This window comes from Gastrolobium bilobum, unplaced genomic scaffold (genome assembly GCF_033153095.1).
Source record: "Gastrolobium bilobum isolate Gb01-03AN ecotype WA unplaced genomic scaffold, APGP_CSIRO_Gbil_v1 utg4103, whole genome shotgun sequence".
NCBI lineage: Eukaryota > Viridiplantae > Streptophyta > Magnoliopsida > Fabales > Fabaceae > Gastrolobium > Gastrolobium bilobum.
The window spans coordinates 207,404-265,039 of NW_026897561.1; the positions used below are offsets into that span (position 1 = coordinate 207,404).

The 57,636-nt window shown below is 35.8% G+C and overlaps 2 protein-coding genes across 6 annotated transcripts; both read right to left on the reverse strand.

Moving 5' to 3' along the window:
- Positions 1-29,424: 29,424 nt before the first annotated feature.
- On the reverse strand, positions 29,425-40,742 carry LOC133308062 (uncharacterized). The gene is made up of 8 exons (XM_061508640.1): positions 40,029-40,742; positions 34,144-35,324; positions 33,440-33,740; positions 32,921-33,145; positions 31,596-31,769; positions 30,741-30,935; positions 30,532-30,645; positions 29,425-29,748 (listed from the first exon to the last, which is right to left on the reverse strand). The coding sequence occupies exons 1-8, from the start codon at positions 40,740-40,742 to the stop codon at positions 29,425-29,427; spliced, it is 3,228 nt and encodes a 1,075-aa protein (XP_061364624.1).
- Positions 40,743-47,936: 7,194 nt separating this feature from the next.
- Positions 47,937-54,022, reverse strand: LOC133308065 (probable inactive leucine-rich repeat receptor-like protein kinase At3g03770). 5 transcript variants are annotated; one of them, XM_061508646.1, is made up of 8 exons: positions 52,169-54,022; positions 51,897-52,030; positions 51,173-51,416; positions 51,022-51,038; positions 50,304-50,501; positions 50,186-50,211; positions 49,750-49,861; positions 47,937-48,485 (listed from the first exon to the last, which is right to left on the reverse strand). In XM_061508646.1, the coding sequence occupies exons 1-8, from the start codon at positions 53,526-53,528 to the stop codon at positions 48,246-48,248; spliced, it is 2,331 nt and encodes a 776-aa protein (XP_061364630.1). In that variant the 5' UTR covers positions 53,529-54,022; the 3' UTR covers positions 47,937-48,245. The 5 variants fall into 5 exon arrangements, with proteins under 5 accessions (XP_061364630.1, XP_061364629.1, XP_061364628.1 ...); XM_061508645.1 differs by lacking the exon at positions 51,022-51,038 and having other exon boundaries at positions 50,304-50,503; XM_061508644.1 differs by lacking the exon at positions 51,022-51,038 and having other exon boundaries at positions 49,750-49,864; positions 50,304-50,503.
- Positions 54,023-57,636: the final 3,614 nt, after the last annotated feature.

Here is a 57,636-nt window from a genome sequence, read left to right on the forward strand (position 1 = left end):
AATTGGGAACATCCTCAATAAAATTACGAAGTCATTCGGCTTTCTCACTTTCTTTATCTAAAGCAATAAACTCTGCTTCCATAGTAGATCTTGATATACAAGTTTGCTTGGACGACTTCAAGACACAACACCCCCACCAAGGGTGAATACATATCCACTTGTGGATCTAGTGTCATTAGAGTCGTTGATCTAGTTTGCATCATAATACCCTTATATAACTGCAGGGTACTTCTCATAATGCAAAGCAAAGTTTTCAGTGTGCTTCAGGTATCCCAAAACTCTTACCATAGCTTTCCAATGATGGTCGTTTGGATTACTAGTAAAGCGACTTAACATGCTCACTACATAGACAATTTTAGGTCTAGTGCAGTTCATAATATACATAAGACTGCCTAACACTTGAGCATACTCTTTTTGTGCTAGTATTCTTCAACAGTTTAAGAAAGAATCTATGGGGTTCTTTACAGGAGCAATATTCAAACTCTTGAATTTCTCAAGAATTTTAGTAATATAGTGAGCCTATGACAATGCCAACCCTCCAGATGTTTTATGGATTTTAATATCTAAACTAATGTCTGTTATCTCCATATCTTTCATGTCAAACTTATTGGTAAGCAATTGCTTAGTAGCTTTAATCATTTGATTATTGTTACCCATTATCAACATGTCGTCTACATAAAGACAAACTATAGCAAACCCTTTCTCAATATTTTGAATATAGACACACTTGTCATATTCATTAATACTGAAACCATTCGATAACATAACTTTATCAAATTTCGCATGCCATTGTTTTGGAGCTTGTTTTAACCCGTAAAGGAATTTTATCAAGCGACAAACTTTTCGTTCTAGTCCTGGGACAACGAATTATTCCAGGTAGATCTCTTCTTCTAAGTTGCCATTCAAGAAGGCGATCTTAACATCCATTTGATGTATTTATAACTCATTTAACATTGCTACCACGGTCAACATCCTAATGGACGTAATCCTTGTTACAGGTGAATAAATATCAAAATCGTCGAGACCTTCTCGTTGTGTGTAGCCTTTTACCACAATCCTAGCTTTATACTTATCAATAGTGCCATCTTCCTTCATCTTCCTTTAGAAGACCCACTTACTTCCTAGAGGCTTATTGTCAGAAGGAAGGTCTACCAATTTTCAAATGTGGTTCGACAAGATAGATTCAATTTCACTATTGATAGCCTCTTCCCAGAATGGCTCTTTTGGGCACGTTATAGCCTCTTTATACGTTCGAGGCTCATTTTCTAATAGAAATGTCAGAAAATCATGTCTAAAGGATGTGCTGGTCATTTGCCTCTTACTATGTCTAGATTCATCCTCTACAGGATCGACACTAGTCATAGAATCCTGAGGTTTCACAACGTTATTATCATTATTACCACTTGATTCATATACCTTGTTATACGAAAATACATCTTCAAAGAACGTAATGTCCCTTGACTCAATAACCGTATTAACATGTATATCTGAGACATCGGATTTATAAACAAAAAATTGATATGCACTACTATTAAGTGCATAATCAATGAATACACAATCCACAATTTTAGGTCTAATTTTCAACCTTTTAGGTTTAAGAACCGCGACCTTAGCCAAGCACCCCCACACTCTCAAGTATTTAAATGATGGTTTCTTTCCTTTCCATACTTTGAATGGTATGCTCTCTGTCTTCTTATGGGGCACTTTATTAATAGAATAGTTAGCCATCAAAATGGCTATCCCCCCCCCCCCCCCACAAGTTCTGTGGTAAACCGAACGTGATCAACATAGAATTCATCATTTCCTTTAGCGTCTGATTTTTCCTCTCTGCAATCCCATTTGATTGAGGTGCATATGGAGCAGTCGTCTGGTGTATAATACTAGACTCTATCCAAAATTCCTCGAAGAGACCATTATATTCTCCCCCATGATCGCTCCTTACTACTTTAATTTTCTTGTTAAGTTGATTTTCAACTTTACTTTTATATTGTCTAAAAGCTAAAATTGTTTCATCTTTACTTCTAAGCAAGTAAACATAATAATATCTACTACAATCATCAATAAAAGTAGTAAAATATTTCTTATTATCCCTAGATGGTACAGATTTTATATCACATATATTAGTTTGTATTAAATCTAACATTTCGGTTAATTTTTCAATAGAAGTAAATGATAATTTTGAAAATTTTGTTTCAACATACACTTGACATACAGAAGTAACATTATTATTAAGGGATAGGATATTGTGACACCCAAGTTATGTTACACCCATATGACACCCAGTCAATCTCACCGTTAGATCGCTTATGTTGATCCAACGGTTATATTTATTTTCATATTTGTATGGTCATGATTTCCCAAATTTAAAGTGAAAGCATTAAATATGGGAAATCATAACCATACAAAGGTAGAAATAAATATAAAATATTAAATTTGGGAAATCATGACCATACAAAGATGGAAATAAATATAACCGTTGGATCAACATAAGCGATCTAACGGTGAGATTGACTGGGTGTCACATGGGTGTAACATAACTTGGGTGTCACAATATCCTATCCCTATTATTAATATTAACATTATCATTGGTTACAGTAATCACATTCAGTTTGAAAAGGCCCTCACTAAGGTAGCCTTTTCCTACATACACATCATTCTTGGAAAGTACAAACTTATCAGAAACAAATACAAGCTTAAAACCATTCTTGCTCATAAGAGATCTACACACTAAGTTCTTGCGAATATCAGGCACATGAAGCACATCATTTAATGTCATGAACTTTCCAAAAGTCATCTTTAAAGCCACCTTCCCAACACCTTCAACCTTTGAAGTATATGAATTACCTATATAGAGTTTCTCATCATTCTTCGAATAAGCGTGGGAGGAGAAAATCCACTTGTTTGAATAGAAATGACTGGCACTAGTGTCCACCCACCACTCCTTAGTGTCTCCCACTAGGTGACATAAAACACCACTTCCGACAAGTTTAGATCTTCAACTTTTTCAGCGATATCAACCATGTTTCCTTGAGTGGTCTTCTTTTTTTTGGATTTATGTGGCTTCTTACAATCCTTTGCATGGTGGCCGGGATTACTGCAATTGTAACAATTTCCCTTGAACTTTTTCCTTTGCCTTTTTTAGCATTTCCCTTTTTGGATTGTTTTCGCTTCTTTAACCTTGATCCCTCTTCAACAGCATTGGCCCTAGAGACCACAGGATTGTTGCCAAATTTCTTTTCAGAAATCTTGTTGTCTACTTCTATCCTCAATTTTATAATCAGATCTTCAAGTGACATCTCCTTAACTTATGCTTGAGACAATTCTTAAAATTCTTCTAGGATGGTGGCAATATTTCAATAAATGCAGCAACCTGGAATGATTCGCTAAGGTCATCCCCTCGGCATGAATTTCATGCACTAGTATTTGAATTTCTTCAACTTGACTCATCACATTCTTAGAGTCATCCATTTCGAAGTCCAGGAATCTACTGACTATGAACTTTTTCAAGCCAATATGGTATGTTTTGTACTTCTTATCTAGACTTTCCCACAATTCTTTACTGGTGTTCAAAGTGTTATACGCATTATACAAGGAATTGTCTAGACTATTAAAGATATAGTTTCGGTAGAGGAAATCAAAATGCTTTCATGCGTTAACCGCAGCAACCTTCTCTTTATCAAGTTGTTATCCTTCTTCCAACTTAAGAGCATCTTCCTTGAGAAACAATGCCAAACTCAGGGTTTTCAAATAGAACAACACTTTCTGTTGCCAACGCTTGAAATCAATCCCATTGAATTTTTCAAGCTTCTCAGCAAGAGTCGAAACAGAAGTAGTTGGATTAACCAAATTTATACTTGCTGAAGCCATTTCTATTACACAAATTAATCACACAAATTAATCTTTTATTGCACAGTAAATAGTATATAATACAAAAATATAAAATATACTGAACACAAATTCAAAGCACAAATTGTCTTAAGATTGTTTTAAAAGACATTGGATGTAATCAACGAGAGATCCGACTATGTAAGAACCTGCACCGTTAATTAAGGAAGTTAATGAATTAATTGTGAGAAATTAGGAAACAATTTCATAATTGACCCTAATAGTTATGATAATGCCTAAATAATATTGGTAAGTGATTAATAATGCTGAAAGTCACTTTTCTGACGAAAAAGGAAGATATCGGTTCTGCTACTCGATATAAATGCGTACCGATGAAGTATCCCGGAAAATTATGAAAAGTGTGTATATGTCACTAGAATAATATATAGGACGTGTAAAACAAGTTTCAAGTTAAAATAATGAGAACTGGTGCCAGAACTGATACTGGCTATGGAAAAAGAGCGTACTGGAAAGGTACTGCTAAAAATAAAATAAACATATGATAAATCTTAGAAAAATAAGTAGGTAAAGAATCCTAAGTTTGGGATTAAAATGCTAAGTGTAAGAACCTGCACCGTTAATTAAGAAATTTAATTAATAAATTATGAGAAAATAGGAAATAATTCCATAATTGACCCTAATAATTATTATGAGGCTCTAATAATTATAGTAAGTGAGTAAGAATGCTGAAAGTCGCTTTTCGGAAGAAAAGTGCAGATACCAGTTCTGCTAGTCGGTATAAATGTGTACCGAAAAAGTATCCCGAAAAATTATAATAAGTGCATAATAATTACTAGAATAATGTATAGGACTTGTAGAACGAATTTCAAGTCAAAATAATGAGAACTGGTGCAAGAAACTGGTACTGGCTATGAAAAGCGCGTACCGGAAAGGTGCTCCGAAAATTATAAGAAAAATATGGTAATTCTTGTAAATTGAGAAGGTTAAGAATCCAAAGTTTGGGATTAAAATGCTTAGCGTAGCATTTAAAGCTAATAGTGTGTGTTAGTGACTTAACCACCTATAAATAGTGCTTGGCACTAAACCCTAGGCTGATTCTTCAGCCACTCTACGTGTAACTTGGAGGTCAGCTGTTGCCACCACCTTCTCTTAGCCTCTCATGCTTGTTTTGTGCAAAGTCTTCATCTTTTCTTCCTTGTTTCACCATCTAAACACTTGGTTGAGTGTGTGTGAGCTTTGTGAAGAGGGTGAGTGCTCCATTTTGAGTTATGGTTGTTGTTAGTGAGGTGTTGAGAGGCTGAGTTGGTGTTCCTTTGGTGAGAGCTCTTGTTATTGGCTTGTGAGCTTCAAAGTGTCAACCTTTGGTGAGAAAGAACCTAGCTTGTGTTGTCATTTTCGTGTGCCTTGAAGGTCAAACTTGTAGAGGCAGTGTGGAGAGCTATTGTTGCACTGTTTTGAGCTTTGGTAAGTGTCACCAACCTTGATCTTGTGTTTTGATGATTAAAAGAGGTGTTTTGGTATGTTTAATGAGCTAAACAAGTAACCAACTGTCATATGAACCTCAATGAACCTTTAGATGCATGTTTAAGCTTCTGGAAGTGTTAAAAATGGAACCTTGGAAGGATATCTTCGCGAAATGCAGAAACTGCATTCTGTCGCGAAATATCCGGATATTTTCTCGTGGAATATCCGGATATTGATATCCGGATATGGGGATATTGATATCCGGATATTGATATCCGGATATTGCTAGAGTGATATCCGGATATTGGATATCCAGATATTGCCTGTGAGATATCCGAATATTGAATATCCGGATATGTCCCCGAGGAATATCTGGATATTCTGGGTTTGCGAGGAACAGTAGCGTACTGTTCATCCAGAACTGATCTATAGGTCTGTGGACCCTAGTTTGAGGAAGTTGAACTTCTGTAATTTATTAATGTAAGTCAGAATCATGTGATTAAGGGCCTATAGCTTGGTGAGAAACCTTAAGACGTAAAACGTAATGAAAAGGCGTTGTCTTTATGTTGTATACTTGTAGAGTATGATTGTTGATGTATTGTTGGTCCATAACAGATTGTGAATCTGCTGTGTTTGGACTTTGAGCTGTGGATTCTTGGCTTTGGGTGTTAGCTTGCAAGGTAAGCTTTCGTGTCCTCGGTTTAGCCATGTTGTGGTTCCACCATGTCCCATGGGGGTATGGTTATATGCATGCTGTGTTACATGCTTTGAATATTTGAAATGCTGTTGAGCTTTATATGTAACGGCTTTTAATATGCATGTGTTGTTTCATCTTGACGGTAAGCCTGAGTATGTGGCGTCATACGATATGGTGATCCGGGGTGAATGCAAGTGGCGTCTTGCACTAATTGTGGGTAATAGACGTATACTTATTCCTGCATTTCTCTGGCCAGTAGAATAGAATTGACACACATGACATGATTATCTGCTGCATTACACTGTTTCAGAAATGATATTGATGAACTGCTTTTAAACTTATATTGCACATGTAAGTGAGCTTGGGTGGAAGATCCTTGAGGACCCCTTGCCTTACTGAGATTTCTTGTTTAGATATCTCACCCCACGTTTGGGGAATGCTTATTTCAGGTTCAGGTAGTATGGTGACTGATGCCTCTGGCGGTAGGAGGCCAGAGCTTAGTTGATGATTTTACTGCTTATTTGCTAGCATGACTGGGCTGGATGCTGATTATGTTTTCCGCATTATTATTATTATGTTGTTGATGTTGAGACTTATGTTGGGCTTTGTTACCTTATTTAGGTGAGCATGGGAGTTGTCCATGTCACTTCGTACTTTTGAGTTGAGTTGTATAAACTGATAGTTGGTCCGGTCTACGTGTCGTAGATTCGTGACTAGAGACATACTTTATGTTGTTTTAGTTAATAAGGTATTTCAGTTAGCTATTTTATTGCAATTGCATACAGGCGATATTTTATTAATTGGTTAATAAGCAAATTGGTAATGATAATGACTTCATAATTGAAAAGAAAAAGATATTCCGCATTTTTAATTAAGTGCAGCTTAATACGATAGTATGATAACATTACCAGATATATACGGGGTGTTACACTAAGCGTAGCTATTAGCGCTAATACATTGTGTGTTAACTTAAACCGCCTATAAATAGTGATTGGCACTAAACCCTAGGCTGATACTCAGCCTCCTACGTGGGTTATCTTCTGAACTTTGAGCCTCCAAGTTGCGACCTTGCTCTTCTTCTTAAAAACTCAACAAAGAACCATCCTTTCTCTTTGAATCTTCCTCTAAATGTGTTAAACACTTGGGTGTGAGCTTGGTGAGGGAGAAAGGTATCATCTTCTGAGTGTTGGTCTCTGTTTAGTGGTGGTCTAGGGGCTGACTTCTTGGTGAGAGTTGAAGAATCCATTGTAATGACATTTTGAGTTTCAAGGAGCCATCTTTGAAGAGAAAGAACCCATCTTTGTGTGCCATTTTCGTGCACCTTGCAGTCAGACTCTTTGGAGCTGGTTGGTGAGCTCCAAGAGCAACCTTTTTCTGAGTTTGAGCCTTGGGTAAGTGTCACCTACCTTGATCATGAGTTTTAATGGTTAAAAGTGGAACCTTGATACATGTAATGAATTAAAGTTAATAACTTGTGGTTGGGTAAGCTTGAACACACCTTAAAATGGATGTTTAAGCCTCTGGAATCGTGAAAAGAACCACCTATAGAGTGATATCTCACGAAATGCAGAATTTGCATTCTGTCGCGAAATATTCGGATATGGATATCCGGATATTGATATCTGGATATGATATCCGGATATTGATATATGGATATGGGGTCTTATGATATCCGAATATTGATATCTGGATATGCCCCCGACAAATATCCGGATATTTTGGGTTTGCGTGAACAGTAACGGTACTGTTCATACAGAACTGAGTTATGGGTTTGTGGACCCTAGATTGTGGAAGTTGAACTTCTGTAATGGTTAAGTTAAGTCAGAATCAAGGGATTAAGGGCTTGTGGCTTTGTGAGAAGCCTTAAGACTTGAAACGCAAAGGAAAGGCGTTGTCTTTATATCGTATGCTTGTAGAGTATAAATATTGATGTTGTTATTGGTCCTAAGATTGGCTATGTCCTAGACGCTCCACTTCCTATTGCCCCTACGGAATGGCAACCTGGGTTTGCTGAGTTTGACTTAGAAGCCCACAGGCAGCATTTGGCGGACAATGAACAGGCAGTCTGCGTACTGCTTGCTTCAATGTCTGCGGAGCTTCAGCGTCAACATGAGCATATGGATGCTCCCTCTATTATCCTACATCTGAAAGAGCTGTATGATAAGCGGGGAAGGGTTGAACACTTTGAAACCTCCAAGGAGTTGTTTGGCTATAAGATGGTTGAGGGTAATGCGGTGGGACCGCATGTCCTCAAGATGATAGGGCTAACAGAGAAGCTTGCTTCTCTTGGTTTTATCATGGACCATGAGATGAGTATAGACTTGGTCTTGCAGTCGTTGCCACCTTCCTTTAATGGCTTTGTGGTTAATTATTATATGAATAAGGTAGAATCAACACTAGCTGAGTTGTTGAGTCTACTCACCACTTCTGAGGGTGCTGTTAAGAAGAACAAGACCCAGGTTCTTCTGATTGGCAAGGCCAAGGGTAAGAACAAGTCTATGAGGACAGACAAGCTCAAACCCAAGGGTCAAGCTAAGAAGAAGAAGGGCAAGGGGAAGAAGGAAAAGTCAAAGGATAAGGCTGATGTTGTATGCTTCCACTGTCAGAAACCAGGACATTGGAAGAGGAACTGCCCGTTGTACCTTGAGAGCGTCAAGGGGAAGAAGCATGGTGATGCTACTACCTCAGGTATGTTCACTATAGAAATTAATTCTTCAAGTGTTGATTCAACTTCATGGGTATTAGATACTGGATGTGGTTCTCATATTTGCAATATGTTGCAGGTGCTTAAAAACCCGAGGAGGTTGGAGAAGGACGAGGTGAATCTCTGGGTCGGTAATGGAGCAAGAGTTGCTGCCTTAGCTGTAGGAGATGTAGACCTTATTTTGCCTACGGGCTTTATCTTACGCTTGTTTAATTGTTTCTATGTTCCGTCTATTTTCCGAAACATTATTTCTATTTCCCGTTTAGAACAGTATGGTTTTAATTTTATAATAAAGGATGGCAAGTTTTCTGTCATTATGAATGATTCTGTTTATGCTTGCGCATCACGGGTTAATGGTTTATACGTTTTGGATTTAGATACGAATAGTGACATTCTTAGTATACAAACTAAGAAACCTAGATTAGATAGTAGATCCTATCTCTGGCATTGTAGATTAGGACACATCAATGAGACGAGATTGTCTAGACTCCATCAGGATGGTTATCTCGATTCCATGGATTTTGAATCCTACGGACCTTGTGAATCTTGTTTGGCTGGTAAGATGACGAAGACCAAGATTGATAAATTGGCGAGTCATAGAGCCAATGAGTTATTGGAACTCATTCCCTCTGATGTATGTGGACCTATGTCTACGCAGGCTAGAGGAGGATTTTCCTATTTCATTACCTTTATTGATGATAAGTCCAGATACGGATATGTGTACCTTATGAGGCACAAATCCGAGGCCTTTGAAAAGTTCAAAGAGTTTAGGAATAAAGTAGAGAAACAACTTGGCAAGATGATTAAGACACTACGATCAGATCGGGGTGGTGAATATATGAGTCAAGAGTTTCAGAATTATCTAAGAGAGAATGAGATTCTCTCACAGTTGACGGCTCCTTACACACCGCATCAAAACAGTGTGTCTGAAAGGAGGAACCAAACCTTGTTAGACATGGTACGGTCTATGATGAGTAGTACAAAGGTCCCAAAATTGTTTTGGGGATTCACTCTTGATACAGCGATATATCTTCTTAATAGGGTTCCATCTAAGTCTGTTCCGACTACCCCATATGAGATATGGAGGGACAGGAAGCCCAACTTGAGTTATCTCAAGGTATGGGGTTGTCCAGCTTATGTCAAGACCTTAGCACCTGAGAAATTAGGAGCTAGGAGCGCATTGTGCTTCTTTGTAGGCTATCCCAAAGAAACGAAGGGATACTACTTTTACTACCCTGAGGACAACAAGGTAATTGTGTCCAAGAATGCTACTTTCCTTGAGCAGGATTTGATCTCTCAAGGAGATAGTGGGAGTAAGGTAGAACTTGAAGAAGTTCGAGACCTACAGGATCAGACAGCGGAGCCCGAGTCTGTTGATCAGGCAATGCCTCAATTAGAGGCAGTAGACACCCAGCCCCGTAGGAGTGCTAGGATTACTCGTCCACCTGATTGGTACGGATTTGTGATTGAGAATCAGCAAACCGTTGAGGATGACGAGCCTACTTCCTACACTGAGGCGGTCAAGGATGCTGACTCCTCAGAGTGGCAGACAGCTATGGAATCCGAAATAGATTCGATGCATCAGAACAAGGTATGGACCTTGGTTCCACCACCTGAAGGAATAGTTCCTATTAGGTGTAAGTGGGTCTTCAAGAGGAAGACTAATGCTGATGGCAACATTCAGACCTATAAAGCTAGGTTGGTTGCGAAGGGTTACCGTCAAAGGCAAGGAATTGACTTTGAGGAAACCTTCTCACCTGTTGCCATGATCAAGTCTATTAGGATTATGCTAGCTATAGCTGCATATCACGACTATGAGATTTGGCAGATGGATGTCAAAACCGCCTTCTTGAATGGTTTCTTGAAGGAGGAAGTGTACATGACATAACCCGAGGGTTTTGAGTCCAAAGGCCCGGAGCATATGGTATGCAAACTTCAGAAATCGATATATGGGCTAAAGCAAGCTTCCAGAAGCTGGAATCTTCGTTTTGATGAAGTTGTAAAGAGTTATGGCTTTATCAAGAATGAAGATGAACCATGTGTTTACAAGAAGGTTAGTGGGAGCACTGTTTTTTTCCTTGTGCTTTATGTAGATGACATATTGCTCATCGGAAATGACATTCCCATGTTGCAGTCCATGAAGATTTGGTTGTCAAAAAACTTCACCATGAAGGATATAGGAGAAGCGGCCTATATACTGGGTATAAAGATCTATAGAGATAGGTCTAAGAGGTTGCTTGGGTTATCCCAATCCACGTACATAGATAAGATGCTAAAGAGGTTTAGCATGGAAGGGTCAAAAAAGGGTTTTCTTCCCGTCAATCATGGTGTTCACCTTTCTAAAGCGATGTGTCCAAAGACACCGACTGAAAGGGAACACATGGAGAGGATTCCATATGCATCAGCAATTGGATCCATCATGTATGTCATGCTGTGTACGAGACCAGATGTCTCTTATGCTTTGAGCATAACGAGCCGATACCAGGCTGATCCTGGAGAGGATCACTGGAAGGCCGTGAAGACAATCCTGAAGTGCTTAAGAAGAACTAAGGATTTGTTTCTGGTTTATGGTGGTAGTGATGAGCTAAAAGTGAAGGGGTTCACTGATGCCAGTTTTCAGAGTGACAGAGATGACTGTAAATCCCAGTCAGGATTTGTCTACACCTTAAATGGTGGAGCAATTTGTTGGAAGAGTTCCAAACAGGAGACCACGACCGACTCTACTACCGAAGTAGAATACATTGCAGCTTCAGAAGCTGCTAAGGAGGCAGTCTGGATCAAGAAGTTCATCACAGAACTTGGAGTGGTTCCTAGCACAGTTGATCCAATACTCATGTATTGTGACAACACTGGTGCGATATCCCAGGGCAAGGAACCCTGGTCTCACCAAAGGTCCAAACATGTGCTCCGGAAGTATCACCTCATCCGAGAAATTATTGAAAGGCTGGAGATAAAGATGGATTACGTTCCCACAGATGACAATTTGGCCGATTCTCTGACGAAGGGTCTCTCTTAGAGAAAACATGATAGTCATTATGAGTCTTTAGGTTTGACACGTCGACTTGATTGGCTCTAGGCCAAGTGGGAGATTGTTAGTATATAGGTGTCCTAGAGACAATCTGTTACATCAGATGAACACCTTTTACTACTTATATTTCATGATTTATTTAATATATGAGCACATTTTATCTTTTTCATATTTTGTCTCGCCTTAATATTAGGTTAATATGCGATTAAAGATAAAAGCCCCAGGAATAGAACAGGTGTTCATGTGAGGATCTATGATAGGGATCATGATCATGAGGACTCGAAGACGCCACATGTCAATTGCCTAAAGTATGTTCCTAGTCTTGAATCACCAAGAGAGGGCATTGGTGATCTCAATAAGACTAGTACGACATCTTCTACTTGTATGGAGATACAAGGTAGGGACCTCATGGTATGCAGGTATAGTGATACCTTAGCTGATGTCGTAGGTGGATCTGTTCAGGAACAAATAGAACTGAACTGACCCGCCGAGAGACTCCACAAGGATTTCACTAAGTATCATTGGATTTGTTTAGTCTCTCATCGTTTGGTAGTGCGGATCGTCCTAGACTTAAGGATGTCATCGAACACTATGTCCTAGGGTTATACTTTGACTGTACAAATCTATCCGCCTAAAACATGGGGAGAACAGTGTACTCTTGGGTATAACTTGAATACATGAGTCTAGATGGACATGCCGAGAGGACTCATAGTCCCCTATAAGGGATTAGTCGTTCACAAGACCGGTGGGACTTGGATGACTTCTTATTGACTCGGGAATCCATGCATAGTAAGTGATCATGAGGAGTCATGATCAATCTTAGAGTCAATAGAAAAGATTCCTAGTTCTGTGAAAAGCTATATTTAGTCAACAAGAGAGATGATACTATTTCCTTGCTCTCGACTAAATGTGAATGACGATATGAGGGATGATTCCGACACGGTATCCAAATTAGAAAGGTAGATCACTTGGTCAACTCAGTTAGTTCTGGGGCCGCAGAACATTGCTAGTGTCTTATGTGGTCATTAAATGAATTGGGCCTGTTAAAAGAGTTTAATTGGTCCAAGTTCATTTATGTCAGTGACTAATTGGGCCTAATGGGTCACACACAAAGGTTATTCCTTGTTGTAAGCAGGTTTGGGCCAATAATAAGTTATTGGGTTTTATCAAGAATATGAGTTGAATTGGGTTGGAATTGGATTCCAAGCCTAATCAAAAACATGCGCCACATTTGGCCCTTTAGAGCGAAATTGTTTCTTGCTAATGAGATCAAATGTTTAGGCCCAGCAGGGTTTTTGGGCCATGGATCCTAGAAAGTCAAAAGTTGATTTGACCAAAATAAGTTTTGGACAAATTCGAAATTTGAATTTGAAATTTGAATTTTGAAATTATGAATTTTGAAATTCGAATTCAAATCGAAATTACGAAATTTGAAAGGAGAAGCCGCGAGACGAACGAGGACCAGCCGGATCCTGTCCTGACTGCGTTGGCTGAGATGCAGGCGGCTATATTAGCCGATCAAGAGGCCACTAGATTGGCCAATGTGGCAATGATGGATGCCGTTCGAGAGGCGAACCAGAAGGTCACAGAGGTTGCCCTTGAGGCAAGCAGACTGGCGAACAGGACCATGATGAGGGTCATGTTGGAGGAGATGCAGGCTGGCCGCAATGAGGGTCAGTTCCCACCGCCACCACCTCCACCGCCACCGCCTCCACCTAGTCTTCAGGATGACAGCCAGAGTCATGTTGAGGGCACTGGTCAACTCACTGGGGTGATGGAACTCTATGTGGAGCCTGCTAAAAACCGTGATGTGATTGATCGCTGGCTTAATGCTTTTCGCAAGCATAAGCCATCTTCCTTTGATGGGTCTTATGATCCTATTGCTGCGACGAGATGTCTTCAGGCTCTTGATAAGATCTTCCGGGTCATGCAGTTTACTGATCCGCAAAAGCTGATGTTCGCCATGTATATGCTGGAGGGCGATGCCCATGAGTGGTGGATGAACACCTCTCATGCTTTTGAGATGTAGGGTCATGTTATGACATGGCCATTCTTCGAGAATTTCTTTCTAGGTCGGTACTTCCCTTATGATGCGTAGGAGAGGAAGCAGGGGGATTTCAACAGGTTGGTGCAGGGCTCGTTGTCTGTTGACGAGTACCTGGCAAAGTTTAATGAGCTGGTGAAGTTTGCACACTTTCGGATGGCTATGCCTACTCCGACCTTCTTGGCTGCTAAGTTCCATAGGGGACTTAGCGAAGAGATAGTTGTTCCTCTTGCTGGAGCGGCTTTGAGAGATTTTGGGACACTGGTGCAGCAGTGTCGGGACATTGAGGATGTCTGTATCACGAGTAAGGCCAAGAGGGACAAGATTGCTGAGACGAAGGGAACGAGCAGTTCCACTTCCTGGAAGACAGGAAGTTTGCTGGAAAGGGAAACGGGAAGCAGTTGGCGGCTAGTCAAGCGCCAAATCAGTTCAAGAAGACTTCCAATCAGGGGAGTACAGCGAGACCTTCTACTCCCAGATGCACGGGATGTGGGAGGGTTCATCTGGGGTCGTGTGCTACCGGTCAGACTATATGTTTCCAGTGTGACAAGGAGGGCCACTATGCTAGAGAGTGTCTGTTGTCGACGGCAAGAGCTGCAGCAGTTCGAGCAGTTCCATTACAGATGGTTTCCCTACCACCTACAACGGCACCTGTTGTGCCACTTGCCACGGGGCAAGTTTACACTTTGGATTGGCAGCAGTCAGACCGAGCTCCGAACCTTGTCAGAGGTACTGTTTCCATTGGTGGATCTTCGGTTGATGTATTGTTTGACTCCGGGGCTACGTATTCCTTCATTGCTACCCGATTGTTGTGGGGCTTGAGTTGGCCATGTCTGTGCTTTCTCCACCGTTGCGGGTGACCACCGCCACCAGAGAAATGTGTGATTCTACCACTGTTCATCGAGATGTCGTGTTCCAGTGGGATGGCCGTGATTTCTCGGTAGATCTGATAGGATTGCCGATGGCCAATTTGGAGATTATTTTGGGCATGGATTGGTTGTCCATAAATTGTGCATAGATTGATTGTTGTGCCAAGCGAGTTGTGATGTCTCTGAGTGATGCCACAGTCAGTTCCTCGCCTTTTATTTCATTACTGCAGGCTAGGAGAGCCTTGAGAGTAGGGGCTTTCGGTTACGTCATGTTGGGAGGTTTGGTGAGTGGGTCACAAGAGGATATCGCTGGCATTCCTGTGGTGAGGGAATTCCTCGAGGTATTTTCTGAGGACATCCCTTGGTTTCCGCCGCAGAGGGAGATAGAGTTCTCCATTGACTTATTGCCTGGTATGGGGCCCGTTTCTTTGGCTCCATATCGGATGTCGCCACCAGAGCTGGAGGAGGTGAAGAAGCACATTGAGGACCTTTCAGGGAAAGACTTCATTCGACCGAGTGTGTCTCCATGGGGAGCACCAGTCATCTTCGTGAAGAAGAAAGATGGGACTAAGCGATTGTGCACCGACTTCAGGCAGTTGAACAAGGTGACAATCAAGAACAAGTATCCCCTTCCTCGTATTGATGATCTGTTGGATCAGCTGAAGGGTGCTTGTGTGTACTCGAAGATTGATCTCCGGTTCGGATACCATCAGATTCGGGTGAAGCTGGAGGATGTCCCGAAGACCGCGTTTCGTTCGAGATACGATCACTATGAGTATTTGGCGATCCTGTTTGGACTCACCAATGCACCCGCAGTATTCATGAATTACATGAACAGGATTTTCCAGCCGTACCTGGATCAATTTGTGATCGTCTTTATTGAGGACTTATTGATTTACTCCAAGACTGAAGAGGAACATGCTAAGCACATGAAGATTGTGTTGCAAGTGCTGAAGGAGAAAAAGCTTTATGCTAAGCCTTCCAAATGTGAATTTTGGCTCAAGTCCGTAAAGTTTTTGGGACATGTGATTTCTGTAGAGAGAGTCGCAGTGGATCCTAACAAGATTGAGGTCGTGCTAGATTGGGAGAGGTCCAAGACAGTAACCGAAGTGAGGAGTTTTTTGGGTTTGGCAGTGTACTACCGGAGGTTCATCAAGGGATTTTCCATGCTGGTTCTGCCATTGACTCGTCTTACCTGCAAGGAGACTCTATTTGTGTGGACTCACGAGTGTGAGGAATGTTTTCAGGAGTTAAAGGAGAGACTGACTACTGCACCTGTGTTGGTCCTTCCTGATCTTGCTGAGGAAGTTGAGCTTTACACTGACGCCTCCGGAAAAGGGTTCGGATGTGTGCTGATGCAGTTGGGCAAAGTGATTGCCTATGCTTCGAGGCAGTTGAAGCCTCATGAGGAGAACTATCTGACTCATGATTTGGAGTTGGCTGCTATAATGTTTGCTTTCAAGATTTGGAGGCATCATCTTTTTGTCATGAAGCTTGCCGTGTTCAGTGATCATAAGAGTTTGAAGTATCTGTTTGATCAGAAAGAGATGAACATTAGACAGAGGAGATGGATGGAGTATCTGAAGGACTACGACTTCGAGTTGAAGTACCATCATGGTAAGGCCAATGTGGTAGCTGATGCTTTGAGTCAAAAATCCGTGAGTCTATCCAGTTTGACCATGGGTGATTATGACATCATTGAGCAGTTTCGAGATCTGACGGTGACTTCCTTGTTTGGGGGTACACTTCTCGAAATGGAAACGGTGCAAGTTGATAACGAGCTCATGGAAAAGATCAAAGAGACGCAAGTGCAGAGAGAGTGCCTAGATTATGTGAAGAACCAGGACGGTGTGTCTTGAAATGAGGATGGACTGTTGACCTTTCAGAAGAGGATTGTGGTTCCTCGAGGTCCTTGGACGGTTGAGGTGATGACAGAGGCTCATAAGGGCCAGTTTATTGTCCACCCTGGTGCTACAAAGATGTATCAGGACTTGAAGAGGAACTATTGGTGGCCGGGCATGAAGAAGGACATTGTTGTTTTTGTGTCTAAGTGCTTAATTTTCCAGAAGGTGAAGATAGAACACCAGAAGCCGTCTGGTAAACTTCAACCTCTTGAGATTCCGGAATGGAAATGGGATAGCATTTCCATGGACTTCATGGTGGGATTGCCAAAAACTCAGGCTGGTTACGACTTTATCTGGGTCATTGTGGACAGATTGACCAAGTCTGCCCACTTTCTTCCGGTGAAGGTGAGCTTCACTACTGAGCAGTTGCCCAGACTATATGTTCGCGAGTTTGTGAGACTTCACGGGGTGCCCGAGAGTATCATCAGTGATAGGGACCCGAAGTTCACATCTCGGTTCTGGGAGGCGCTGTAGGAGGCTCTTGGTACGCAGTTGAGACTGAGTACAACCTATCACCCTCAGACTGATGGATAGACTGAGCGGACCATCCAGACCTTGGAGGACATGTTGAGGGCCTGTAATTTGGAGCAGGGTTCAGCATGGGATAGGTACCTGCCATTGGTTGAATTTTCGTACAACAACAGTTTCCATGCTAGCTTGGGTATGGCACCCTACGAGGCGTTGTATGGTAGGAGGTGTCAGACTCCTACCTGCTGGTCTGAGGTTGGAGATAAGGAGTTGTTTGTCTTGGACTTTGTCCAAGATACCATCCTGCAGATCCAGTTGATCAGGGAAAAGCTGAAGCAGGAGCAGAATCGCCAAAAGAGTTACTATGATGTGAGGCATTGTCCACTGGAGTTCAGTGAGGGTGAGCACGTGTTTGTGAGACTTTCACCTGTCACCGGTGTTGGTCGAGCACTCGGAGTGAGGAAGCTGAGCCCGCGATTCATTGGGCCCTACCAGATCCTTGGTAGAGTAGGACCTGTTGCCTACCGGCTTGCCTTGCCCCCGAACTTGGCCAACATCCACGACGTGTTTCACGTGTCCCAGCTTCGTAAATATGTAGCGGATCCTTCGCACGTGGTGCAACCGGATGATGTGGAGGTTCGGGAGAACCTAAAGACTCCCGTCGGACCACTCAAGATTCTCGATCGTAGCGAGAAGCAGCTGAGGAGCAAGATCATTCCGATGGTCAAAGTGCAGTGGACTGGGAGAACTCCTGAAGAGTGCACTTGGGAGCGAGAGGACTAGCTTCTCCGGCAGCATCCTAACATCCGAGACTGGTATATTCTGATTTTGAGGACAAAATCCTAAAAATGTGGGGTGAATGTAAGAACCTGCACTTTTAATTAAGGAAGTTAATTAATTAATTGTGAGAAATTAGGAAACAATTCCATAATTGACCCTAATAGTTATGATAAGGCCTAAATAATATTGGTAAGTTATTAATAATGCTGAAAGTCGCTTTTTTGACGAAAAGTGCAGATACCGGTTCTGCTACTCGGTATAAATGCGTACCGATGAAGTATCTCAGGAAATTATGAAAAGTGTTTATATGTCACTAGAATAATACATAGGACATGTAAAACAAGTTTCAAGTTAGAATAATGAGAACTGGTGCCAGAACTGATACTGACTATGAAAAAGCGCGTACCAAAAAGGTACTGCGAAAAATAAAATAAAAATATGATAAATTTTAGAAAAATAAGTAGGTTCAGAATCCTAAGTTTGGGATTAAAATGCTAAGCGTAGCTATTAGCGCTAATACAGTGTGTGTTAACTTAAACCGCCTATAAATAGTGATTGACACTAAACCCTAGGCTGATACTCCGCCTCCTACGTGGGTTATCTTCTGAACTTTGAGCCTCCAAGCTGCCACCTTTCTCTTCTTCTTGAAAACTCAACAAAGAACCATCCTTTCTCTTTGAATCTTCCTCTAAATGTGTTAAACACTTGGGTGTGAGCTTGGTGAGGGAGAAATGTATCATCTGCTGAAGGAATGTGGGCAATCATCTCCCAGGATATAACAGATTGCATCTTCAGAATGTGATGGTACTACTTATCTAGAGCCCCCTCAAACACAACCAAATGCTTGAGAAATCGCACTCACTAAGTCTATGGTAGAATGCATTATCACTATGGATGCATAGAGTAACTTAGAAAAAATTTGGGTTAGTTTTTTCTACTAGGATATATATATATATATATATATATATATATATATATATATATATATATATATATGAAAAAAACATTTCTCAAGCAGCTTGAGATAAGTTTATCTGCGGCCACTTCAAAACTACGTCGTTTTATTTATTTATTTCCTTATATTAATTGATTCACCTTTGAATGGTTATGATTCCCTTTTTCTCTCTCTTCCTTTATCACCATTGATCAATCTTTGTACGATTATGATTTAGTAGCCGGAGATAAAATTATCTCAAGTAGCTAAACTACATCATTTTATTTATTTATTTCCTTATATTAATTGATTTACCTTTGAATGGTTATGATTCCCTTTTTCTCTCTCTTCCTTTATCACCATTGATCAATCTTTGTACGGTTATGACTTAGTAGCCGGAGATAAAATTATCTCAAGCAGCTTGAGAAACGTTATATATATATATATATATATATATATATATATATATATATATATAGACAAAGACAATGATCGCTATTACGACTCATGATAGCGAACCAGTATAGTGAACCATTACGACTCAAAAAAGCTAACCGGTACTATTTCGGTTAAAATAACCGAACGCATCATTTCGGTTAAAAAATCAAAAGGATTGTAGGGGTTGTTTGGACAAAAAAAAAAAATTATCTGATACATGACCTACCGTACCGTACCGAGCCGGCTAGACGAACGATGGCACACACGCACGTGTGATGGACCAAGGCCCATCAATGTCCTCCCTCCTCCACAAAAGTGGTGTTCCCCAAGGGGCAAACTAAAGAGGTGAAGTCGAGGCTTATAAACCCTTTCACTGCTCATTTCTTGTCCAATGTGGGACTTCTACCCACACACCCTTTGCACCTTCCCTCCTTTTCATTTTCTTCAACCCACTTCTTATTTATAACCCATGAGATTTAGACACAAAATTCCAACAACGAACTCAATTGGTGCAAATGAGCTAAGTAAGTGGGGAAAAATATCGGTGTAATCCTCACTAACGTCATCTTGGGGAGAAATATTAATTCTTGACTTGTCTCGCACTCGGGATTAGTCTCATAGCATCTCTAAGAGCCGAACGATGCCAAAAATTTGTTGCAGCTTCGGTAAGTGCACCGGTTGTACAAGTAATATAGTGAAAAAGAACGAGGTTGTCGTTCCCACGATGATTGATGTAACAAGCACTAACTTATCTACGCAACCAAAGTTGGATCGATCTTTAAGGTTTTTGAGAATAATGATTTAATTATTAAAAACAATTTTAATTAACAATTAAAATAACAAGAACAAGAATCAAGAGTTATTTGAAATCACAGAATGCAAGGCGTAGCTAGGGTATTGATTTCCCCAATTTCATCCTAATGAATCTACCATTTCCTATAACTAACATTTAATTCATGTTATTGACGATTCTTTCTAAATTAATTAAACCTCAATCCCTTGGTAATTTAATCATTTACTCTATTCAAAACCCTAATCCCTTAGTGATCTTTCCTAGAGCAATCATTAAGAACAAGAATCACACGTCATAGAATACGTAAGCTTATGCCTAGATCATACAAAACCTAGCAATTAATCAATCGGAATCAAGACACAAACATTCCTATTGTCATGCAAGATTCATGTTTTTATATATGTGTGATCAGTTCATACACAAAGCTAGTCATGGGGAAACATATTAATTGCATAACATGAAACATGAATATCAATTACAAGAAAGAATAAAATAGTGTTACGAACCCATTGGTTCCATCTCACCCTAACTACACAAAAAAAACTAGCTTAACGTGTTCATAGAAACAAGAACAAGAGATGAAAAGGGATAAGAGTTCATGATAAAACTTGATTAGAGAACATCCATGATGAAGCCTTCAATGCTCCTCCTTCTCCTTCTCTCAAAGAGTTGCTCCTCTGTATATGATTTTCTTCAAAAATTTCATCACTATTTTTGACGAAATATTTTTCGTCTATAAATTTTGTCGATATTTGAGACTTTTCTAATAATGTCACATTTAAAAATGATTCACATTTATGTAGTTTTCACATTTTAATGCTAAGGGTAGATAAGTAATTTTTAATATTTTCCCCCTCAAACCTCCCAAATTGGAGGAACTTTAATTTTAAGAAGAATGAGTGTTTTGGAGGGTTTAGTAAAAAATTTCAATTCCTTCCCCTTCTTTTTTTAAACTCACAAACAAATGGAAGGGCTTTCTAAAACCCTCATTTTCCTTTCCTTCCCCTCCAAAAACCAAGACGGAACCAGATTTTGCCATAATCACTGACATAATTTTTTTACGGAAAAAAATATGTCAAAATTATTGATAGAATCTAAATTCCGTCAAAACTTTCCACGAAAATATTTTCGTCCAAAATTTTGACGAAACACATTTCCATCAAAAAGTTTCGACGTAAAACAATTACGTCAAAGTTTTTTACGAAAAACATTTCCATCAAAATTTGTGACTACAAATATTTCTGTGAAAAAATTTGACGGAATTTTTTTTTTGTCAAAATTCTTTACGGAATCCAAATTTCGTGAAAACATTTCCCTCAAAATATTACACAGAAAAATATATTTATCGAGATGTTTGATGAAAAAATTCCAACAAAAGTTTCAACGAAAACAATTTCCATCAAAAAAAGATTACTGAAAAAAATTTCATCAAAATTCTTTACAAAATTTAAATTTTGTCGAAAGTTTTCTATGAAAACATTTTCGTTAAAATTTTGGACCAAAAAAATTTTCGTCGAAATTTTTAAAGAAACACATTTCCATCGAAAATTTTCGACAGAAAATATTTCCTACAAGTTTTTTGATAAAAAAACATTTCAATCAACATTTTCAACGGAACACATTTCTGTAAAAAACTTTCGACAAAAACAATTTTCGTAAAATTTTTGATGAAAAATAATTCGATAAAAAATTTTGACGAAACAAATATTCTGTCAAAATTCTTTACAGAATTTAAATTTCGTCGAATGTTTCGAATGAAACATTTCCCTCCAAATTTTTGACAACAATTTTCGTCAAAATTTTTGTCAGAACACATTTCCATCGAAATTTTGAACGAAAAACATTTCTTCAAAATTTTTTACGGAATTCTTTTTTCGTTTAAAACATTTGATGAAAGAAATCATTTTCGTCAAAATTTTTGACGAAAATGAAACTTCATCGAAAAATTTATTTTTGTAAAAATTTTCATTGGAGAAAAATTTCGTCACTTTTCAACGAAAAGTATTTTGACAAAAAAATAATTTTATGATGAATTTTTCGTAATTTGCAAAGTAGAAATTTCGTCAAAAATATGATTTTTTTTTTTTTAGTATTGTGAAAACTACATAAATAATTTTGATAGAAATTTTAAATTTAATTTAATTTGTAAAATACATTAATTATATTAATTTTTTTAAAAGGGTAAAATGGTAAAAATATTTTATTAACCTCTATTTCCCCATTGTTATTGTTTTTAACTCCCAAACAAGGGAAGGGAATAATACCCTTCATTTCCCTTCCCTTCCTTCCCCTCCCTTTCTCTTGAATTTCTTTCCCTTTCCTCCCTTCCAAACTCCCAAACAAAGTCTAAGACGCTTCTGGCCACCCAAGAATTGATTTCAATTGATTAAGGGTATGCATGACAACCTTTCCATAATCAATTTTTTTTTTTAATTTTTGTTTCCGGGAACATAAATGGATAGAAACAGTGTTTGCCAAAATCTGTTTTATTTTTTGTTCCCGAGAATGAACCAGTTCAATTCTATGCTGGGGAACCAAAAAAGAATCAAAAAAATTCTATTTTTTTGTTCTCGGGTACAAAATGAGAAACACTTGTCTCTTTCAATCACTATCTATCATCACCACCATCTTGATACGACCACCACCGTCATCGTCGCCGCCATCGTACCACCACTGCCGTCGTCATTACCACTACCACCACGATGCCACCACCACCACCTCCACGCCATCACCACTACCATCACCACGCCGCCACCACCATTGCCGTCATTACCACTACCACCACCATGCCACAACCACCACCACCACACCATATGAAAAGGAAAGTGATGATCCGAAAAAATTTATGCTAATAGGAATGATTTTTTATTCTATTATTTGTTGTGTTATCAAACGCAATTTTCATTCTCAGAATAAAAATAAAACATGTTATCAAACACATTTTTTTTATCAGAAACTGTTCCAAGGCACAGAAATATAAAGGAATTGTTTCTTTTGAGAAACAGTGCCAGAAAACAAAATGGTTGTCATGCACATCCTAATTGATAAGGTTTATATGATCTAGGCATAGGCTTACTAATTCTATGACGTGTGATTCTTGTTCTTAATGCTTGCTCTAGGAAAGATCAATAAGGGATTAAGGTTTTGAATAGAGTAAAGGATTAAACTAACAAGAGATTAAGGTTTAATTAATTTAGAAAAAATCGTCAAAAATATGAATTGGGGGATACCGAGGAAACCTACTCGCCTCAAAGAGATAATTAAAGTTAGTATTAAAAAAAACCACACAAAAGTACCAAACGACCACTGTGATCTTGCACGCATTCGATTTTACCCTCCAACACCATGAGTCCATGACAAAGTAAAATATTACATGCCATGTGTTTATACAGATTAATTTATTTCTTATAAAAATGATTTTTTTATTAAATTTGCAAAAAACTACTATTTTTCTATAGCGTAGGATATATTTACAAATTTTTTGTTTATAAAGTCTTACAAACTACACTGTACTATGGGTAGTACATACTCAAACAGGATATACTATACATAGTACATAGTGTAGTTTATAAATATAACCCTACTCTTTTTCTACTTCATTGACATAATTTAAAAAAGGTTCTTTTTTCTAAAGTTACTTTAGACAATTTTGTTTATTGTTCACCGAAATAACGTCATTTGAGGGGCGAAAATCATGGTGTATTTATGATTTTAATTTATTTCAGGATTTTAGTAGTCTTTATCATTTTAATTTTTTAATTTTTCAATCCAAAAAGATATCGTTGCAGTGAACATTAGATACTTTTTTCCCTTTTAAAAATGCTTGGATATATTTTCTTAAAATAATTTTTTAAATTTGAAAGTTTAAAAAAGATTCAATTTTTGTTGTTTTTATTTCTTTAAGTTTTAATTCTTAAAAAATTTCTATCTAGGTATAGATACTTATATTTTTATTCAATTAGATTTTTGTCTTTCATGAATCAATATTTTAATGAAAAATTATAACAACTAGTCTTTAATAAAAAAAAATAATATCTTAATCAATAAAAAATATAAATTCTAGAAGTCAAATTAATAAAAAAAGAATAAAGACGAAAACTTTAATAATGTAGAAATCAAGATTCAAATGAGTAAAAATATATACTTTTGGGTATTCAACAAAAAAATACGGAATCTATTTTAATTCCTTACAAAAAAATATCTATATTAGTCCTTTTTGAGGGACTAATGTGAGTTTTCTTTGAATTTCTGAGAAATCATAATTTCAAAGAACTGAAATTTTAAAGAAATTACAAGTCGACTTCTTTTTATAAAGGATTAAAATGGATTCAGTGTTTTTTGTTGAAGATCAAAAGGGTATTTATTCAAAAAAAAAAAATATAAGAACGTACAAATGTCTAGAAAAAATATATTAACATTTAAATGAGAAAAATAAAATAAAAAAGTAAAGTCTTATTCTAACCGTACCATTTGCACCTTTAGTTTGGTATAAAGACAGGAATTATTATCTGTTTTTGGGTTCCATTGCTATAGAAATAAACTGTGAGAAAATCTTCTTTTTGATAATTGGTAAGTGATAACTGCTTTATTTCCGAAGCGTGTCTTTTAACCGTTTTGGGCTTGGTATTGATAATTAGGATTAAGATTTGGGGTAGAAATTTTGGTCATTATGAATATTGTATGGGATTATTGTTTCTTGTAAGAGAAAAATTATCTCTACACATATAAAATTGTGTAGAACCCATGTGAAATCATATCCAGGAAAAAAAAGAGATATAAAGATAACATGAGTCATATATTTTTATGTGTGTGTAAAAATTATCTCCTACAACATAAGAAATATTAATCTCATATTTTATTGGTTAACATATATAAACAGAACGAGTGAAGGCATACTTGCAATTGCACGCTATAGCCTTGTTAATTTGGTGATTGTGATTCATAAGGAATAAGTATAAGAATTTGTTTTTTCTAAAGTTACTGAGAATTAAGGGGGAATGCAAAGAGCACGATGACTTTATGTGATAAGATATTTCTATAACGTAACACCTCTCGAAATGTTGTGTAGAATATGTCTTTTCAATGGCGGTGTAAATATGTGGAAAGATTCCTTCATGAAAAGATATATTAGGGGGAATCAGATCCTCTACAATAAAGATTTAAACATCTCATATTAGGGATATAATGACTTTTTGACCCTTATAACTCTTTATTAATAATTAATTATCAAATTGAACTTTATTATAAACTATTTCGAAAATTTAATCTTTTCAAAAAACATAATACCAATCTGTCCTTGTTTGACCGTTGACCATCAAGCCTACCCGGGTGCACCCATTCCTACCCGGGTATATTTTGAAATTTTTTACCTACCCGGGTAGGTAGGGGTGTACCCGGGTATAGTTCTTGACATCATAAAAATTGCTTGAATTATTTATCCAGGTAAGGAGGAGTGTACCCGGGTAAATCTCGACCAGAAATCCCAAAACCGTTCGAATATTATCTCAACTATTTCAAATCAGCCATAAATATTTGAAATAGTTGAGATAATATTCGAACGGTTTTGGGGTTTCTGGTCGAGATTTACCCGAGTACACCCCTCCCTACTCGGGTAAATAATTCAAGTAATTTTCCAGATGTCAAGAACTATACCTGGGTACACCCCTCCTTACCCAGGTAGGCATAAATTTTCTCCAGATGTCAAGATATATATCTGGGTACACCCCTCCCTACCCGGGTAGGCATAAATTTTCAAAAAATACCCGGGTAGGGAGGGGTAGGGGTGTTCATCAACCGATCCAAACCGATTCAAACCGCAAAAACCGAACCGAAAAACCGATAACCGAATAAACCGAAAAATCGGAAACCGAAAGAAAACTGCAAATTTTAATTGGATTGGATCGGTTTTCGGATGGGTTAATGAAAACCGATCCAATCCAAACTGATCCAATATATTAATTATCCTCTACCTACTTGTCCTTTCTCCAATCATAGTCCAAAAATTCCTAAACTCAAGACCCATTAACTCATCATCTAAACCCAAAAAAAAACTTAGTCACGTCTCATCAACTATAGTATTGTTTACTGATATTTTTGTATTTCAAATTTTTTTTTTACAAAGTCAATATATACAAAAGATGTTATTTGCACAATAATCATGAAATTAATTTTAGGATATTTAAAAAACCGAAAACCGATCCAATCCAAACCGAAAAAAATTGGATTGGATCGGATCGGATTTGAAAAAAAATTTAAACCGAATGGATGATTACATGATCAAACCGAAGGGATTGGATCGGATGAGTTTTGCTTCCAAAACCGATCCAATCCAGACCGCGAACACCCTTAGGGAGGGGTGTACCTGGATAGGCTTCATGATCAACGGTCAAACAGAGGCAGATTAGTGTTATGTTTTCTGGAGAGGTTAAATTTTTGAAATAGTTTATAAATAGAGTCAATTTGATAATTAATTATTAAAAAAAGGCTATAGTAGTCAAAAAGTCGGGATATAATACCTTTTGTGGGGCTCAACTGCCGGCCCAATGAATTGGGCCAATATGTTCCGTCCAAATTAGTTTTTTTTTTTTTTTAAGCAAATTAGTTTTATTCAAATGGGGTGATCTTTTTTTTTTTTCTTCTTTTTGTTCCATATTAAATTTACTGAAATTTTGAATGGAAGAAGAAAAATAATTATAAATTAAATAATATTATATAATTACATGATATGATTTGATACAAAATATAAAATATTAATTCCAATTTATATTTGAATAGAAGATTCTAAAATAAAGAAATACAAGAAAATAAATGAACTAATGTTGAAAGATCTTCTAATATACTTTAAATTATTTTAAAATGTAATATTATATAAATTTTGTAGATATTCGAACATTTCTTTTAATCTATAGTACATGAGAGCATGTTAATGCTACAACCTCCTTCAGGAATTTGAGTGCGCAGGGGTCATGATATTCTTACTGCATTCATTTCCCTTTCCCTCATTCTAATACATGTGAATATGAGGGCCAGAGTTGATAGGGAATTTTTGGTGACTCACCTCCGTTTTCATAGTCTTTGAAACTTTTAAGAATGTCAAGGCAGTGTTCACTTTGTTTTTTGTTTTATTTTCATGTCATATGTTTTCGTATACAATTACAAAAGTACTACATACTATATCGTTTTTGATTTTATTATCGGGCTTTATTACTCTCATGTAATAAGAGAGAACTCTCTCATGCAATAGAGATAATTATGTGTGGAACCCACCCACTATAGAAAAAGAATAAAAAAGTAACACAAAAATCAATGTATGTATAGGAGAGATAAATTCTCTCCTATAACATAAGAGTATATTTTTCCTTTATTATTTCTCGTATTATATGAGATAAATTTATCTCCTACACATATAAAAGTGTATAAGACCCATATTTTCTCTTTCCCTCTCTTCTCCTTATATGACTCCACATGGACCCCACAGACTTTTATGTGAGCGTATGAAATAAAATGCATCTCCTACAACATAAGAAATATTAATCCCATTGTTTTTAGGTTATTTCTTACAGAAAAATATTTCTGCATTTACTATAGATAAGTTATCTGCATTTACTCCCAAAATGACGTCGTTTTGGGATTAAAATATTAAAAAAATTATAATTATAAAGACTATAATAATCCTAAAATAAATAAAAATTACAAAAACACTATGATTTCCGTCCCAAAACGACGTCGTGTTGGGCTTACTGCAGATAACTTATCTGCAATAACTACAGAAAAAATGAATCATATTTCTTAATTGTATTATGTGAAAGAAATAATAATAAAATGAACACAAAGTGGCATTCTTAATTTCTTGTATTAATTAATAAAAGGGTTCAGTCAATGTAGATAAGTTATTTACATTGAGCCCATAATGACGTCGTTTTGGGACAAATTAATGTATTTTTGTAATTATAATTTATTTCAGGGTTATAATAGTCTTTTTCATTATAATTTTTTAATTTTTCAACGCAAAACGATGTCGTTTTGGGAGTGAATGTAAATAACTTATTTACGTTCACTAGAAATATTAAAGCCTTAATTAAAAACATAATAATTTGAAAAAAAAAAAAAAAAAAACGCCGTGTAGTTGGACAAATTTTCAAGATAGAATGCATATAGAATAGTTGTTACATGATGACCACTAAAATTTATGGTAAAATTTAAATTTTACTTTTTAGTTACTCTGTAATTTATTTATTTTGTCACTTATCTCTAATGTGAATTTCTTTCCTTCGGTCTAATTTTTAATTTGTAAATAAAAATATACCGAAAGCACTTTTGGATCACATCATATAATCTAACTCTTCTTTTAAATTTTCAACAATTTCAAACTTTAATCTTACACAAATGAATAATTATTGATTTTAGAGGACTCGAGAACTTGAGACCTGGGAATAAGTTGTTTATCACTTGTAACAATGATTGTTTGTACTTTAAATTTTAGGAAAAATTTCAAAAAAAATCCTATGAATTTTCTTAAGTATCACTTACACCTCTCAAAATTTTTGAATCATTTAGATTTTTTTTATTACTGATCTCCCTGACTTAAAGTTTCTTTATCACTTATTAAAGGGGGTAAGTGATAAAGAAACTTTAAGTCAAGAGTAAGTGATAAAAAATTTTGAAGAGGGGATAAATGATTATAAAGAAAGTTACACCGGGTTTTTTTTTAAGCTTTCCCTAAATTTTATTATGAGTTGTGTTCTTCCATCTGTTCTGTTTCTGCCTGTCTCTTTGTGCTCTATTTCTTGTGTCGTTTGAATTCATGTTCAAATTGCAAAGTGAGAAACAAAACCTTCCATAGGATTTGGTATTAACAACTCAGTATCTAGCTAACCTCTCATCTAATCCGTGTTGTAATTTACATTTAGAGTCTTAAAATACTATTATTTGAATGCATATCGTAAAGAACCAATTCAACTTAACAACTTAAGTTGTTAAGTGAAGGCCATTAATAGTTTTTATATTATATTATCTCTAATAAGCTCCCTCGTACTTTAGCCCATTAAGTTTGAAGAATGGACAATACTCGAATCCCTCTTATTTATGCTAACAAATTTCACAAATTAATTAATTATTACTGGAATGGGGGCGATGATGATCGAACTTGTGACCATTTAATCATAAAGGCTCTGATATTATATAAAAACCAATACATACTATCCGCACCATATGTTATAGTACTTTATGTTGTAAAAGTTACTTATGCTCTGATACACCCGAGTGAGTATATAGAATCCAAGGAAGGTAACAAGAAAAAAACATAGATTATCTTTTCATGTAATATTGAAGACTCGGTCCTAGACCAACTTAAATTATACACATGAATTACTTTTTTCATGTCATTTGTGTTATGTGATATCATAACCATGTGTTATGATTTAAATGAGTGTAGCATTTAGGGGTATGCGAGAAGACTACTCACTGTTCATCCACACATCCCTGAGGAGTTCATATCTGAGAGGACATTCATTGTGAATTTCTTTCAAATTCAGGCTGGATTTTGTTGAAACTGCTGAGGTTGATGAATTAGTGAAGAATATTGAAGATAATGGGGACTTTAATTCATCAAGCTCATCATCACTAATGTATGACTTCCTGGCAACAGAAGATGTGCTTCTTCTTAGCTGAGATTTGCTTCCCATATCCCCAATAATTCTTGCAATGTAAGTTGCTTGTGGTGGTGAATAGATAATGGGATCTGCATTGCATATGAAGCTGTTGACAGATTCCTTTCTATCCTCCATATAATTCTGTATCAAATTCAAAAAAAAAACTAAAGATCACAAACCAAATCTATTGGAGTTTCAGCCCATAATTTTTTAAAATTGTATATAAAAACAACTATACATATCATGAGATATTTCAATTTAATTGGGGCCTCTAAGGAAGATACGCCCCAGATTTCTCATGCATGCTTGAACTTACTCAAGTATAATGTGTGTATTTATGTATGCATATGATTATATGTACCACTACCCTTGCAAGTCGGGGTTTGACGGGGAGTAGTTTTTATTTTCTTTTGTTTTTATTAAATATGATTATATAAGAGAGCGAGCTTAGAGCAGTGGTAAAACTATTCCTTTGTGACTATTCTGAAAATAGCCTCTTTCCAAAGTATGCAAGGATAAAGCTTCGTATCAGGATTGCTCTAACCCCTACCCTCGCTAATTGGGGTTGGGTTTAACGGGGAGTGAATAAATAAATTGCATAGCATTATATATGCTGGCACAACAGTTGGTATTGTCTCCAGGGTTTGATTCACGTAATCAACCTCTTGCAAATATAAGGTAAGGTTTCCTAATATAGACCCACACATTAGTTTAGCATACGAATATTCTAATCATTTATATAGCCTCTTGCAAATTCAAGGAAATGTTAAACCCTTCCTTGAACCCTATGCATAGGGGGGACTTTATATTGCCTTGTTTTTATGCATTTGATTATATATGCAACAAGTACAATAAAAAATCCTATATACATTATGAGCCCAAAAGTATTAATTGCATATTTTGATATCCAACCTCTGAGTCTAGAGCTTCAAAAACAATAGCAGGAACAGGATCAAGGCAGAACTCATCTGGGATAAAATTGTTTAGAATCTTCTTGACAAGTGGTGCACTAAACATCGGGCATACCTTCACAAATAAGAATCCTTTTAGCATGACTGAAGAGATGAAACTTATAACAAGTTAGCAACTACATGAAGAAAAGTTCAATCTCAATGGCAAACCTCTTTCCTGGTGGATGCACTTAAGAGCAAATCCTTAGGAAGCATCAGAAGATCACTTAGTGCATTAAGAAGACTGAAGGACTTGAAGGGTGTATTTTGTCCCTTTTCATTGTTACCAATGTCATCTTTATCGTCAAGTGACTCATCTTCATCCATTCCAAATAGGTCAGTTAACCATCTAGACCAGTTCCCAATCTGACAATAACAAAATGATGACATAAATGAATAGAACATATCAATGACGACAAGAAAATTATCTTCGGTACATTATTGTAAAGAATCAATTCAGCCTAAAAACTTAAGCTGTTAGGTGATGTATATTAATGGTTTTATATTATATTTCTCTAACACGTCTCTTCGCACAAGAGTCTATTGAGCTTGAAGTGTGGACAATACATCGAGCTCTGCCTACCCGTGCTAAAAAACTCCACAATATTTAATTATTATTTCTAATAGAATGGAGGGCTGTGGGGATTGAATTCTTGACCACTTAGCCACAGAGACCTTGATATCATGTAAAGAATCATTTCAAACCAAAAGCTTAAGCTGTTAGCTAAGGCTACATTAATGATTTTATATTATATTTCTCTAACAATTATATTCAAACTTTGCTGTCATCCTCTAATTCAAGAGTTGTTCTGCCAATACCAGGCCAAAAAGCCATATTCCTATCCTAATTTTAAAGGTACATGCAATGCTTGATTCATGAGTGGAATTAGATTGGGATAACTTAAAAGAGAGATATCAGCTAAAAGAAAGGTGTAAGTTAAACTTATATCCGTGTTGGAATTAAATTCATGAGTGGATGGCCAGATATTCAAGTTTACATAAAACTATTGAGAACTGAGTAGTTACCACAGTTTTTAGCTGTGCACCAGCTCCAAAGCTTGATTTCCCTGGTGGAATGGGGAGAACCTTGGGATCACTAATCGCATCAGATACAGGATCAGTTGGGATTTCATCAGCAGACTCACGAAGAATAGCATTGAACATAGCCACATCTAATCTCGCAACACACTGCTCCATTATCTAGATTTAAGTAGCAGAAGAAATGCATTCCGATGTCATGATAGAGGAAAAGAAGAGCTTTCATTGACTAAAGTAATGAACTTAGATGCAATATGGATTCATATTTTATTCAGAGATATAAATTTTGGAGGGGAAAAAACACATTTGTAGATATTTTAACTTTGTGCTTAAGAAATTTGCATAAAAAACATAATTTTTCTCACCCCTTCTAGACATTATCCAGTAAAGATATTAAAGATGAAAGTATCTTGCTAGTCAGCCACCGTGATTGATTCATGAGAACCAAAAAACCAGACATAAAATGCACACCTTATATCTGCCATTGTTTCTACAATAAACTTTACACAAGTTTGTCAAAGTCCCATATCCTCCCAGGAATTTGTGATAAAGTTGCTTGAAATATAATATAAAGTCATTCATGTATATCCAGTGGCGGAGCCAGGCTCCAATAAGAGTCCGGGCCAAAAAAATTATATGTGTATTTATTTTTCTTAATTTTAGTTAGTTCATATCTTAATATATTTAAATTATATTAAATACAAAACACCCGACTAGGAAGCATAAAAAATAATTATAATTTTATTAAATATTTTTATTGAATATATTTTAATTTTTTTATATAAATGGAAATGGAACACATAACTTAATACAACTTACCCAAATCTCTCACCAAATATATTTTAATATTTTGACAAGGCCAAATTACAAATTTTATCCCGGGTCAAATTATAATTTTAGACTGGGCCAAATTACAATTAATTATATAATTATACATGATAAGTACAATTTGTTAAAATTTAGCTCGGGCCGAGGCCACACCCAGGTAACACATGGCTCCGCCACTGTGTATATCTTCACCTAACAACTTAAACTTTTGGCATAGTTGTTTCATCACAGCGTATTAGAAACTTTATGACAAAGTGGTCTAGAGTTTCTGTTCATTGCTGCTCTCATTTTTATTTTGTCAGCAAATGCAGAGATTCTCCATTTTTCTTTGTTTAGACAGTCACCCCTTTCAAAGCTTTTAGCCTTACTGACCCTAGCCAAACTCACAGAAAAATGACACTTAAAAGTAAAACAAAACAATATGATGAAAAACTTAAGTTTCTTTGAGCATGAAGTAGATTGAGAGGTGACTAGATTAGACTGACCAATCTAAGCAGCATAGGCAAACAGCCACACTCATGCCCTCCGGCTCGAATAGGACAGAGTCTTTCACTGGCTTCCCTAAAAGCATTCTTCCAAATATCTAGTGACAAGTTACCCTGATCTTGATCACATGAGCTAGATATCCTTTTATAGCTTCTCCTTGAGGCAGAAGTCACTTCTTTGTAAGTCAACTTTGTATCAATAGGCTGCATATGTGGAGTAAGAGTCTGGATATAGACAAAGAAGGATTCATGTTAATGCCAATAAATTGTGGTATTTAACAATTAACCAATGAGGGCGAGCTTGGAGTAGTGGAAAAGTTACTCCTTTGCAACTGAAAGGTCACGGTTTGAATCGGGAAACAGTCTATTTGCATGTATACAAGGATAAGGTTGTGTATAAGGATTACCCTTATCCTACCCTCGCTAGCCGGGGTTTATTGGGGAATGGTTTATTTAACCATCAACCAATGAAGCAGTAAAATAGGATTGTTCAAGGGGAGGATAAGATTAAGGAATTACCTGCCACCAGATAGATTCTACAATGCGAGAGAAGATCCAAGCTTCCACCTTTTCCAGTGCTGATGTGAATACATGGGGATCATCCCAGTTACCAAAACCTCCATACCCTAATGTTGTATTTTCATTTTTTCCAGGGTAGAATCCCTTACACCTTAGTGAAGATGTTGCTATCTTGCCATACCCCTGTCCCTCACTTTTCCTTCTCCTACTTGATCCACTAGGATTTGATGGAACCAAATCTTTGGTGGTTCGGCTTATAATTGTTCTCAACACTATAGTATTAGACAACCAAAAGGTTAACCTGTAATCAGAAGCAAGAAGAGAGATCAACTAACTGGAACAGTTTATGACAAAAATATAATTTCCATCTCAGGCATCAAAATTCATCAAAACATCAGTTGAATAACCTCTAACCACTAATCTGGCACATTTTATAATTTGAAGTAGGTTATCCATTTCATCATTCTTTTAAAATAAAGTTTAGATTAAGATTATTCCCATTTTAGAAAATATTTTGTAGAGCAATGTATCACAAGTTCAGCATAAGGGAATTTTCCACATAATGAATAACAAACTTCTCATGACAGTGCAACTTGTGATTCTTAGTACTAATGGATAATTTAAAAATGTTAGTTCAATTGCTTAAAGGATAACAAGGAAATTTCTTGGAATAAAATGCAGTAAGAAATATGGCTTAAATGTACCTTGGGACATCATTTCCACATGCCTTTGCAACAAGTACTAATCCTGAAACAGAACTTTTAGCTGCCCCAGACCTTCTTCCTTGAATATTTTCTTTACAAGCATGAAGATACAGCCTGGAAAGGCGCCGAGCTGGGGCGTGGACCTTACTCATAGAGCCTCCATGCTCAGCAACTACTGAATATAAAGCAGCCTCAATAGCAGCGACTTCTCTTAACTCTCCTTCAAGCATCTTTACCTTCTTTTCCAAATGCTCAATTTTGCCATCTAAACTAGCATTTCTTGCTTCCTTTGGATAAATCTTAGCAGCTCTTTTGTCATTGCTTCTGCTATTCCCTCCACTGTTTTGTGCATCTCCAAGAATGCCATTTTCGTTTACTTCAGCATGATGATTGCTTCCTAGCATTCCACAATTCCTAGTTGAGTCTTCTGGAGATCTTGCAGACTTCATACTCTTTGATCTTTCACTTTTTGGAATATTGCCCTGCTTGCCAATATTTGACCCACCAAAAGAATATGCAGTGCCACCCAAAAAGACTTGATCTTTGGCACCTTGAGCTACCAATTGTTCATCTTCCATGCAGTTTTGTCTTTCCAAATTAGAATTTTCATTTCCATGTATGTCCTCAACAGAACCACTGTAAATTTTATCACATCCTCCCTCCTTCACAAAGTATTTGTCAGTTTCCTTATATGTCCCATTTAATTTGTCATTACATTCAGAAGTATCAAAATTATCTTGAGATGATGTGTTCCCTGAATAAATATTAAAAGTACTTTTGTTACTGTTTCTTTGAACATCTGTAACTATATTTCTACAATTAGCCACCTTTTCATGAAAATTCTGATCCAAATTTTCATTATCATTGCTTCTTGTGCTACTCCTAGAAGTTACATATAAATTGTCACAAGATGAAGATGGAGAAGAAGAATAGGCACAAGGTGAAGCAACATGCTTTTGGGTTGACAATGAATTACGATTAGGAGAGTTAGAAGCATGACCATTTACTGAACTTTCAAGAACAGAAGGTACATCCATTGATGACATGTAAGTTGAACTCCTCTCAAGTTTCTTGTATGCATCTTGTTGCATCATATTCTTGTTTACAAGCCTTGTTTTTGAAACCAAGGGATGTTCCTTGTCATTCATACCAGTGTTTCGAATTGGTCCTTTTGGTCCATTCTGCAATTCAATTGTAATTACTATATTGCTTGATGAGGATTTTATTAATATATTCAGCTATAACAAACAAGAAGGTTGTCTTACCAATTTACCACAACATTTGTGAAAACATAAAAATATGATTTCTTACATTTTTTTATACATAACAATGAGACACTAATAATTTGATATCACTAGGTTCAGTCACCCTTGATGGCAAGTCATAAACCTTATTTAACAAGCACCAAGTTTATAGAAGTTGCAATGGTTTACTCTATTGAAATTGGTCCAAACCACGTTTGTTTGACCAAAAAATTGCAATGCATAAAAATAATTTTCAAAATCTTAGTTCATGGAGTGGGACTACAAGTTTTCAAGGAGTCACATCTCTCTCTCTTTCTAATATTATTATTGAAAAGAAGTTTTTGTATATTGATATTGAATAATTTACATGAGTGAGTATTTATACAAGAAAGAATCGCTAAGAATGACTAAGCGATGACTAATCAATCCTAATCACAATCAATTCTAATCAATCACAATCAATCCTAATCAATCATAATCAATCCTAATTAATAGGAAATAAAAACGGAAACATGTTTGAATTCTGATTTTCTACACTCCCCCTCAAGTTGGGAGGTAAATATTGATCATTCCCAACTTGCCAATCAAGTCTTCGAATGCTGGACGGTGTAGGCCCTTGGTAAGGATATCTGCCATTTTCTCTTTGATTGGAACATATATCAAATGCACACTTCCATCATCTAATTTTTCTTTGATGAAGTGACGATCAACTTCCACGTGCTTTGTTCGATCATGATGCACAGGATTTTGAACAATGCTAACAGCTGCCTTGTTGTCGCAATATAGTTTTATTGGTAGGGAATATGAAATCTTCAACTCTTGAAGAAGTCTTCTCAACCAGATTCCTTCACAAACTCCATGAGCTAAAGCTCGAAATTCTGCTTCAGCACTACTTCTTGCAACCACTGTTTGCTTTTTGCTTCTCCAAGTAACAAGATTTCCCCCCACATAGGTGCAATAGCCTGAGGTAGATCTCCTGTCTACTGATGAGCCTGCCCAATCTGCATCAGTGTAGATTTCAATTGTCCTTTTATACCCCTTTTTAAAGAATAATCCTCTTCCTGGAGTATTCTTGAGGTATCTAAGCACCCTATAGACTGCACTAAGATGCTTCTCCTTGGGTGAATGCATGAATTGACTAATCATACTCACCGCAAAGGCAATGTCAGGACGCGTATGAGATAAGTAGATTAGTTTACCAACCAATCGCTGATATTGTTCTTTATCCACCTCATTCCCATCTTCAATACCTAACTTGGTATTAGGTTCCACAGGTGTCTCAGCAGGTTTACACCCTAACATTCCTGTTTCCAACAAAAGATCTAGAACATATTTCTTTTGTGTTAGAGTGATGCCTGTTTTGCTCCTAGCAACTTCCATACCAAGGAAATATTTGAGAGTGCCAAGGTCTTTGAGTTCAAATTGAGCTGCTAGAAATTTCTTCAAGGTGTTCAATTCCTCAATATCATCACCTGTAAGAATTATATCATCTACATATACAATAAGAATAGCAATTTTACCATCCTTAGAGTGTTTGTGGAAGAGAGTATGATTAGTCTGTGCTTGAATGAAGCCTCTTCTTTTGACTGCTTGTGTGAATTTGTCGAACCATTCTCTGGGAGATTGTTTCAATCCATATAGAGACCTTTTTAGCTTACACACTGATCCATTTCCCTTTTCAAAACCAGGTGGAGGATCCATATAGACTTCTTCATGTAAGTCACCATTTAGGAATGCATTCTTCACATCTAACTGTTGCAGAGGCCAATCTAGATTGGCAGCAAGAGATAAGAGAACTCGGATGGTATTGACTTTAGCAACCGGAGCAAAAGTCTCATGATAATCTATCCCATGAGTCTGAGTGAAACCCTTTGCAACCAATCTTGCCTTGTATCTGTTGATGCTATTATCTGCATTGAATTTTATTGTAAACACCCATTTGCATCCTACTGCCTGTTTTCCTTTGGGTAGGGTCACTATCTCCCAAGTTCCATTTATTTCTAAAGCATTCATTTCTTCAAAGACAGCATCCCTCCATTTTTTATCATTAAGAGCCTCATGTATATTTCTCGGTATCTTTGTACTATCCAACATAGTATTGAAAGCACGAAACCCTGGGGACAACTTTCCATATGAAATATGATTAGAAATAGGATGAGTAGTACAAGATCGAGTACCTTTTATGAGAGCAATGGGCAAGTGTAGATCATTTTCACAATGACACTCAAGTATTGGGGTGCTGGAACTAGAACATGGTTCAGAATCCTGGCAATGTAGAGGCTCTGGGTTATTCACACTTTGAGGAGGCTTTCACCTGCTATAAACTTGTCCCCATTTTGAGGAGGCTCTTGATGGTGAGGATTCTGTAGCTCCCCCTGTTTCCAAAAGTAGAGGTAATACAGTGGCATCAGTAGGTTCCCATGACTGATCTTCATCTACTCCTATAGACTCCCCCTGAAGAGAAGTCGAGGGGAAGAAAGGGTCATTCTCAGAAAAAGTGACATCCATAGAGACAAAGACCTTACGAAGAGAGGGTGAATAACATTTATAGCTACGTTGAGTAGGAGAATAACCAATAAAGACACACTGAAGAGACTTAGGATCAAGCTTAGACCGTTGATGGGAGGGAATATGGACAAATACAACGCAACCAAATAACTTGAGAGGTAAAAAGGAGACACCTCGGAAGGAAAGGAAGATACGAACAAGACTAGAAAGAGGAGACTGAAATTTTAGAATGCGAGATGGCATTCGATTTATCAGATACGAGGCAGTGAGAACTGCCTCTCCCCAAAGATATTTAGGAACACTCGTGGTAAACATAAGAACCCGAGCAACTTCAAGGAGATGTCGGTTTTTTCTTTCCGCAACTCCGTTTTGTTGGGGTGTGTCAGGACACGAGCTTTGGTGAAGGATGCCATGTTGGGAAAGATATTCTCCAAGAATAGAGTTAAAATACTCTTTGCCATTATCTGTACGAAGAATTTGTATAGCAACTTGGAATTGGGTTTGAACCATGGCATGAAATTTTTTAAACATTGATGCAGCATCGGACTTATCCTTTAGAAGATACACCCAACAGACTCGAGAATGGTCATCAATGAAGGTAATGAACCATCGAGTACCTGAAATATTTTTAACACGGGTTGGACCCCATATGTCACTATGAATTAAGGAAAATGGGGAAGAGTCATGGTGAACTTTAGAAGGATAATGAGCACGAGTATGCTTGGCAAGTTGACAAATATCACAAGAAAACAAACTTGGACTTTTATTAATAAATAAGTTTGGCAACAACTTCTGAAGATAAATAAAATTTGGATGGCCTAGTCTACGATGCCACAGCATAACATCATTACATGAATCAAAAGGAAACATAGAGTTTTTTTCTACGAAAACAGCTTCATGAGTCACATCCTCCTCAAAGTAGTAAAGTCCACCATCCTCTCTAGCACTGCCAATCATCCTCTCCGAGTCCTGTTCCTGAAAAACACAACCATGTGGAAAGAATTTAGCAAAGCAATGCAACTCAGAGGTGAGCTTGCTAATGGAAATGAGATTACAAGTCAGAGAAGGAACATAAAGAACTGATGTCAGAGTAATCAGCTCAGAAAGTTTAATGGTTCCGTGTCCCGCAATCTGGGAAAAACTGCCATCGGCGATCTTGACCCGAGAAGGTTCAGAATATGGAGTGTATGAACAAAACAAGCCAAGATTACCTGTCATATGATCAGAGGCTCCAGAATCAAGGATCCAATGATTTTGACTATCAACATGGAAAGTTGTACCTTGCTGGACCACATGACTAATGGCCTTAGGAAGGGGTGATGAGGAGGCGGAAGATGAGGAGGCGGAAGAGTGTTTTGAGGAAGCCATGAATAGAAAGAGAAGGGTTGACCGTTGATGAAAAATCAAGTTTTGTAAATTTTTTATCTGACCTCTGGAACAGGAAGGGGAGAAGCCGACGAGAAGGTCTGTGCAAGTTGCGGCGGAAAAAGACGTTGGGAAGGCGGCGCGTGGAGCTCACGCGCCGGAGACTGGCTGCACGTGTGACGGCGCGTGGCGGCGCGTGCGGCGGTTGACGGCGATGGGTCCCGCGGCGGTCGACTCGTCGGATCCATCTGAGTCGAATGGTCACCTCACTTTCTTGATCGGAGGTCAGTAGACTAGGTTTCTGTGTTGGACAGATTCAAGGAGGTGTTTAGGAGGTGTTTGACGGTGATGGAAGTGTTTGGATGGTTATTTCAGATTTGAATTAGGGTAGGAACAAACCCGCTCTGATACCATATTGAAAAGAAGTTTTTGTATATTGATATTGAATAATTTACATGAGTGAGTATTTATACAAGAAAGAATCGCTAAGAATGACTAAGCGATGACTAATCAATCCTAATCACAATCAATTCTAATCAATCACAATCAATCCTAATCAATCATAATCAGTCCTAATTAATAGGAAATAAAAACGGAAACATGTTTGAATTCTGATTTTCTACAATTATGGGTACATATTATCTTTGCATGAGACAAGAGGACCATGCATAATTGCAAATAGGTAAGCACATTAACATAGTTAAAATAAATGAGTACTTTATACATGTAAAATTCATGCTGCTATCAACAAATGATATAAATTAGTACCTCATCCAATTTAGAAGGTATAAACCCACTAGACTCAAGGAAAGTAGAAACTGCCACCACAGATGAATGTGAGGAGATATCATCATCAGTAAAAGAGGCAATCTCAGATTCCTCAGCATATTCTTCATTCATCAGTGTAGATACAGAACCACCACCAATATTGTCCTTCAACACTTCTTTCAAAAAGCTATCCTTCAATGAGGGGCTAGCGCGATTCTTTTCAACAGGCTGAATTTTAATGAACAAAAGTGGCTGATCTGTGTTTCTGTAACTCCTCTTGCAGTTCATAGGTGCATTAATGCTCAATGTCTCTTTAAGTATCCCATAATCTGCCAAATCTACAATGGCAGTCCCCAACAACTGACCTTTAACAATCTTTTCTCTTCGCTGCTCATACAAGTTGAACTCCAAGCAATTCTTTTGGAACACATCAGCATCACCACCTCTTACATTCATATCCCGCATCAAAGTTACAGGAAGTTTAAATGACACATTGAATTCTATTCTACCTTCACCTAAAACAGAACCAAGTGAAGGGGAAACAAGATTGGTAGAACCTGATGCACATTCACCATTCTTCCATTCTATCAATGCAGATTGAAGGGATCTTAGAGATTGTGATGGGGGCCAAGGCTTAATCTCCTGAATATGAATAAGGTAATCAATTTGAACTGTGGCACTTCTCCTGTTCTTTCCTCTCAACCCTAGAACCATGGCTTCCAAGTGATCCTTTTACTTCAACTTGGATTGAATGTTTAGAATCACAAACCCTCTGAAACAAAACCAGCATGAGAGCTCAAAATGATTTCACAAACTAATTGCACATAATTCTAATGCAATAAAAAAAACAACCTGTGAACTTAATTAATATACAAATGCAAGAAGTTCTTAACTTTTGAGTTAGAAGGATCATATCAACAAAGTGCTTACAAGAACCAAACAAATAAAAAAAAATAAAAAAATGTGTACAACTGGGAGCTAAAACACACAAGTTAAACACCAAACATAAAAGTCATCAATTTTGTGACATAGAAAAGAATGCATGAAAGAAGAGCCAGTGGTGTAATGTAGACCTTACCAGGAAAAACAGCTGCTGGTGGTGGTGGTGGAAGAATCAGAAAGAAATGGGGTCACCATTTTTGTGAGATCATAAGATAACTATGTGTAGTGATTTTTTTTAAAAAAAAAAACAAATTCTATTTGGTTCAGACATTCTTGATTCTAGTTCACTTTTCAGTCAGAGCTTCAAGTAACACTAACTCACTGGAATATATATATATATATATATATATATATATATATATATATATATATATATATATATATATATATGAGGCAGGATCCTTTGACACCGGTGTCAAAATTTGAAATTTGACACCTCATCTGATAGTCATTAGATCAAAAAAGATCAATCGCTCTGATTTGTAAGCATGTGACGCCATTGATCTTTTATGATCTAATGGCTCTCATATGAGGTGTCAAACTTCAAATTTGACACTAGTGTCAAAGGATCCTCCCTCTATATATATATACATATATATATATATATACATAGGGTGCATATTTTCTTATGTTGTAGGATAGTAGGAGAGAAAAAAAGTAGAGATAAGTTAAATGTGGGTCCCACATTTTAAATTAAAAAAGAAAAGAAAAATTAATTGGCACGGAAAACGAATTTGTGTAGAAAAAAGTTCTTATCTCATGTAGAAGGAGATAATGATTTCCCTATATATATACATATATATATATATATATATATATATATATATATATATATATATATATATATATATATATATAGGGGCATCAAGATAAAGGAGGGAAATTCAATGTTAAAGTGATTAAAAAAAAAAATAAAGAGGTTGGCGCATTTTGTTGTCCAAGAATATAACTATAATCCATTTGGTGAGGATAAAGCACCTCGTTTGGTGTAAACTACTGAACTCAACCATGTTCCGTGATGGTGATGCCTCGCCAGATTAAGTGACTTTGAAATTACCACCTTAAATTATAAGTTAGTGTTACACTTGTTTCTTTGTCTCCAGTAATTTATACAGGGGAAGTATATATATATTTATCATAAAAAAATTTATCACATTTACAATCAATCTAATCACCGTTGATTTTTATCAATCTAATAATTATAATCTATTGAGAATTAATAATTAATAAATAAATATGACACAATAAATGCTATTAATTTTCAATAAATTATAACTGTTAGATTGAGGAAAATCAACGGTAATTAAATTGATCGTAAGAGTAGTAAATATTTTTCGTGTTAAATGAATCTGTTCCCATTTATATATAAGATAATAAAACTTAGGTGACTTTAAATTTTATTATGATTTTATTTTTGTAATATATAATATGTATTATAATAGGAACTTATATTAAATATTATAAAAAAATTGATTAGGAAATATACAAGTTTTCTCAGGTTCGTTGAAGGAGTGTGTCTTTCAATTCGTGAGAATAGAAGTTACAAGACATCAAGGTGTTGGTTTACTCTAACAAATATGCATAACTGCGCGTGAAGAATACGCTACACAAACACGGTACCCCATGAGTCTTTTCTACGTAATGGCCTTAGACATGTGTGCTCTCTAAACCCATAGTACACAAAGTTCAAGGCAAAAGACTGAGCAGGGATTCTGGTTTTCCTTGCATCTTCACCCCACCGAGATCGGAACAGATCAAAATTGGGTTCAGCCAATGTTGAACCGGTACTGATTTTTTAGTTAAACTGATTTTATGTTAAATTATGAAGTTCGAAAAATACCGTTGGATCACTTTTATTTATTGGTCATAATATTTATAATTTAATATTTATTATAAATTATTTAAAAATTTAATTTATGTGATTGAATTAGTAATTTACCGATTGAATCACTCACTCAATACTTCGATCGAATCAATGATCGGGCCGAGTTTTAAAACATATCCACCAACATAGGCTTAGCATAGCCTAAACTTAAACTTGTATTACTATTAAAATTATGGAATATATTTTCTTATCTTATACGAAATAATTTTATTTTATGCACACACAAAAAGATAAGTGGAATTTACTTGTTTTTTTTGTCTCTCTTCTCCTTAATAGATCGCACCCACCTTTTGTATGTTGCATGTACTATAAGAAACTATATGGGGTTTGCATTCATCATTTAACATGACACAAAAATATTTCCTGCACACACAACATTTTGTGGGGCCCACACTTTTTGAAGCAAAAAAAAACTACGACACGCAAAACGAATCTCTATAACATTACAGAATCATTTTTCCTACAACATATCTCTTATAAAACCCAAACTATATTCCCTTAAAATTATATAGGGGGTAGTAATCACTTGCGTAGACTTTTTATGTGATTAATAATTTAGAAGAGTCAGTTGGAAGTATATTAATTATTAACATTTAGTATAAGATTTATTATTTATAAATTAATATGAATAGATATATATATATATATATATATATATATATATATATATATATAAGTATTAAAGGTGTTTATTGGAGTATAAAATTTTTTATATGTATTATAGATAAAATCCAACTTTGTGGTTGGAAATTAAATTGTGAGAAGTTTTAGATTGGTTAGAAATGAATCAAATGAGAAGATCATATAAGTGAAAAATATCAATAAATTCACTTATTTATGGGTGACAATACAAATTCAACATGAACACGAATACATTTAATATGAATACAACACGAATTTAAAATTGGGTTAAAACATTCGATACAAACATGACTCACTTATTTTGCAGGTTGACATTATTTTGCGGGTTGACATGACACGACGCGAATAATCTGCAAATTCATAGTGTATTGCTTATTATATGGATTGACACGACATGAACAACTTGTCAACCCCAAATCATGTTACTTATTATGCGGGCTAACACAACACGATAAGATATGAATAACTTGTTATGATACAAATAATTTGTAAGAAGATTAGCACATATCAATTTTGGATTCGCAGGTTAACATGAACACGACACAGATATTTTTTGTCAATATTTTCCAATACAAAAATGACACAAATTTAAAAATGAGTCGATCCAAATACGAATTTTTTGTGTCGTGTGACCAATCGTGTTAAACATTCTCACCTCTATTCATTATTGGTGTTGGGTTGAAATATAGTATCTATCCATTTATTATAATTTATTATTTGATACATTGACGAAAATATCACTTAAAAAAAATTAGAAACACTTCTGCAGTGTTGAAGGCTATGTATTACATCGATTAAAACTAAAAATAAATAACTCAATTATAATCATTTGTTTTATTTTCTTTATTTATAATGTTATATGAGTTCAAGATTTACTAGATTATAGACAATTACAAAAATTATAGAGCTTAATCCTATGACATAAACGGATACAAGTTGGCCATTCACTAGAAAGGATAATGGCATGGGTTGAGATGTCTACTTCCATATCATAATCCATGAGAGACTCAACCAAGCATTAAATATAACATATAATTTTCTTTTCTTCCACGTTATTTAAAGATGGTATACATTTGTCTGAAATTCAGGTGGGATTTGACAACTCTCCTTCCCTAATTTGACATTCAAGTATTCCACTCGCTAATTGAGTTTTTCATTACGAAACCAAAACTGAAGAGTGAGACACTTCTAAATGGGGTTTCATCTTTCTTTCTTTTAAGTGCTCAAGGTTTAACCATTAGTAGGTCAACAACTTAAATCATCTCTTTTAAAGATGATAATTTCATCTGGGGAAAATATTTTCTTATGTCAAAGAAGAAAAAAAAAAATTCCTACACTAATAAAAAGGTGGGACCTATGAGCTTTTTTATTTTTTATTTTTTTTTTACAAATAGTAGGGTCCACAATTTTATCTCTATGACATGAGATAATTTATCTTCTTTAACATGAGATTAATAATACTCTTTGATCTCATATATAGTTGGGTTTTTATTTTTAATTTTTTAGCTTTGATATGCTAGTTGTTAAATTGAATTTAAATTAACAAAATTATATTTGAATATAAAAATTTTAATGGTTCAAAATCAGTGGCAAAGCTAGAAGTAAAATTCAACTGGTGCCAAATGAACCAACCACATAAAATTCATCCGATGTCAAGATTTATTTATAAAAACTCAACTAATGCTAAGGTTGTATCATAATTTAAAAAAATTGTACCACTTTTAAAAATTAATTGATGCCAAGGGACCACCAGAGCAACAAGTGGCTCTGTTCGAAATATATATAGCATTGGTACACATCTTTATCAATTCTTCTTCAAATCAAGGATAGTCTTTCAGGTAGAGTTAAGAAAAATTCTGGAGAAAAAAAATCTTTATGGTGATATAAATTGTTCTGTAAAAGATTATACTTTTTAATGTCTGGAAAAATATTCTGACATGAATTTATTTGTGGAATGAATATGTAAAGATATATTTATTGTTAAATTTTAGTAAATATTACGATGTATTTTAAATTAAATAATAAATAAATACATCTTCATTTTACTCGCTTTGAATATAATCTTACTTTATAAAAATAATTTCAAACAAATATCTAATAAATGTATATATATGATAGTACTAAGCATGTAGCATATATACCTGAAAAAAAAAGTATAACCCAATCAAATATATGTAAGTAGTATTGTATTTCTTTTGTTGATCGAACTCAGGTACTCAATGTTGAGATATTCAAGTGTGATGAGTCTCATATTGGTTGGTAATGGGCTAAGTGAAGTGTAAATAAGTGGAAGGACCCATGAACCCAATGCCTCAAGGTTTTGGGTTGAGATGTGGTGTCAGACCCACTTGGTGTACTTGGAGTAACTTAGCTCATTGGTGGTGGTCCCCTGCCACGGGCTTCCCCCTGGACCCGTCTGACATTGGTATCAGAGCCGGGTTGGGCTCGAGCTAGCCTGGTGATTGGCTAGGAGGCGGGTCGAGTACTTTGCGCTTGAGGTACTCGATTGAGAGGGAGCATATCAATGTTGGGTTTCACACTTGAGGCGAAGATTGTTGAGATATTCAAGTGTGAAGTCTCACATTGGTTGGTAATGGGCTAAGTGAAGTGTATATAAGTGGAAGGACCCATGAACTCAATGCCTTAAGGTTTTAGGTTGAGACATGGTGTCAGATCCACTTGCTACGGTTGGTGTAGCCTTAGCTTATTGGTGGTGGCCCCCCGCCACGGGCTTCCCCTGGACCCGCCTAACAGTGGTATCAAAGTCGGGTTGGGCTCGAGCTAGCCTGATGATTGGCTAGGAGGCGAGTTGAGTACTTGGGCCAGGAGTACTCAGTTATGTCAGACGGATGCAGGGGGAAGCCCGTGGTGGGGGACACCACCAATAAGCTAAGCTACACTAACCGTAGCAAGTGGATCTGACATCATGTCTCAACCCAAAACCTTAAGGCATCATTGGGTTCATGGGTCCCTTCCACTTATATACTCTTCATTTAGTCCATTACCAACCAATGTGAGACTCATCACATTGGAATATCGTACCTTGAGACCCAAGTACTCAACCTGCCTCCTAGCCAATCACCAGGCTAGCTCGTCGATCCCAACCCGTACTAAACCTGCCTCCTAGCCAATCACCAGGTTAGCTCGATCTCAATCCGGCTCTGATACCAATGTCAGACGGATCCAGGGGAAGCCCGTGGCGGGGGACACCACCAATGGGCTAAGCTACACTAACCGTAGCAAGTGGATCCGACATCATGTCTCAATCCAAAACCTTAAGGCATTGAGTTCATGGTCTCTTCCACTTATATACTCTTCACTTAGTCCATTACCAACTAATGTGGGACTCATCCCACTGAAATATATCAACACTCAAGAAATTCGACCAAAAAGAACACTAAAAAAAAATAAAAATAATTGTAATGCTTGAGATCTTATACGTGAGTGTGAAAATCTGAATCGTGATCATTTCAGATTTTCCTACTTGCGTTAAATATAAAAATCATTTATCAACATTCACCTGATAAATTAAATTTTTATAAAAATTAAAGTCCTTGTTACTAAATTGTGGACGTGACTCGGAAGATCAATCTTTATTACTTATTCTTGAAAAAGTAAATATGTGTTAAATATAAAAATTATTTATGAACGTTCACCTAATACCCTAAGAAGAATTGACTTTTTAATCTAAAAATATATTTAGATGGCATATATTTACCATTTAAGAGTCTGCATGCATAATTGAAGAGTTGAAATATTCAATTTCAGAGGCATTTTCAAGTCCAGTTAGCTATAGTATTAAAGAATAATTAAAATTTAGAAAATGATTATTTGATGTCCATATATTAGAAATTATATTTCGTTTATTTGGTATTTAATACACATTATATTTGATTTTTGGGTTGATTGTTGATGTAACGCGTTATTTTCTCAGGTTAAAATAGATAAATAATTTTTATAATTTTTCTTAATATATATTTTAATCTTTATGATTCAATTTTCTTTTTTTATCGAACCCTCTCATTTTCAAAAAGATTTTAGACATCCAGTCTCATAAACCAATACTTATATACATAAAAAATGAAACTAATAGTCCAATACCTTAATGTGTAGAAATTATAAAAATTAAATGTCAAATAACTAAAAAATATAAGAACTATTGTCTGAACCAAAATTCAAATGAATTAAAAAATTTGTGAGTAGGGGTGAAGCTCCATTTATATGCAAATTTACCCTTACATTTTTGTGAAAAGATGATTTCTTATATTCAATCTTATGACCTTCTTGTCACAAAGAGCAGCCTTAACATTACTCTAACGATCACTCTCTATAAAAATAGATATCTAAAAGTAGAAATTAACTCTTAACAACCCAGATCCAAAGAGAGATTGAAAGCACATAAACTAATTGCTATTCTAATCTTTTTCTTAAATTGTCCTTCAAATAACCACAAGAATGAGAACTACATCCACCAGAATATTTCTAGGAACATTCATGCTATCACTAGTTAGTCAAGTTCATGATTTGCTTCATTGGCCTAATAAATTCCTACTTTACTTGTTTCTAAAAGGTATATATGAATCCTAAGTAACTATTTCCTATCAAAACTCTAGAAGAAACATAAAAATAGAGAGAACATTTTTACAATTATACCTTTATATTTGCAATGAAGATTGACATCTTGCATTGTTTTTTTACTTATAGATATCCCTACTTTCTTTATCTGCATTGTTTGAGAAGGAACTTTACTACAAACTTGGACCTATGATGTAAGAATCTGATTTCTGGTCTGCATCTGCTGTGGCTTGAACTTGAGCTGCATATTGTAAGTTCCATAGGACATCCTCAAAAGATGGGCGAGATGAAGATTCTGGAGATATGCATTTGGTTGTTATAGAAATTGCAATTGATAATGACTCTTGAGAGCAAGTGGTCAACACTACTGGATCCACAATCTTTCTTCTACCATCTTGACTCCCAAAGGATGCCTGTGGTTCACAACATCATTTCTTGGATTCATTCATTAACAATATGAAATGAATATTTCATACAAATATAAATATGGACATAGAAAATGGGAGTATCCTAGAGTGTTTGAATTCATATTTGACCAGTGAAATTTTTATATGATAAATTTGTTAGATGGTTAGAGCAACGGTGGAGCCAGAAAATTTTGTGATGGAGGCAAAATTATAACGTATATTCTTCTTTGAAGTTACAACTATCTATATGGTCAAAAAAGTTAGAAATAGCACTCAAAAAAAAAAAAAATACTTCTACAAATTTTGAAGGGAGCAATCACAAATTATGTGACCCAAAAATAAAAAATTTGCTCAAATATAAGGAAGAGTGACCATTTTGTCACACTTGGCAAAAAAATTTACCAGACTGCCACGCTAACAGTAAATTTTGCCAAAATGTCACGCGACATATTTCGCTACACTGTGTAGCGAAATATGTTTGCAAGTAATTCGCTACACAGTGTAGGGAAATATGCCATGTCAGGATGCACAGTCAGCAAAAAATAACACGTGTCAAGCAGGCAGAAATTCGCTACACTGTGTAGCGAATTATGCTTGAATTCTGCCTACTTGACACGTGTCATTTTTGCTGATTGTGCAGCTTGATATAGCATATTTCGCTACACTGTATAGCGAATTACTTGCAAACATATTTCGCTACACAGTGTAGCGAAATATGCCGCGTGGCATTTTGGCAAAATTTACTGTTGGCGTGGCAGTCTGGTAAATTTTTTTGCCAAGCGTGACAAAATGGTCACTGTTCCCAAATATAAAGACCTGTATAATTTTGAAACTGGTTAGAGGGAGCCCATGATACGAAGACCACCATCAAAAGGCTAAGCAACAATCTACCGTAATAAGGGAGCTCCACATCATATCTTAACTCAAAACCTTAAGACATTGGGGTTATAGATCTTTCCATGTCCACAGTTTGTCTATTTTTAACCAATGTGGAACTTTACTACTCATATTTAAATTCATAACAAACTCCTCAAAGAAAGTGATCAACTTATATGTCACAAGCGGATTTAGGGAATCAGTATATGCTGCAAATACATATAGATAATTTCCAAATGCTTGGAATTAGCACAATCAAAATAAATAAGAATGCAAATAATTTTTTACACTCAAAAATCATCATAAGATTGCATGTATTCAGTAAAGCAGAAGTAGTTTTATTCATCCAAAAATAAAAGATAGATGTTTTAAAAAAAAAAAAAAAATTACTAACCTTTTCATTTAGAAAAAATGCTTCACCTTTGTCACTTGCTATGGGTCCAACAAGTGATTCAAACAATATGAATCCGAAATTATAAACATCATTCTCCGCTTTTGTCCTTTGACTGCTGGAGAAAAAAGAACAATATGTTTGTTATTGATCAACACAAAATCACTTAAGCATAAAAAAAAGGACCCCAAACCATATCAGATGGGGTATTTCATTTTTCATACCCTTGATTGTGGATAGTGAAGGGTGAAAATATAAAGTGAAGACTAAACAGAACATATTGGAAGTAGTGGCAGTGAGAAGTGAAGTGGCTACATGGAACCAAATACAAAATCAGAAAATGTAAACAAATGCTCATAGGAGTGAAAATCAAGCATGGTTGTGTTGGTGATTTTTACCAGCTAAGCATTATATTTACTTAAAAGATACGGTATCATACCATGATTTTCGCTTCTCACCCTTTGCCTGTAGAACACAAACAAAGCAAAAGATTCACTCAAGGATCAATCATATTAGATCATGGTAAAAACAGCAATATTTGATTGCAATAAACATACCCCATGCTTTTCGATTTCTTCAGTGATGATGGACATACCATAGTCACTTAGTTTTGGAATGCGGTGTTCATCAAGTAAGACATTCTTGGTCTTTAGTTGGTTATTAAAACAACCTGGTATAACACCAGTATGTAAGAAATGCACTGCCTTTGCAACTCCAATTAAAATTGCCAATCTATCAGACCACTTAAGTGCCTTCTCTGTAGAAAATTCTGCATGTTTGAAAAAAGCAAAGATTAGTTGATTTAAGCCTTCAAGAATAAAACTAAGAGGTACAAAATTAATTATGCTGAAATAATACTGATTATAGTAATAAAAATAGAGGTTATGAAGGTTGGACGTGATATAAACATATCACAAAAAATAAGTCATACTACTTCCTAATGGCTTCTAATTTTATCAAATCTAAAAGGAAAATCCCGGTGCACAAGGCTCCCCGACTTGTAAGAGTACGGGTGAGGCGTCGATTGTATGCAGCCTTAGCCTTACACTTTCACAAAGAGATTGTTTTTCAAAGTCGAATGTGTGACCTTCGTGTCACAAGAAGCAACCTTACTGCTATTGCAAGGCCAATATATAATTATTGTTTGATAGCAAACTTGAATGCAGTCTGTTTCTAAATGAAGAGGAAAATTCTTCCACATTAATTGAAGTCACCTTTCCTACCTTAGAAGTACCTAATTCCACAAATTCAACATAGACTAATTTATAGAGTCACATCCGAATTAGACTCTTCTCTATATAATTTCAATTTTAGTAGCCATTAATAACAGAATCAACTTATGATGTCAAATAGACAAGGAAGGAAGCAGTTGGTGAAACTGAAACTTATGCACTAAACAATATGTATATTATACTGCCATACTAACCTGACAAATGGGTACGATAATTTCCATTTGGCACATACTCATATACAAGATGAAGTTTGCGGGGGCTGGAATCATCTTGTCCACCACCATCAATACAATGACCCAAAAGGGTAACCAAATTTGGATGTTGAAGCTTTGAGAGTAAATCCAACCTAGCTTTAAGATTTTGAATTGAGCATTTCTTTGACAGAGCCAAAGATCGTACCACCACATAGGATCCATTCTCTAGTTTACCTTTGTACAGCTGAAATGTGGCAGCAAACTTAGAAGAGGCATTTACAGTGACAATACAAACCAAAAAAAAATAACTCACTGACTAGCGAGGGTGGGGTGAGGACAATCTTATACGCAGTCATACCGTTGTATATATGCAAAGAGGTTATTTTTTAGAATTAAATCCGTGATCTTTCAATCACTACTACAGGCTCGACCTCTAACCATACAAACCAAGTTTGACAAAATTTTCCCTCTGTCTACTAATATGCACATAAAATCACTTGACCTTCTAACAACTGAATAAGGACCCAAAAACTGTTGCCCTTTGAAATATGAAAAGTGCAATCTTGACAAGGATTTCAGAAATTGCAACTTTCCAGAAAACTAAAGTAATTTTGGCAAGAAAATATTTGGAATATTTTGAAGGCAAGACGATGTTTACATATAGATAGGGAATAAATTAGAACTACATATATTCAAACACAGTTTTTGAGTGGTTGAAAAGTACCTTCCCTATGGAGCCTTCACCAATATAAGTTGACAAATCAAAACTTTTTGTTGCTCCCTTCAACTCTTCTATTGAAAATTGTCGACAGGTTGGAGTAGTTTGTGTCCCTAGCTTCACTGTTTGAGAAATGAATCCTGAAAGAAATAGGAATTAAGATATAACCATTTTAGAAGTGGATATCCAATTAAAATCTGAAGACACAACAATCTGAAGAAAACTGTTAATTCAAAACAGTACACCATTATTGCCCAAGTAACAACCTATGTACTTACTGGCATTTGCGAGGAGTTCAGATGAAACCCCAGTTGTGGAGTTATCGTGAACAATCTTAAGCAACATATCCTTCCTAGTTGCCTTTCTTGAATGGTATTTTTTACATAAGAAAACTCCAGACACCAAAAGCACAAGAACAAGTCCAACAATGATGGCCACTGCTACAGCTACTTTCCATGCCTTGAATTTCTTCCATATTGAATTGGATTCTTTACAATAAGACCCTCTTTGCTGAGTCCTAGAATCAAAAGATAAACAGTTTCCACCATATCTGACAACTCTACTATTAGAAGTATTGGCCAAGCAAGAAGGAAGTCCACCATGTAACTTGTTACTAGAAATATCCACAAACCCAAGTTTGGTGCCACAACTAAGTTTGTCAGAAAGGGACCCACTTAGCACATTGCTTGCTAGATTCAAATAACTTACGTTTGGCAAAGAGAATAAGGAAGATGGGGGTATCCCACTGAGATGATTTGATGAAAGATCTAGATGTTGAAGCTGATCCAATTCACCATACTCCCTAGGTATCTCACCTGAGAATGAGTTTTTGCTCAGCAGAACAGTGATTACTCCTTTTGGCAACAATGGTAGTTCAGATTCTAAATGATTTTCTCTTAAATCCAGAACATGTAGGCCATTGAGGGTACTAAGATCAGGTAATCCACCAGAAAGCTCATTGTGAGGCAAGGAAATAACTTGAAGTGTCTTAACTTTGCATAGTGAAGAGGGGAATGAACCCTTTAATCTGTTGCTCTTCAAACTCAAGATATTTAGATTAGACAATGAATCAAACCAATCAGGACTACTGGAATTAAAATAATTCTCATCAAGTGTTAGTGCATGAAGCTTTACCATTGTAGATATTTTCGGTGGGATAGCACCAAATAAGAAATTTGAACTCAAGTCCAAAACTTCAAGCAAAGATAAACGGTGAATCTTATCAGGAAGTGGCCCCCAAAGTCCCAAGGACACCAAGCTAAGAACCCTTAAGCTGGTTAACCTTGTCAACGTGGTAAAAAAAGAATCAATAGAGAAATTCACCGATAGTGTCTGATTGGGAACTGCAAATCCATTGAACCATGATGCATTTACAAGTTTATCACCCATAATTTCAAGCTCAGTTACTGTATCATCTTCACATTTAATGCTCATATGTGCAGATGAAGAAAGACTACAGAAATCTCCATTGTAATTTCCCCAAATTTGCAATGAAGCAGGGTACTCAAGATAAATCCTTAACTGTAACAAGGCTTGTGTCTGAGCTGCTTGTAATTCATGTGTGTTTGGAATGAACAATAACAAGGAAACAACCACAAGACAAAGGCAAAAACATCTCTTTGAACCAGTTTGGAGCATTATGCACCAAATTTGATGAAGATGAGCATCAAACTTGTAACTAGCTTTGGACTACCCAATTCAAAAAGAAGAAAAAATACCCAACAGACTCAAAAACACTTCCCTTAAACTTCAAAGATTTTCAATGGAAACTAACATTATCTTTCAAAAGTAAACTACCCAGAAGGAAATTTTGTTCAACAGGTTCAACATGAAGGAGAAAAGAATGCAACTTTACATCAAAGAGAACCTGTGAGGAAAAAAACAAAGAAAGACCCACCACTAGGAAGCTCAGTTTAAAGGTGATGATGGTGGTAACAGAGAAGAGGACAGAGGGAACAACAGAACCTTGGGAAGTGGAAAAATAAGCAGTGTTTTTAGATATGCTTAAGTTGATGGACGTGTGTTGAATCAAGAGAGGTGAGGTAGTTGAAAATACCGTACAATGGACACTGACATAGGCATTTAGTGCCTTGTTTGAAGTGGTTTTGATGCCATTAATGGGGTCGGTAACTGTTTGGAGATGAAAGAGAAGAACAGGGGAGAGAGAAGAACAGAACAGGGGTTACAGCCACATGAAGATAATGTTTCTTTAAATATAGATTCTCTCTCTTTGGTGTCTACATTCGTTTTCGCTTCACATGGGTTATGTTGTTTAATAATTTTGAATGCATTAAGTTTTTGAATTTGTTCCTCAAATAATATTACTTTAAAAAAACACTTTGAATTGTGGAGAGAAATGTTATTAAATTTGGATCATTCATCGACTTGTGGATATCATATCAATGTATCAATGGATTATTGGTTTAATTAGTGGCTAAATGATTCAACCGTATAAATTAAATTTATATGAAAATATATAAATAGAAATAATATAATAACAAAAATGATTTAGCTTAGTAGTTAGCATTTTACTATTCTTCCCATTGGTGTCAAGTTCTAATTCTAGGAATGCAATTGTGGTGGAATTTTTTACCTCAATTTTAAAAAATCATTTTAACTAGAAACCTGTACCGAGTTAGTATCGGTTGAACTCGATTTTTGATCGATTTTTTATTCTTGACTGAGTTATATGCATGGTCGATTAATTAATTGAATTGGACCGGATAGTGGTCCGATTCTGGTCTAACAAATTGAGTCAAGTTGATTTTAATAATATTGGTGAAGAGGGCTTTTGAATCAAGTTGGATAATTGTTTATCGCATAACTCAAATTAATTTTATATTATTGCAAGTTTCTTTCTTCATTTGGATCATGAAATTATTGGGAGATATGAGTCACTCCAAATGCATAACTAGGGTGCTACAATAAAAAATTAAGTTAATAATAGAAATATGATATTAAAAAGATTAATTTGATGTGCAATATATTCTTTTTATTTTTTTGGTAATAATGTGAATTGCATCTTTAAAAAAATATTGGAGGAATGTCATCACATTAACTTATTAAATTCAGATGTATTGTGTGCTACAAAAATGGCTTCAAATTTCAAGATGTATCACTGACTTTATTTTCTCTGAGATATGTAAATGAAAAAAGAAAAAGTCGTTTTTATTTATAGTAAGATGGCATTAGTATTTAAAAGCAACAAAAAGAATAGCATGAGAATAAGTGCATGTGGAATATTTACACAAAAATTGCACTTACAAAGAAAGATGACACATAAAGTCAGCTAAAACATATCGCCTTAGTTACATTTACGGGGAAAGTACTTCTTATGTGACTGCAGAAGGAAAAATTTGCAGCAACACAGGATACGCGTCCGAATCCTGGATTTTTTTTGTTTTTTTTGTTTTGATAGGATTCGCACGTGTATCCTAGTGTTAAAAATTTGCTGCAACTTTTCTCATCAGCAGCCACATGAGAACCGACGGATCCTACATTTATATGGTTGTACATTAAAGAAAGGGTGGTTGATGTTTATTAAAGTCAATAAGCGATTGTTATTAGAACATTAATTATGTATCGTTCCAGCTCACAATTTATCACCATCAAAGACCACCTCACCACCATGAAGCCTTGTGCCCTGCTAGATTATCGAATGTTAATTTCAATACCTTCACATAATTCCAACAACTAATATTGATTTTTCTTTTGTTGAAGGTACAAAATGTCCTTCTAATTTAACGTACCTGAATATAAATCATTTCTTGTCTCACCTTAGATACATATGTATATCATGTCCTTTGCTACACCTCGAAAAGAAAGAGTGGTGGAGTAAATAATTTGGTAATCATGAGAAGAAGAAACTTGAATTGTCATATTTTGCCAATCATATGGAGAATCCAAAGACCAAAGAAGACTTGAAATTTTAAAAGGGATAGAATGGGGAAAAGGCAGAAGAAGCAAACATTTGCCCGTTAAAATGGGCAAAATGAGAGAGGGGCCCATTACACAAGGGACAGCCTGTCTTGTATATGACACCACGTTCCTCTTTAGAATCCCATCAAAGTTTGAATTTCTTACTTTATTTTTTTCACTTTGGTCTTTCCTTTTTTCTTTTATCTTTTTTTGCTTTTTATCTTATTACTTGGGAAAAGAATGAAGCACATATTAGAGCCACGTACTCTTCAACGCTTGCCACTATTCCTTATGGTTTTTATTATTTAATACTGCAACATGGCATTGCACCTACATGCGTGCTTGCTGCGTGCTGCTTTTCTTTTGCGGTACTTTATTATCGTTCGGTCAAAATTGGTACCTACGTATTTATAATTAAAATATGGATTTTATAAGAGTTATGTTGTAGGAAAAGTGATTGTGTAATGTTATAGAGATTTATTTTGTGTGTCATAATTTTTTATTTTTTATTTTTCTTCAAAAAGTGTGGGCCCCACAAAATGTTGTGTGTGTAGAAAAGTTTGTTGTGTCATGTTAAATGACAAATACATACCCCTTAAAATATAGAGTAAAAATCATTTTGAGTCTCTAATAAAAAATACAATCTGCATTTTCGTTTCTTATAAAAAAAATATCTATATTAGTCTATTTTTAGTGACTAAATTGAGTTTTCATTAAATTTACGAGGGATCATATTTTTTACAAAAAAAGATTGTAGAGAGGTCAAAAATTAATTTTTTTTATTTGTAAGGAACGAAAATGAGGATCGTATTTTTCGTTAAGGACCAAAAGAGGGATTTACTCTAAAATCTATATAAACTTCGTACAAACTTCATCCCATCACCCTTAATTAGTTACCACTAATTAGTTAAGGCTAGTGCATTATATTATAAGAATTGAAATTAATTACTCATCATTTGAATGTTGAATGTGAAATATAAGTCATATCCAATAAATTTAAAATATTCACATTAACTTAGCAATTTAATATTCTTGCAAGAATCATATAAAATTCAAGTTGGTTGTATAAAAAAGCGTCTAAATTGGATCTATAACGAAATTGTAATTTGCAGAACTAAGATTGAAGAGGATAATGATAATATAATAAAGTAAAAGGAAAGGAACAAACAAGACAGTGAGATACCATGAGCTGTAGCCTGTACGTAACAAGCATTGGATTTATGATTATGATATGAATTAGCATGTTAGCATCACAATTTCCTGTTTCCTCTTATTAAAATAATTTGATATTTCTTATATTGTATGAGATAAAATTATCTCTTATACATATAAAAATATATATATGAATCATGTAAAGAAAAGAGAAAACAAAATATGGACTTTATATATTTTTATATATGTAAAAAATAAATTTATTTCTTATAACATGAGAGACATTAAACTTGAATAAAATCATTATATAATTGGCTTTAAAAAAAATGATCATATAATGAACAACTAGTCAAAGGGAACCTTTGTTCGGTTGATGCTGGAACAGGACAAAAACAAGTATCAGACACTGAAAAAAGTATACTCTTACTTTCATGAAAGAGATTTGCTGCTTTCACTGAATCACAAATAAAACAACTTCTAATTATCTTGGGAAGCCACAAAAATGGATAAGGATGTTGTGTGTGTTTCTTTTTCTCTTTTCTTCAGGACCCTTTTCCCTTTTACTAGGTGGATTGGTATTTTTTTTATTAAGAGCTGGAGTGGGTGTGGGTGTGTGTTAAACTTGGAATTCAGCATTGTTAAGATAAATTAAGCAATATTATATTAAGTAAAAGGA

Coding starts and splice junctions, on each gene's coding strand:
- LOC133308062 (XM_061508640.1), bottom strand. CDS start 40,742: ATGGTTCTAGGGTTGAGAGGAAAGAACAGGAGAAGTGCCACAGTTCAA. Junction 35,325..40,028: donor TACCTTCTAAATTGGATGAG/GTACTAATTTAT, acceptor ATTGAATTGCAG/AATGGACCAAAAGGACCAAT. Junction 30,646..30,740: donor GTGCATCCACCAGGAAAGAG/GTTTGCCATTGA, acceptor TTATTTGTGAAG/GTATGCCCGATGTTTAGTGC.
- LOC133308065 (XM_061508642.1), bottom strand. CDS start 53,528: ATGCTCCAAACTGGTTCAAAGAGATGTTTTTGCCTTTGTCTTGTGGTT. Junction 52,031..52,168: donor TGAACTCCTCGCAAATGCCA/GTAAGTACATAG, acceptor TATTTCTTTCAG/GATTCATTTCTCAAACAGTG. Junction 51,417..51,896: donor GTGAAGGCTCCATAGGGAAG/GTACTTTTCAAC, acceptor GCCACATTTCAG/CTGTACAAAGGTAAACTAGA.